Source organism: Theobroma cacao, chromosome 10, assembly GCF_000208745.1.
Source record: "Theobroma cacao cultivar B97-61/B2 chromosome 10, Criollo_cocoa_genome_V2, whole genome shotgun sequence".
In the NCBI taxonomy this organism is placed as follows: Eukaryota; Viridiplantae; Streptophyta; class Magnoliopsida; order Malvales; family Malvaceae; genus Theobroma; species Theobroma cacao.
Window position 1 is genome coordinate 18573204 of NC_030859.1, and position 72089 is coordinate 18645292.

Sequence of the window (72089 nt, forward strand, 5' to 3'; positions counted from 1 at the left end):
GCCTTAAAGACCATTCAGGCAGGCTTTCTTCATGGTTTGGCAAAGATTGTTGCACATGGTCTGGTGTTGGTTGCAACAAGCTGACAGGTCATGTCACAAAGCTCGACCTCAGAAATCCTTATGACCATTCTTACCAACAAAGCGCAAGTGTTGTCGTGGCTTTTGAATTGGCAAGGTTAAGTGGTAAGATAAATCCTTCACTCCTTGTTTTAAGGTACTTGAATTATTTGGATCTAAGCTTGAATAATTTCCAAAATACTCCAATACTAAAGTTCATTGGTTCACTGAGTAAATTAAGTTATCTTAATCTTTCTAGTGCATCCTTTGTTGGTTTGGTCCCTCATCAACTTGGAAATTCGTCAAACTTGAAATGTCTTGATCTTTATTCTGAGCCACTAAAAGATTCTCAAAACATTTGGGTTTCTGATTTGAGTTGGATAATTGGATTTTCTTCATTGAAGTACTTGAATTTAGGATATGTGGAGCTTAGTTTGGCATCAACAAGTTGGCTACTAGCTATTAATATGCTTCCTTATATTAAAGAGTTGCATTTGCCTGTCTGTGCTCTCACCAAGTGCCTTACTCTCTTCCATTTGTGAACTTCAGTTCCATTCTCGTCCTCGATCTTCAAGAGAACTTCTTCAATTCTTCACTGCCTCAATGGTTGTTTAATATCAATAGCAATCTTGTCGTCTTGAACCTAGGACATACATTCTGAGGGTACTCTTTACATGATGTTGATTGGGGAAATTTTTGCCACTTGCAGACTCTAGATCTATCATCTAATGAAGTGAGTGGAGAATTAGACAAATTTGTGAGCAGTTTATCTAAATGTGGCAACATTAGCTTGGAAATGTTACACTTATGGTCTAATAATTTGTCAAGCCAAATACCTACACCATTGGGACATTTTAAGAATTTGAAATCTCTTCGCCTTCTAGATAATCCAATCTCTAGTTCAATTCCAGCATTTATTGGAAATTTGTCATGCATAGAGGAATTATACATCAACAACGGCAAGTTGAATGGAGCCATCCCTGAAAGTATAGGACAGCTTAAATATTTGGTCGAAATATATCTTGAAGGTAATTGGAATGGTGTCATATCTGAGGCTCATTTCCTCCACCTAAAAAATCTTAAGACCTTATACTTATTATCTAGGAACAAGTCTCTAACATTTGATGTTAGAAGGGATTGGGTTCCTCCTTTCAATTTGGAGCTTATCTTTATCAATTATTGTGAAATTGGTCCCAACTTTCCTACATGGGTCAAGACACAAAGGAAACTGAGGTTTCTAAGTCTTGAGGAAGTGGAGATCTTAGATAGAATACCTGATTGGTTTTGGGAACAAACTCTACAGCTTCGAAACTTGCGGCTCTACAATAACAAAGTAAGAGGAAGGCTTCCCAAATCTCTAAAATTTGCACCAGGTGCCTTTACTGTAAACCTAAGTTCTAACCTCTTTGAGGGTCCACTTCCACTTTGCTCAAGCATCAGGATTCTTTCTTTAAGAAACAACTCTTTTTCAGGACCGATTCCAGAAAACATTGGTCAAAAGATGTGGATGGTGGAATACTTAGATCTTTCTAAAAACTTTCTTAGTGGTACTATTCCTTCTTCCATAGGCAAGTTTAAAAAGTTGCAAGTTATGTATCTTTCAAACAACCTCCTTTCAGAAAAAATCCCCTGGTGGAAACATTTGACAACCTTTAGAGTCTTAGATTTCTCTAAGAACAATCTTTCTGGCAATATTTCTAGCTCAATATGTTCACAACTCAGGCTTCACATATTGAAACTGAGTGGTAACAATCTTTCAGGGAAACTCACAACCTTACAAAACTGTAGTGGACTATCAGAACTCGATCTTGGAAATAACCAATTTTATGGAAGAATTCCAAAATGGATTGGAGCAAGGTTATCATCTTTATCGATATTGAGCTTGAGAGGAAATTTGTTTAATGGAAACATTCCTCAAAATTTATGTCATCTTTTCGATCTTCATATTTTGGAGCTTCGACATAACAATTTATCAAGACAAATCCCACCATGTCTAGGCAATCTAAGCAGGTTGAGTTACTTGGTCCCTTATTCTCCTCAAGCACCTGGTTATCATCCTGTTTACTGGAATGAAATGGAGTTCAATGTCAAAGGTAGAATACTTGAATTTTCCTTGATACTCGATCTCGTGAACATCATAGACCTATCAAAGAATAATCTACAAGGAGAAATCCCAAGGGAGATAACAAATTTCTCAACCTTAGATACCTTGAATTTGTCATGGAACCAACTTACTGGAAACATACCAGAGAAGATAGGAAATATGCAATGTTTGGAAACTCTTGACCTCTCAGGCAATTATCTTTTCGGCCCAATTTTTTCAAGCATGTTGGACATAACATCCTTGAACCATTTGAATTTGTCATACAATGACTTGTCTGGATCAATTCCATCAACCAACCAATTCCAAACCTTTAATGACCCTTCTATTTATGAAGGCAACCCAAAACTTTGTGGATACCCATTGCCAATAATTTGCTCAACACCCAAGAATGATCAGCCTAAGAGTCAAAAGGACGAAAGCAAAGCTAAATATATGGCTGAAGTGTTATGGTTCTACTTCTATTTAGGCATGGCACCCGGATTTTTTTTGGGGTTTTGGGCTGTTTTATTTTTCTTTCATCGTTAATAAGTCTTGGAGATATGCCTTGCTCCAGTTCGTAGATGACGAAAGATAGAACTTGGGTCATGCCTTGAGTGACTATGGCTCATTTCCTCGAAAAGTTGAAAGGAAAAATAAATAGAGATTTGTGAAGATATACAACATATTTTATTAGTGTTAAACTAATTAGTTTTACATCTTTTTATAATTTCATTTATGATTAATATATTATCGAATAGTCCGATAGATTTATGATTAAAATATTAACAACTCACCTTATAGATTTAATAAGTTATTCATATACGTTATACACGTAAAATTTTAAATTAATCTGATATCTCTATTATATCAAAAAAATTGTTCTACATCGATCTAAGTAGATCTTTCTTATATTTATGTATTTAAATGTATGTATGCAGACATGTATGTAGTACAAAATAAGTCAATATTAATCTATCCTTGAACGTCCATTCATGAAGTTCTCTTATCACTTCTTGGAAACAAATAATGCAGAACTCAAATGACAAAAAAAGAACTATAAATCAAATATTAAAAGGTATACCACTCAGTTGAGTTCTGCCTCTCAAAATTTCATTTTTGAAACATTCGTTACAATAGTAGAAAGCTTTCAAAATCTGGTGTACAAATGCAAAAGATGATCATGACGATGATTGTTCGGATTTTGTAAAAGATAAATGACCAAAATATAACTACAAATTTGACTTTGGAGAGAATGCATTATTCTATAATTATTTAACAACATGCAATACAACGACTAACACCTTAATACACATGTTGACCACAATCACTGAAGCTAAAACACTAGAAATTTTAAAAGTCGAAGATATCACTATATGGTTTAATGACTAAACCAAATATTACGGGGAACTAGATCTAAATGATTATTCTGGGATTGTGATTTTCTAACAGGACCTATCAATTAACAAATTAGAGTTAAAAAAAGACATTTTCACTCTCTTGGTTGGGCAAGCCAGAGGAAACTCAAAGCTCGTAATCTAGAGAAGAAATCATGTATTGCAAGTAATGCATGAGCCGATTGGTGGGTTATCAATATCCGATGCTTTTGTTGTAACATTTGTTGCCTTAGATTGTCAGCCTGGTAATTTGAACTTATAAGGAACATATTATTGAAACAACTGTAACATTATGGCACTTGGGAGAAAGAGGGGAAAAGAAAAATTAAAGCCACTACTATAGATAGATATTAGTTACATGAGTATGAGATTAATGAGTGATTTAAAAATTTTCCCACCACACTATTGGGGTTGATGTGTTACATAAAGCCCATAAAATATAAAATTAAGAAAGACAAGTTTTTTAATTACAGAATAATGGGTAAAAAAACATGCAAGAAAAAAAAATAAGAGCCTTACCTAATGAATAAATCCCTCAAGCATCTCTAGCATTCCCATTACCATGGCCATTTTACCTATGTAGTTTGTCGCATTCCCAAATGATCCTGATGAACCTAAAGATCCAGTGTACAATGTCTTAGCTAGATACTGCTACATTGCCTCCATCCTTTGAGATAATGCATCTTCAGCCTGCTGGGAGGATTGCTGTATGTAGCCAATTCCCACCAATTGTTGCTATGTCAATGGCTCCAATTGGAAGTAACAAGCACATCCATCAAATTCTACTATGATAAGTTATGAAGGAAACAAAAAATTAGAAGAAGGAAAAGGAGGTTCCAAGGAGAATATCGATTTATTGACCAATTATATACACAATAACTATGAATCAGATTTACGCATATAAGCTTGAAAAACAAGAATTTTCAAACAAAACTTAGATAAAGTTCCTTATATCCTCAACCTCAAGGTTCTCTAATGAAAATAAGTCATGCATAACCATAGACAACAGATGAATCCCTTGCCAACTTGATTTTGTTGAATTTATTTTATATTCATTGAGGAACCTGAGAAAAATATTTCAAGAATCCTACCAAAGTTGTACTACTTTTTTGCTTGTAAATTCAAACCATTTTTTGAAATGTATCAACAAGAACTCAAGTTTTCAAAGTAATCATTTGGTAATTGAGACAATGAGATATACTAGTATCATAACTCCTAGCATACTGAAGATAAATTGCAAAATGATTAATGTGTACAACATACCACACAAATTCCTATCATATATGCATATACAAGCATGCACGTAGGGATGGCAATGGGTACCCTATTAAAAGATATTCGCGGGTACCCGACCATGTTATATAGAATTAAAGTATTTTATAATCGAGTCTGAGATGGGTTCGGGTAGTAATTTCACTACCCATGTCAAGTTCGAGTACCACCCCTTGAATACCTGATACCTGAACCTAATTATTTCTTTTAAAATTTTATGTAATTGAAGACAAACACATAGTGTTAATTAAATTAATTCATAAAACTATGATTATTAATTAATTCGTAATGTCTTTTAATATATATAATTTATATACATTAGCTTTATTTATAAGAAATATAATTACTACTATATNATATATATATACTTTTAGTATATTTACTTTAAATATAAACATATTTACTATCTATTTTGAGTTAACATTACAAAAATTATAATTTATAAAATTATTAATTATAATACATGTATCTTTGTTTCTATAAACTCATAATTATATATATACCTAACGAAAAGTTGTGAGATTAGAATAGTTTTGGAACCTAGTTGTTTTCTTTTAATTTCATGTAATTAAGGAAAACCTATATAGTTAATTAAACTTACAATGTTGTTGCCTTGTTGTAAACCTGTAATGTTGTTTAAGTTGTTGTTTGGATTTTTTTTATTTATTTAAGTTGATATTTGATATATTTGTTTTTGACTATTTAAATTTAAATTTTATTGTTTGTGTGCTTTTATAAATTTAATTATTAGCGAATTCTATGAAATGGATGGGAAATATTATTGTATATGGATACGAGTACAAATTCGAGTTTTAGTAATTTGGTACCCATGAAGAGCATTTTAATAATTTTTTTATATAACCTAATTTTAAACAAATTCAGATAATTATCGGATAGTGGATATGTATTAAGATTCGAGTTAGTGTAGTAAATTTAAAAAATATTCAAGTAGTTGTGGGGTTTAAGAACCCCATTTACTAATTGGGTAAAAGTTCGGGTACCCTAAAATTAACGAATATCCTACCCATTGACATCCTTACATGCACAAGCATAGCAGTGATATAGGGCAATAAAAGTTCCTTTATTTTAGCCATACAAGGACAAGCTGTGGATGAGGAACATAATCTCAATAGCTGCCCATAAAGGCACGGTAGCACTCATAATCTCACTTTCATTCTCAGCCCACCTTACCTAAAAATTTTCAACTAGTTCTTGCCTTGCACCAATCTATCAATGTGCACAGCATGAACACCTCTTGTATCTTTTCTACTATTCTTTTTTGCAAGACAATTACATATTTGGGGAAATTGTGAGTAGATGGCCAAAAAATTGCTACTTCACTAGTATGAAGGTGAACTAACAAAAGAAAAACAAATCTTTTTACTAGTTAAAACTCTATCATATAAAATTGTGGGTGTTGATATGCATGAATTAATATCCCTGAAATAGATTTAACATTTAGGACACAACCGAAAGGATAAAAGAAAGAAAAACTCATTTTATTTTATTTCCCTTCTTATTACTTATATATCCTTGTTATTTATTTGTATAACTTTTTAAAAAAGATAAATGAAAGTTATAAAGGCAAACAAATAATCTATTTAGGTAAGTAGCGTCCAAAGGGAAAAGTAAAATACCAAACACTATCAACTAAAAAGAAAAAATATGTGGAGAAAAACCAACTCTTCAAACCAAAAGCAGGGTGCTATGTAGGGAAGCCAAAAACTCATAATTATATGCTCTAACAATGTAGCAATAAAGAACCAAAATTCATCATATCTTTTTTTCCATCAACATAATATCGCACAGTTTTTGTAAATTTTCTTCCCACGTTTCAAAAGTCTTACTAATTTCAAGATAACTATTAAATCATAAAGTAGAAGCTCCAATATAGATTATTTATATCAATTGTATAGTTAATTATATAATTTTCATTTTACCACTTGGTTAGTGGGTTAAAGTACTTTTATCACTTGCTTAGTTAGTTAGTTAGTTGGTTTGCTTAGTTGTTAGTTAGCTATTTTCCTATTGGTCAATCAAGTTTATATAAATACCATTGTAATAATTGATTTGGTTAATGAGAATTACAATTTCTCTTGCTTTCTCTAGTTTTCCTCTAATCTTTTCTCAGCTCCTCTAAATGTTCAAACATGGTATCAAAGCAACTCAAGGTTAGAGTTCTTGAATATTTTTATTAATCTTGAGATTTATTGTGTGTTTCTCTTGCTGGTTACTTGAATCTTGTTAGTAATGGAAAGATAGTTTATAATTGTGCAAAATCTGTTGAATCAATGGTGAAATTAACAGTTTTTAGGTCAATATTATCACTTGTTGAAGATCCTCAATCTCTTTATTTTCTTCATCACTCTAATCATTCAGGATCAATAGTGATTATTCCTAAGCTTAGTATAACCAATTATGTACTTTGGAGCAGATCTTTTTCTTTTTAGCTATTTCAATTAGAATTAAGATAGGGTTTCTAAATGGAACCATTACCAAACCAACTTCAATGGATCCTGTTTGCATCATGGACTAGATACAAAAATTCGATTGCTACGTGGTTGTTAAAATCAATTACTCTACCAGTGGCTTCAACCATTTTCTACATGGAATCTGCAGCAGATATATGGAACACTTTAAGGTAAAATTTTTCACAACTTAATGACACAAGAGTATAATTTGCAATATTCTCTTGGTAATGTCACTTAACTTAATAAGTTAGTAGATTCATACTTCATAGAGCTAAAGGGAATATGGGAAGAAATGAGGAATTATCGACATCTGTCACAGTGTGAATGTGGTAAATGCAATCTTGAATATTTTAAGAAATATAATGCTCAACACCAGAAGAATATGGCATTTCTATTTTTCAATGGTTTAAATAAATCATATTCTACAATAAGGGAAGAAGCTCAAAGGAACATGCTGGTGCAATCTCAACCTCTATTAGATTCATCTACTATGAACACAATAACTAGTGATAAGAGGAAGTTAAAAAAGAACATGATTTGTTCTCATTGTAATAAAAAAAGGCATCTTAAGGAGAGATGTTATAGGTTGATAGGCTTTCTTGAGAATTTCAAGTTCAACAAAGGAAAAAAATGCTTTTAAGAGAGGAAAATCAGTCAATAATGTTGCTATTATGGAAGACATACAACCTATGCAAGAAGAGGAGGTGACTAGATCTAACACCATGTCCCAGATGTCACTTATTAAGCAGTAAATCAGTAAATTGATGACTCTTCTTAATGAGAATGGCATTAACATTGATGACGATAAAGACATTCCTAATACCAGTCAACAAAACATTCTTTGGTGAATTCTGCTTTTTGCAGGTATTGTATTTGGTCATACTTCTTTTCATACTGCCAATAACCTTCCATACAAGTTTAGATATCTAAGAAATTTAATGATAGATCACAAATTTTAGATTGTAGATATGGGGGCTATCAATCATATTTCTTATACTCTTGAAAATTTCATCACTGTAAAACTTGTTTCCAATTGTTATGTGCAACTCCCAAATAAAGCTAGGGCTGTTGTTACTCATATAGGAACCTTAAACTTACCCCATTGCTTACATTGACAAATGTTCTATGTGTTCATAGCTTCAAATTTAATTTGTTTTTAGTAAGTCAGTTTACCAAGTCAAAAATTAAGTTTGTATTATCCAAGACCTACCTTCATGGAAAGTGATTGGGGTAGTTAAAGTTTCTTCTAGATCGTATCTTCTGCAAGGAGGACAAGATAAACAAAACCTGTCAAGGTATAGTTTTGATCAATTTGTTTTTAATAAACTTGTAAACTAGTATAATAGTCTTTATTCTATTTCTGCACCGCATAATTTTGACCTTTGGCATTTTAGGCTAGGTCATGCTCCTTTAGAAAGGATATATGTGATACATAATACTTGTTTAGATGTTCAATGTTCCAATAATTTGGTTTGTGAAGTGTGTCCCATGGCTAAACAAAAGAAGTTACCTTTTCTAGTTTATATACAATCTACTATTTCTCCTTTTGAAATTGTTCATATGGACATATATGAGGTTTCTACAATTTCTAATCATAGATATTTCTTAATTGTAGTGGATGATTTTAGTCGATTTACATGGCTTTTTCTTCTAAAGTGTAAATCTGATGTGTTCACAATTATCACAAATTTTCACAACTATGTTAAAAATCAATTTGGTACTACCATTAAGATCATCAAGTCTGACAATGCCAAAGAGTTCAATCTTAAGGATTTTTTTTTGAAGACAAGAATTGTTCATCACTACTCTTGTGTTGAATCACCACAACATAATGGTGTTGTTGAAAGGAAGCATCAACATATTCTTGTTATGGCCAGAGCTTTACTGCATCAATCTAAAGTTCCACTTCAGTTTTGGGGTCATGCAACGTTAGTTGCAGTTCACATAATTAACAGAATGCCTAGTAAGATTCTTGCTAACAAGACTCCTTTTCGACTGTTATATAATAAAATGCCTTCATATGAATATTTTCAAGTCTTTGGTAGTCTGTGTTTTGTTCCACATTATGTCAAAACAGCAAGAAATTTGATTTTAGAGCACATAAATGCATTTTCTTAGGTTATCCTAATGGTGTCAAAGGGTATAAGGTTTTTTATTTTGAAGCTAATAGAGTTCATATATCTAGAAATGTGATCTTTCATGAAAATATCTTTCCTTTCCAATCATCATAGTAGAATTCACAAACACATAACTTTTGTCAAACACCTTATATGAATGATTATTTTCTTTATTTTCCTGTTGTTATACCTACTAATACACATTCTTTTGATTTTGATATATCTAACACTTCATTAAATTCCTCACAACCATGTTCAATTACTCTCATTTCTTTAAATTTAGATCCTTCATCTTCATCTTTTTCACAAAATTCAGCTGAATCCTCTGTTCATGTACCTTCTACATACCTTGCAATCATTGCTACTATTGATCCTCATGTTCCAATTAGAAAAAGTAACAGACCTAGACATTTACCTAAATATTTTGATGCTTACCAAGTTGATTTACCAACTCATTCTAATTTTGTCACTTCTTATCCTATTACTATATATTTGTCCTTTCATCAACTATCCCCTACACATAAAGCCTTCATAGCTTCTTTGTCAAATGTCTATGAACCTTTAACCTATCATCAAGCTATCAAACATGATCATTGGAAAGAGGTAATGGCTACTGAATTAAGTGCTTTAAAGGATAATGGAACATGGAGTATAGTTTTTTTACCTTCCAATTCTCATGCAATTGGTTGTAAATAGGTGTACAAAGTTAAAATGAAGGTTGATGGCAGGGTTGAAAAATGCTAAGCTTGTTTGGTTGCTAAAGGATATAATCAAGTTGAAGGGTTTAATTATCAAGAAAGGTTTAGCCTTGTAGCTAAACAAATAACAGTGAGAGTCTTGTTGGCATTGGGAGCAGCAAAAGGTTGGTGTTTATCACAATTAGACATCAACAATGTATTTCTCAAAGGTGATTTAGATGAGGAAGTTTACATAAGTATGCCTCCTAGTTATGAGGTTAAAGGGGAGCATTCATCTGATGTGAGGCTTGTTTGTAAGTTGCACTGATCTTTATATGGTTTGAAACAAGCTTCTCAACAATGGAATGTTAAGTTTATTACTGTTTTGGTTTTACACAATCTTTTTCAGACTATTCTTTTTTTGCATTGAACAAAGGAAATGCAGGTTTTATTTCTTTACTTGTCTATGTAGATGACATTATCATTACTGCTACCTCCTATCATTTAGCTGCTACAGTTAGGGACTATTTGAGTTCTCATTTTAAGTTGAAAAACCTTGAGGTTGTTAAATACTTTTTAAGTCTTGGAGTTGCTTGATCTTCTAAAGGTATTTCTATCTGTCAACGAAAGTATACTTTGGATTTACTTCAAGAGCATGGTTTGCTTGGTGCAAAACCAGTCACAACACCTATTGATTATAATCATAAGTTTAGCAAGGTGCCTGATGAAGAACTAATTCCTGATGCCATAGTTTATAGACAACTTATTAGCAAACTTTTATATTTGACTTTTACCAAACTTGATATATCCTATGCTATTCAAACACTTGCTCAATGTATAGATAAACCAAGGCATATTCATCTTTTGGCAGCATATCGTGTTTTGAAATATTTGAAAAATGCTCCAGGCTAGGATATTTTATTATAGTCAAAATCAAATTTAAAGCTTTATGCATTCTCTGACAATGAGTGGGCCGGTTGCCCCAACACTTGTAGGTCAGTCTCAAGGTTTTGCATTTTTCTTGTTAATTCTTTGATCAGTTGGAAGTCCAAGAAACAACTAGTAGTTGCTTTGAGTTCTGCTGAAGCAGAGTATCGAGCAATGACTTCTACTTTTTGTGAAGTTTTATGGTTACGATCCTTGTTATCTAATTTTGGACTTTCTCATCCTACTTCTGTGAAGCTTTTTAGTGATAGTCAATCAGCTATCTATATTTATTAGAATCCTATACTTCATAAGCGTACCAAACATATTGAGATTAATTGTCATTTCATCAAGGAAAAGGTCAACTCAGGTTTGATGGATCCCATTCATGTTTCTTCTACAACTCAACTTGCAAATCTGTTTACTAAGGCCTTGCAAGCTCATATGTTTCTTAGTCTTCTTAGTAAGATGAATGTGCATGATATCCATAATTCATCTTGAGGGGTAGTATTAAATCATAAAGTAGAAGCTCTTTTATAGGTTATTTATATTAATTGTATAATTAACTATATAGTTTTCATTTTGCTGTTTCCATTTACTATGGTTAGTTGGTTAAGGTACTTTTACCACTTGCTTAGTTAGTTAGTTAGTTGGTTAGCTAAGCTGTTAGTTAGTTACTTTTCTATTGGTCAATCAAGTGTATATAAATACCACTGTAATAACTGATCTGGTTAATGAGAATTACAATTTCTCTTCCTTCCTCTAGTTTTCCTCTTGTCTTTTCTCAACTCCTCTACATGTTCAAACAATACGTGTAAGTTATATGCATAATAATCATTTGTCAACCTAACATAAGATAAGACTCTTTAAATATTCCTCGACCATCCCCTAATAAAGACTTGATTGCTTAGTTGCAACAGCATGAGAACTAATCAACAACTAGTAAACTAAAAGGAAAAAGGAAAGACAAAAAATTTAGAGTTCATTACCACCACATTCTTAATAAGGTTAGCATTTTAATTCAATTGTGCAAATTAAGATGACCTCACCTTTAAAAGCTCAGATGAACAAAAGCCACCTAGCCACAAGAAACATTTTCAGCAGGTGTTTCTAAGTGCTTGATGAGAAATGGAAAAAATCCTGCTTAATTACATTGCTATTCAACCTAAAAATTTCATCATGATGAGCCATTACACCATCAACAATAATATGAAGTTTTGCATCGTTTGCATGAGAATTTATTGCCATTCTCAACTCATTAATATTCCAATTTTGCTCTTCTAACAACCGTTCATATTTTACATCAAATGTTATGGCACCTGTAAAGAAAAGGTTGAACAAAAAGAATAGAGAAGTTGATAAACACATGATTATACTAGAAATTTTAGTCTTGCATGCTAATTAGTAGACAAATAAAAAATTTTAGAAGAATACCCTCTATGATCACACTCCATGCATTTGAAATGCACATTTTCCTAATACACAAGATGGTGCCGATTGTTTATGATGTAACCAAAAGGAGGAAAAAAAAAGAAAAATGGCACTGATGCAGCTTTCCTACAAAGCAAGGCAAGGCTGGATACATCTATTTATCCCCACACAAAGCTTTGTGCACTAGGTTGTCTTTTTTTACCAACACAACTTTCTATGCCATGCATAAATGAATCCATTTCTTGTATATGACATTTGAAATAAATAGCTTAAAGTTTATGTAATCCACAAAGAACTTATTTGAACTGTGAACCAAAGTGTTGGGGAAGGTGGGAAGGTGGAGGAAGCACCTACTGAATACAACACGAGGGAAATACATTTAAAAATTATTTTTACATGTGAGACAAAGGCCTAAAAATGCTCCTATTAATGGGAAATGACAAAGAATGCTCATGTCAAAATGGGAAGCACAAGACTAGAAGATACATGGGAGGAAACTATTATAAAAAGACTTTGCTCTCAACGATCTTACTAAGGATACAAGCCTATTTATAGCAAAATGAAGAAGCTTTATCCACGTAGCCAATCCCATTTACTAGGAGAAGTCTTTCATCTTATATCTTTAATCATTCATTGGACATGTCGATAGCCAATACTCATACTACAACACATCTCTTATTTCAGTGATTTAACTGTCTGGCAGATAACATATTATTAACAATACTAAAAGATGGAATTACGCAAATCAAAAGGTATATTCATGGGTTTATGTTTTTTTTTTTTGGATAAGTAGTATTCTCCTTTTGACAATTACATTAAATAATTTGGTAGTCATATGTTATTTTATCTTACAGCATATCAGAAGCAGTTGAAAAAATAGAGTCCTACAAAATGAACATTGTCCTATGACTCCTATCCTTTAGTTTTTGCATCAAATGGCCACTTTTAGTAATTGGACTCTTGCTCTTGTGCACAAAACATTTTTGTTCATACAAGATAGCTAGGACTATTTTGTTGCTTTAATAAACCATTCTAACAAATAAGACTTATACTACAATCATGGAAGGGCATCTGGTAGTCTTCTCTGTTAATTTCAGTTTGGTGCTCTTTATGAACTTGGATGAAGTAAATAAAAAAAAATCTGGAACTTGTTGCTGCTTTTTAAATTAAGATCCGTCAATGTTGTTTGTTGGTTTATCCTTGTAAGAATTTGTTGTTGGGCAATAATATTGTTCTACATGTTTGTGATCTACAATAAAATATTGTTAGTTTGCTGAGATTTTACTTTTTTTATTCTGGCTGGGTTTTTCATATAATTTTCTTTAGAGAACAAATTTTGGTTTCACCATTTCATGTAAGTTTAACTTATTTGATTGTTTGGTTTTATTTCCATGTCTCTTTTATGTTTTGGCTAAGAATGTTGATGAAAAGATAATTTTCTTCTGTATTTAGAAACTTGCATAATTTGGTTTTGATCTTCTTTTATATAAACGATTTTAAATGAAAATCTTTTTGGATTTCGGTTAAAATCGATCATCATTGGATGTTTGCATCAGGAAACGTAAAGTAGATGCCATTCATTGATAAGAAAAGTCAACTTATAGTTACTCATGTCATCAAAAGCCTTATCACTCACTTTAAATATTTTTTTCATCTTATAAATGATTTTAAATAGAAATCTCTTTAGTGTTTGGTTAAAATCAATCATCATTGGATGTTTGCATCAAGAAACGTAAAGCGGATGTCATCCATTGACAAAAATAGTCTATTTATAGTCATTCATGCCATTAAAACCTTTGTTACTCACTTTAGAAGTTTTATAATCTTATAAATGATTTTGAATCAAAATATTTTTTGTTTTTAGTTAAAATTGATCATAATTGGATGTTTTCATTGAGAAAAGTGAAGTAGATATCATTTATTGGTAAAAAAAAAGTCTATTTATAGTTACTCATGCCATCAAACATTTGTTGCTCGCTTTAAATGGATTCATCATCTTATAAATGATTTTAAATCAAAATCTTTGTCATTTTTGGTTTAAACCGATCATAATTGGATGTTAGCGGGGTCAAGTCAATAAGCTTTTATACTTTTATTTTAAGCTAAATAATCTTTTATGAATAATGATTGACTCAGTCAAAATGCTACTTGTCATTCTATACCACATGACTTATTGATATACATAATTGACGATGACGTGAAATTATGATATGTCTTACGTTAGTGCTGTATAGGCATAAAATGACAAGTGATATTTTGACTAATGACAATTAATCAATTATTATTCATGAAGGCTTATTTGATTCAAAATAAAAGTATAAGAGCTAGATTGAACACAATAAAAGAATAAAAACTTATTTGAATTTTCTTAAATAGTTTAAAGGCTTTCTTGAGTATTATGCCTACAATTGTTTGATTCTTATTTGTATATCAAACCAACAAAACACTACAATTATTCAAATTTAAAAACTTTCAATTTACAAAATTCATGATTAAAACCCAATGCTTGTTTAATTTATTGCTCTATACTTAGTAAACTATTATGAAAGAGATTCTTGATAAATTTGCTAATAAGCAATTCTTTTAGAACCAACTCTCTTATTATACCTTGTGCTAATATGTTGAGATTATAAAGAAAAAGAAGATAGAGAATGGATGGAGGAAGGGAAATTAATGAGTATATATATATATATATATATATATGCATGCTTTGATTGATTAAGGCATCAAAATGGAAAGATTATTTTTCATATATTCTACATTAAATCTGTTACAGAAAAAAAAGGAAACACTATGAGAATGTAATTTGTTTTTTATGCATTACGACTCAAATTTAAGATCTCTAGCAAGTTGCCATCTCATCTTTACTATTTGAATTAATATCTTTATTATTTTAATAATAAAAATAGGTAAGCTATGCAATACTTAAGGTTGGATGGCATTTATCTTTATTACACTAATAATAATGCTTATTTTAAAATAGATTTAATATAATGAAGGCATAATACTTGAAAAGCTCATAAGCTATTTAAAAAAAATTAAATAAGTATTTATTATTTTATTACGTTCAATTAAATCTATATACTTTTATTTTGGATCAATTAAACTCTTATAATTGATAGATGACTAATTGTCATTAAACAAAATGTTCCTGATCATTTTGTATCCACGTGACGTTAATATGAAGAGTGAAAAATGCGATATGATTATACCAACATGTTACGTTAGTGCTATGTAGTACAAAATGATGAAAGACATTTTGATTAAATAAACTATTAGTCATAAGGATTTACTTGACTCAAAATATAAGTATAAAAACTTATTTGGTTCAAAAAAAAAATACGATGACTTAATTGAATACAATAAAAGTATAAAAGCTTATTTGAATTTTTTTAAATAGTTTAGGGACTTTTTTAGATATTCTGCCTGATAGTATAATGAAGGTATAATACTTGAAAATGCTCATAAACTACATAAAAAAATTAAATAAACTCTTATTATTTTATTACGTTCAATCATGTCCTTTTACTTTTATTTTAGAACAAATAAGTTCTTATTACTAACAATTGACTAACTATCATTTTATGCCACATGGTACTGACGTGGTATGTTGATATATTATAGTGAAAGGGGACAATGCATGCTCACATAGTCAGTGACATTTTCACTTTACACGTCAATGTCATATGAGTATAAAAATTATAAGTAGCATTTTAACGAATGATCGTTAGTTAATTGTTTGTTGTAAAGACCTATTTAATCCAAAATAAAAATACAAAGATTAGATTAAATACAATAGAAGAATAAAGAATTTTTTTGAATTTTCTTAATTAGTTCATGAATTTTTTAAAACATTATGTTTATAATTAAATACATTATATAAAAAAATGACATTAAATAAATATAAACACGAGAATTTTCAAGCCTAAATTTGTTAAGTTTGGGTTTGAACTTAATCAATTAAATTAAACAAGAATTAGTTTGAGTTTTGGTTGCTTGAGCATGAGGTTTGAACTTGAGCAATCACCAACTCCACTCATTTAGACTTCACAAATATTCTTCTTTCAATGAGTTGGGCTTTTTATAAGGGAATTCTTCAACAAGCAAGTATTTTTTGTCAAAAGCATTAATATAAAAAAATAATGGTAAGATCCATCGACTTTATTGGAAGTCAAGCACAATGGGTTTTTGCTTGTAAATTTTCAACCCAACAATTATTTTCTAATATTTCAACATCGGTAGATAAAATTTAAGATTCGCTTTTTTATACTCTTTGACTTTCTTCCATACGTAAAAAAGGCATTACAAGAGACTTGGAAAGGAGAAGTTCTTTGACAAAGAAAAAGCCTTTTTTATTTTTTATTGTGTACTTTTTTTGGTTCTTATGAATTACAAAAATCCATCCATTGATGGGTACTTCTCAATTTATTTTCCATGTATCACTTTTAATAATTATTTTTCATTGTACTATTTTCACATAATATCTAAAATAGTCATTAAACTATTTAAAAATATGCAAATAAATTTTTATTATTTTACTGTGATCATTTTTTTTTTAGTCAAATAAGATGGAGCTCATCGAACTTCATGCCATCATTCCACTGCAAGAAGTGTCCTTTGTGAGCACTTTGGTAATTGGAAATGGGATTTCTCGATCAAACTCGAAAACTATTTTGCATATCAAGCAGAATCATGGGGAATTTATTGGGGATTGTTGATGGCATAAAATGAAGAATGTTGTAAAGTAATTTTTACTATGGACAACAAAATCGTTGCACAAATAATTCAAATGGAAACATATGAACTAAATGTTAATTTAGATTTGACTTTAACTATTAAAAATATCTTCAAAAAAGAAAAATAAATCAATATCATTAATGTGTATCGCAAAGAAAAAGCCTTTTTTATTTTTTATTGTGTATTTTTTTGTGTTCTTATGAAGTACAAAAATCCATCCATTGATGTGTACTTCTCAATTTATTTTGCATGAATCCCTTTTAATAATATTTTTTTATTATATTACTTTTTTTATATAATATGTAAAAAAATCTTAAACTATTTAGAAAAATTCAATAAATCCTTATTCTTTTATTACNCCCAATTCCGTTTAATTAAAAAGGTACCCAAACTTTATTAAAATCCAAGTAAAATTACAAAACACTATCCTAAACTAAATCCTAATGATATCGCATAATCCGCTAAATGCCTAAATCCGTTAAATATTCAATTAAATAACTCAAACAACAACTTAAATAACTAAAAATGATACAAAACATTGATTTTATATTTATTAGTTTAAAAAAAATTAGTTAAGATGGCAAAAGTTGTGTTGAAGATGAGGAGAATAAATGTTCAAATCTCACCAATTATAAATTTTTGAAACATTATATATAATTTTAATATATATATATATATAAATATATAATCGGGTTCGAATAAGTTTCAAGTATCATCATAGGATATCTTAAACCCAAACCTGAATCAAGTATTAAAAGCCTCACCCCGAATCCATCTCATAATCAATATAGAGTACCTGAACCCCATGTTATCGAGTTGGGTATCCGCGTATATCCACTAATAATAGTCTGTTAACATATTTAGTCAAAATATCACTTATCATTTTATGTCACGTAATGTTAACATGACATGTTGAAATATTGTAATGATAATGACGTGACATAATAATATGCTTATATGATATTTTTCACCTTTTATGATAATATTACGTAATTAAATTGAATATTATAGATTAAAATTTTTTTTAATAACAGGAAGACAATCTCAACTACTTTTTTTCTTTTATGTGCTGTTTACTTTCAACTTGGTACCATATTTATTATCACTAAAATGAAAAATTTGTAGGTAAAATACCTCAATCCTTTTAAATTTTAGTCAAAATTTTAAATGAATTTATTAATTTTCAAAATATACACTCCGTCTCAAAAAAATAAACACCGTTAACAGAGATTAAGAAAAAATTAAAATATTTATTTTTATTAATTTAAAAAATTATTATATTTTTTAAAAATTAAAAAAAAAGATCAATACTCCCTAAGAAAGGGGAGCATTGGGGAGGGGAGCACTAGATTAGTGCTCCAAACGGAGGGGGAGCCCCAGGCTCCCAATGCTCCCTATTATGGGAGGTTTTTTTCTAATTAATAAAAAATAATAAAATAATAAAATTATATAATAATAATTTTAAAAATTAATTAAAAATAAAAATTATTTTTTTTACTTTTATCACATCAATAAATTAACAAAAATACTAACAACGACTGAGTAATAACTGAATTTATGTATTTTAAAAAATTAAAATAAAATATTCATTTTAAAAATTAATAAATTTATATATAATTTTAATTAAAATTTAAAAAATAAAAATATTTTACCCAAATTTTATCCACAAATTTTGGTCTCAAAGTCTCAAACCAAACCCAAAAGAAACCTTTATTGAATGTGTACTGACTTGGCAAGCCCCTTTTTTCTTGACTGTACGGTGGAGAACCGGATAGAATAAAAAATAGAGAGTCCCGCAATTAACGCTTTCTCTGTCGAAGGGCAACAACGTTTCAGTCATGAAAGAGACCCTTAAAGACGTCGTTGAGTATGTCAGCATGATGTTTTCTGACGACTTTTCTTATGATCCGGCGGTAGCCGTTATACCACGTAGTTGGGGCGTAAATTGTAAAATAGGGGAACAATTAATTTCTTTTTGACTTTTGAGGACAGAACGGAAATTAATTCGTCAAAAAGGTAAGTAAATTGCAATCAAGCCTGGACCCAGCCAGCTTCCAGATGGTACTAGACAATGGAGACCACGTTATTGGTTTTTTTCTTTAACTAATATATTTTATTTAAAAAATTAAATTTCAATTCTTTTTATTTAAATAAAAAATATCTCATTTCTCTTTCTGATTAAGTTTCAAAGAAATTCAGATAGGAATTATGTTATATGCACTCATACTTTCTTATTTATGGTTTATGCTTCTAATCATCACATATTATCACCAGTGATCCGATGGAGTTAAAGTGGTGGTAAGAAGATGGTTGTCATTTTTTAATTTTTAATTTTTATTATTTATATATAATTTAAAATATATAGTATAATTATCTTAATAGTTATGATTTAGTTACCTATCATATAAAATCTTGAATCTGTCACTGGACATTATATTGAAATTTACGTAAAAATTTTAATTTGTGTACATGCAGAAAAAAATTTAGAAAAAATAAAGGGATATGAATTAATTTATGTTTAAGTTGTTATCATATGATTCATTTTGATAATAGAAAACTAAATAAAATGAAAATTGTATGTACATGAAACTTAGGAAAACTTTTTTTTTCTTTCTAAATTAAAGGCAATAAGTTTTTTTATTATTGTGATTTCATATTTTTAATGATCTTTTGTTAAAAATTTGACATGTAATTACTTAACTAACTGCATTTTTTATTGAGGTTAAACTTTGAATTATCCATTAGTGCAGTTTAATTTAAGATTTAATGGGCATCCTTTGTCAATCGCATTTTTTTCATTTTAAAATTTAAACTTGAGATTACAAATTAATAATTTTAAAATTTAATAATTAACAATACCTTGCATATTAGAATTTAAAATCCCGACTTGAAAACCTTATCTTCAAATCCTAAGACAGACAATGAAATTTTTAAGACGAAGAACTTATTTTTTTATCTTCTTTTTTATTATGTAATCTAAAGTCAAATGATGGGTGAGTCTTGATATATACTGAACAAATAAAAAAAATACAAATCTTCATTCAAAGATTTCAAGATCAATTTTTTGAATAGAAATACATGCATGCATCACATATATGATTGAATCAAATATTTAATGTTTTAAGTACAAAAATCTAGAAGCATGTGCACTTAATTTCCTTAACTAACTAAGTTTCCTATATTTTCCTTTTTAAAAATTTTTCCACCTTTAGTTTATCTTTAGCAAGTATCAAGGACAGAAAGTCATGGTCATCATAATTAAGATTAGATTACATGAGGCTTGATTCTTAAGAAATAGTAATACTTTAGTACAAGTATGGCTTTGTGAAATTAGACTAAAAAAAAAAATCTTTGTCATTGAATTTTGTTTTAGTTAGAAATTCAGGCAGATTTTTAGTCTACCTTTTCCTTAAATAAGAAAAAAAAACAACATAGGTAAATGCTAAAGGGTCTAGAAGTTCAACATAAGAAAATTCTTTTAAATTCCTTTTTTTTATACTAAAAGGGAAACGGTAATTCAAATCTTATGAGATTTTATCTAGGAATGTCAATGAGTTGGCTTTGTACAGGTACATATGAGTATTTGACCTAATAATATAGAATTTTAGTATCTTATATTCGGATTTTGAATGAGATCGAATAGAATTTTTAATATCGATCTCTAGTTTGGGTATCACTTTTAATATACCCGTTATCTGAATCTGATTATATTAATTTTTAAAAATTATTAAGAATATGATACCTTAAACCTGATTATACATAAAAAAATACTTTAAAATTCTTTATTTTTTGTAATAATGGGATAAAATATATTAAAATCTTAAAATGTTTTATTTTAGCTTCTTAATTAATTTTCTTTAACAGACGGAACATTTTCCTCAACAGAAGTTTCTCAATATGAACATGATGCCAGTTGATTGCGGTCCCCTTAACATCTATGTCATGAAGAGAATAATAATGATGATGATTGTGTATTAAGTCCTCTATTCTTTAACCCACGATTGGAATTTAAAATTTCCATTTAAATTGAATTGTCATTATCATTTGAATTAAATTCAAAACACGTATCTATCCTATCTCTCATACTGATAATATTTTCCTATTAAATTAAACAAATTAAAAAAATTACAAATATGTTATCACAATCTATATTTCGATGATTATTAAACAAAAACCATTCTCAAACCTTTAATTTCACTTGTTAATAAGGCAACAACACGTAATATGTTAAATATTATATAAAATTAATTTATATACCGATAATGTAATAAACATAAATCATAAACCATATTACTCTGTACCTCTCTTACACACATGTCTCCAATGCATATGATTGTTTATTTATAAATACTATATTAAATATAGTAATTAACAGTTTATATTACTAATTATATGATAACTAACTAATTAAACAAATTTCTTTAGATAAACATTGGTTCATATACTATACTTGATAACTACAATTGATCACACAATTCTAGACACATGTGCAAGCTTTCAATCAAAAGGAAAGACAAACTTGGAAAAAAACAGAAGAGAAAGAAAAACAAACACAAAGTAAAGATAAACAATGTCGACAGAGTAGCAGCCACAATAAAAACCGAGAAAAATATAGTAGGAAATACACTTTCCCTAACCAATCAAATTCTGCCACATCAAGATATTTTTGGCCCCCTGCCCGCTATTTCCATACCAATCCAAGGTCCAAGTTTTCCATGGTCACAAGAGTCTGCGCACGTGTTCTATATCCATTTCTTGCTAGTTACAATGAACAATGAACCCTAATGTCTCTTTCGGAAGCTTTACCCTATTGCCTTTTAGCCTATGAATACACAAAGCTTACGGGTCATTTAAGTATCTCTCAAGAATCCTCTTTAATATTTTTCTATACCCTTGTTTCTTGTAACCTTCCTTTTTCCTTTATGCCATGTTCCTTCCACGAAATCACCTTTCTTTACTATAATAATTCCCCATTGTCGTACCATTATATAAACCCCTAAACGTAGTTAAATTATTTCCCATATCCATCATCAACCATATCTTATTATACATAAGTACATGCTACTTTCCTTTTTCTTCCATGGATGTACAAGGAGTTCGCCGCATGAAACCCCACAAGAAGCATTCAAAGAGAAGCAACTCTAAGAAAGATATCAAAGTGGTTTACATTTCAAGTCCCATGAAGGTCAAGACATGTGCCTCGCAGTTCCGGGCTTTGGTGCAAGAACTCACCGGGAAAGACTCCGATGTCTCCGTCCAGTTCATGGACAACTACGGCAGCTCTGAAAATTCTCCGACCCATTCAGACGTGACGACGACGACGACAGAGAGGGTTGTTGATGATGATCGTGTGGTTAGGGGGTTGCCTTTGGGGAATTCCAACCATGAATTCTCTGTGTTTGAGCCATTTGACGATGGACTTATCATGGAAGGGAGTTTCTTGGGGATGTTTACATCAAGTTTGCTTCATGATCCTTCTCAGCTTGAGGCTGTTAGAAGCTTTGATTCAATTTAATTAATTTAAAAATATGTAATTATATAGTCATAGTCTCTATCTAGTTAATTATTATATATATAATTATATGTACGTATTTATCAGAAATAATTCATATTAATTTCATTGAGAGTTCGATTAAAACATGAAATCGAAAAAAAAATTGCTTTATTATTTTATCAGTGATATGATCATATCACTAATTTACTATCTCTTTTTCATAATTAAATTATTGTTTTATTTTGTCCAAGACATTATTTTAATGTTGGCCAATTTCTTACTTCCAAAATGTTTATCTAACTCAAGCCAAAATGTTTATGCATATGCCAAAATTTTGGAAACTATAGTAAAATGGGGGGAAAAAGTACAAAAAGTAACTAAATATTGATTATTTGGGTAGTTTAATGGGGAATAAAATGATTTCTTTGGACTTTTTTTTGAGTGGGTTATTAAAGTAAAGTGGATGATAACAAATTAAGTCAAAATTGCTACCCATTAAAGGTGAGTTAATTATGACACTAAATAAATTAATACACCTCTCTTACACTAAATTATTATTATTATTATTATTATTATGTTAGCAGTATTTTTGCAAAAAAATTAGCATATTTGCTTTCGAGAACTTTATACTATATCGATATGACTTAACTCAAGTGATAAGGTTGAGATGAGATAAAGTTCAAATATAAAATTTAAGTTCAGTTGTATCTGTTCATCTTGTATTAAAAAAAAAATTCTTTCAACTAAAGTGGTAAGAGTAAGATGGGATGAAGTTCGGATAAAAATATTAAGTCCCCGTTGTACTCTTCCATGTTGTTTAAAAAAAAAAGAGAAAAGAGAACCCTTTCATATCTTTTGTTAAAATTTTGAAAGAAGAGATATAAAGAAAAAATGCAAATAGCGAATTTATCAACCGAATGGAACCTAAATATTATTTTAGATATGCACTGGGCTTAATAAATAAAAAAGACAATTTCATGTAATTAATAATTTATCATATTTGATCATAAATTGAAACCCAATCCCAAGTCAAGAAGATTTTTCTTTTTGTGTTGTTAAATTAAGTTCAAACTCACATTAACATTGTCTCTTAACCAAAATTGAGGGGAAAAGTTAGGCCCAAGAGCCCAAGACAACAACATGCAAGGAGCCAATAAACTTAATTGGGCTTGGGTAATGAACGCCCATTAGAAGATGAAATACAAATTGCACTTTTTTTTAACAAACATTTTACCTTTGTCTATCAAGGATTTGTAAATTGTAATGCCAAGAATAAGAGTTATACAAATTTGATCAAGTAGAATATCCCTTTTGTGAAATTGCTCATGTAGTTTTTTCCTATTTAGTATTTACAAGTGACTTATTTTTGTTTTCTTGCTAGCATAATTCATGGTATCTTTTTGATTAACGAAAAATTATATTGGTATCCTTATCATCAAAGTACACTTATAATTCAATCCACTGTTTTTTTTGAAAATGATAGCCACGTTCTTGTGTTGAATTTCCATTTAATGATCATAAAAGTAAAAATTTATAATTACAAGTATATATTACAATGACAATTAAGTATTACTATTTAAATAAAAATTAAAAAAATAAATCAAACAAATTAACATATAACTAGACATTTGACATAAAATTGGATTAGATCCACACATAATAATAAGAATAAGCAGTGATCGGTTGTAACCGCACAATCGACCGCAACGAACAATTTTAACCCTAAACGAATTAGTTTTTCGATGTTAATTGTAGCACTGGTTATGGTTATTGGTTTCTTCTATTAGTTAATGGTGGGAACTTTTCCCCCTTGAATTGATTGAAAAATCAATGCATTTTTTTTGAAAAAAAATTATTTTTGATATATTGGGGAGGGGGGTGGGATTCCTATTGTAAGCTTCATTAAACTCTATCTTTTGCCCTCGATCACTACTTTTTCAATTTCAAACCCTAAACACTAAATAGAGCCATCTTCACACTTCACTTGTTGCTATCTGCAACACTATCAGCAACCGCCGTTGCTTACTCGTAGCTGTGTTGCATCTACCTTTGCCAATCACCACTAATCGCCTCAACCTTCCTTGTCGCCCGCCTCAACCTTCTTCCTTACCCATTTATTTACAACATTCTAGTTAGGAGTGAGCAATGGTCAGTTGGAACCACACAACCGACTGCAACTGACAATTCCAACTACATCGGTTTTTCATGATGACTGGTCGACTTTGGTTGGTCATCTTTGAGCATCGGTTTGATTGGTTTTGGTTTCTCTTGAGACTGAAATTAATTGAGACTCACTCTTACATAATAAAACTTGAACCTAAAATTTATAATTTTCAATGATTATACACATGTGATTGTATGTTGTAAGAGTTTTTTTTTTTTTTAATTTATATGACAGTAACAAAAGATTGAAGAAATCAAATTTTAAATCTTAATGCTCCATTAGAAGGTTAATTAAAGGTGAGCAAAACTTAAATAAAATTCTTTAAGTACCTTTCTTCAAGTTCTCCCAGGCAAATACACCATATGTTAAATTGTTGATTTGCCCTACCCTCTACACCAATTTTATTTTGACAAATTAATAATGTTAAACACTTATTATATCAAAGAACCCAAGAAAATAGATTTAAGAAAAATCTTATATTAACATGTTATTTTGGTAAGTAAATTTTTATTAGGATGATTATAGGTTACATGGTTGTAAAGGTATTTTTGTCATTTAAATGTCAAATGGAATTTAATTTTCATTTAATTTTTATATGAATAAAAAGACATTTCCTCAATACTATGGTTCCATGCAATTTAAAGGATCATTTTGGTATGCCATTCAAATGTCGAATACTATTTTGACTCTTACTTAACAATAAGTCAATTTTCCACAAAAGAAAAAGTCAATTTAGAATTAAATTCTGATTTTTCCAACAAAATATTTCAGCAGAATTAGGGTACTATCAGGTGTAATTAGGAAGTCTATTTCAAGAAAATTGAATGCGGTACCATATAAATAGGGGATAATTCCATTATCAGCCATGTAAGTTATCATGATTTTACAATTGAGTCCTATATTAGTATTACATCCTAACACTAATTAATCCAGATATTCTAATTTTTCTTTCTTTTTATTTATTTAAAAAAGGACAATAAATTCTTCCATTTTTTTCCCTATTCCTTCATACCAAATACACCATGTAAAAAAAAAACCCTTTATTTTTATTTTTTTAATGCTGGAAATAAGAATCTTACAAACCCATTGTCCAAATGGAAGGCCATGATTGGATAGATCATAAATAATTCCACCATCCTTTGCCAAAGTTAGTTAGTGCTCCCTTTTCTCCATATTTCTCCAGCCTAGCTCCCATTGTTCCCTTAGTACAAACCCCCCAAAAAAATAAAAAAAATAATAATTTGAATTAATTTTTTTACATGTAAAATTAAGTTATATAATAAAAAGAAAATTTTCTATCTTCTCTTTCATCTTAAAATTCAAACTTCACACTTTTAAAATCGAAGTGCTAAATTTTAATCATGGAAATATTTTTTCTAATCAATTTTTCTTTTGGTATGAGAAAAAATAAAAACAAAAAAAAACTCAATAAATTATGCAATCAGTTATTATATTTTATCAAAATGATGAATTTGATTTTTACATAATAATTTATATAAATTAAATTTTTATACTTTTTGAAATTAATAATATTAATCCAATCATTAACAGTGTTAAAAAATTTTCATTATTTATATCAATTTATATTTTTACTACTTTTTTTTATATTAAAAGAAAATATAATAAAAAAATCAATAGAAGGAAAAAGTAAACAAGGCTGAGGAATCAGGTTGGTGAGAGGGGGAGAGAGAGACATAACACATAAACTCAATAAAGTCACCAAAGTGAAAACAGCTTCAGACTTCAGCAGCCAAACCCAAACTCAAAACTCCCAAAGAAAATAAAATAAAATAAAAAAAATGAAAAAAGGAACAAATCCTTTTACTTCCTTTTAAAAAACCCTCATTTTCTCTCTCTAGAAAAACCTTTCTTTCTCTCATCTGAATTCTTCTCTTTGTATTTATTAATCATAAGTTTTATGATCTGTTTTTAGACCTTCATATTCCCTTTTAATGGATCTGCCATTTCCCCTTCTCTCGTGACTTCTTCCTCTTAAAAAGTGGGTTTTTTAATTGATATTACTAATTTCCTGTTTGGGTTTTGAGGATTTTTTTTTATTTTCTGGGTAAAAGGAGAAATGAAGGTAGCCTGTTGTTCGGTTTGCCAAACTCGGTACAACGAGGAAGAGAGAGTTCCTTTGTTGCTTCAATGTGGTCATGGGTTTTGCAAGGAGTGTCTTTCCAAAATGTTTTCGGCTTCCCTTGATACTTCTCTGCCGTGTCCCCGATGCCGCCACGTGTCCCTTGTCGGTAACTCGGTCCAGGCTTTGAAGAAGAATTATGGGATTTTAGCTCTTCTTGACTCGAACTCCAACTCAGGGTCGAATTTGAGGAACGATTTCGATTGCGATTACACGGATGATGAAGAAGATGATGATGAAGAGAGAGAGGGTGATGATGAAAATGGGGATTTTTTCGATGACTTGGCAGGTGGCCGGATTAACCGTGGATCACATGCTTCGAGTTCCGGTGGTGCTGCCGGATGCGGGCCGGTGATCGAACTGTCAGCTCATCCGGGACTAAGGTTGGTTAGGAAGATAGAAGGGAAAGGGGAAGGAAAAGGAGGGAGAGCGGGAGTGGAAACGTGGGCAGCGGTGATTAGTGGGACCCAAGGCGGGGCAGGAAGAAGCCTGTGTAAGCATAAGGTGGCGGTGAAGAAAGTTGGGGCAATGGAAGGGATGGATGGGGAATGGGTACAAGGTCAACTTGACAGTTTGAGGCGTGCATCAATGTGGTGTAGGAATGTTTGTACTTTCCATGGAGTTGTTAGGTTGGAAGATGGTAGTTTGGGGATTGTTATGGATAGGTGTCACGGGTCGATTCAATCTGCAATGTTGAACAATGAAGGGAGACTTACTTTGGAGCAAGTTCTAAGGTTTTGTTTTTAAATTTTGGCAATTTTTTTTTGGTTTAATGACATTTTGTTTGGTGTTCATTTTGTGAAATGGTTTTGATTATGTTGACTTTGGTAGATGGTATTTTACAACTTATTCTCTTGTTGCTAAAAAAATATATATATAAAGTTGATAGGTTGCTCTTAGGCCAGGGCAAAATGTGCCTTTTGCCGAGACTCTTTATTGTCAGGCTGAATGAACCTTAACCTTTGAGCTGTTCCCCTTTGGTATTGGTCTTCTAATTTTAATGTTGGTTTTGTAGACTAGGGCAGATGAGAGCAAATCTTGATGTTTTATGCAGATTTTCTTTTTGTTGTTGATGCGTGGGAAGTTGTTGCAATATGTTGGGTTGTGTTATTCGGTTGAAAAGGGTGACTTGCTAGATGTAGTGAATTCTTGTTGCCTTGTATGGAGTAGATTATAGTATTGTGATTCCAAGGGAAGTGGTTGAAAAAAAATAGTTTTCTTGCATTGTAGATATTTGTACATTGAATAGAACTTTACACTTTAGTGTCATTGGAAATGATTGTAGGGTGATCAATGTGTTTCCATGGAGGCTAAGATAGTTTGTATGGTAGTCTTTGATATCTCAAATATTTAACTTTTCTCGTTTACTTCACTTTTAATGTATATATGCAGATTCTATGCAGATGCCAAAGGATTTAAACATTTTAACTTTGACCACTTAATGAAAATTCCTAGTCCATGTGCTTGTTGATTGACATATTTGGTATGAATATTCTACTCCTTATCTGCAAAAGCCTCGTCGTCGAGTGATAGGTGCATCCTGACCAAGGATATTCTATATGTATTGAGTATGTATTATTTCAAGTTACTTCTGATAATTAGTCGGTAATGTCTATGAGCCATTCATCATGATTACCATGTGAGTGTGGATGGATTTATGTCACTTTGTGTTTGTTGCAATCTGATTAAGATTGCCAGATGGGGCAAATGGGCAGTCTCTAATCACCAAGTCTTGGTTCATTCCCCCCCCCCCCCCCTAAAAGATGGTTACCTATTGCAAGGATGCAGGAGAGGCTGTGTTCAAGCAATGTTATATATTTAAGGGAAAAAAATTGGGGGTTATTCGGTTTTGATTGGTGATATTTGCCTGGGGTATTGTGGAAGAAGATGATTTAATGCTTACGTTTTTACAATTGGGATCATGCCACAATTAGACGGGTGGAGGAAAATATTTTGCAGGCCTTGAAGTAATGTTAGTGTTTTAAATGTGACAAATTCTGCATGATCCATAAAATGAAACTGGTACATACGTTCATTTATGCTATAGTACTACTAAATTTTCCTTTCACTGCTGAAATTAATGTAGGAGCTATTAGTGCAGGTATGTCTTTTTATTTGCATTAAATAAGGAGAAGAAAATTGTAGTTATATGTAACCTTGATTACCGAACTGCTAAGCAAGAAAGGAGCTACAAAACAAGAAGGCCTATTTTTATTTGAGATTGCAAAATATCACTGGGGATTTATCAATAGTGCTAGGCCTCAGAAATAGCTTTAGCTATAATTGGCATTTGGCACTTTTATGTTAAGATTGCTTTGTTACCAATATTAGAATAGATGTACGATTTTAGCATTATTGCTATTGATTAGGCTCAACCTTTACGTGCTAGTTTCTGATGGATGTATTTAAGAAAGTAAACAAATAGAATTATAGGGATTTCTTAGACTTTAACGTCTTGCCGGATGATACTTGCCAGTTTTAGTCTAATCAAAGACTTTATCAGAGTATTGACAGGTTATTTCTCTTGTTTCTTGAAAATTTATTGACAACTTTATGAACAGTTCTTAAGTAAATAATATTACACTTTTCTATATTTTATATGAAAGGGACCACTTGACTTTTCAAATTTTCCTTCAACTGGAGGTTCTTACGTTGTGAACGCCATTTCCATTAGAGTTAAGGCTGAACCAAATTTGTCCTTTTGTAATTATTTTGAGAATGTTAACTTGGTGTGCATTGTTGTTACTGGTTAGAATGGTGAATCTATGAACACAAAACATGCAAATAATGCAAGGAATTTTCATTTTGATTGAAGTTCCTTAAGACACCCAAGACATTTTTCTAGGGGAATAGCTTTTCTTGTGATAAATGGTAGAATTTAACATCGTTACTTTGAGAGTAGAAAGAAGTAGCTAAAATTAATTTGAATTTTACTAAGAAATGCAAGTGCAAAAAAGTTCAAGAAGATAGTGAGAGGTATCAGTAATATGATATGTTGAAGTCTGTAGATTGATAAGATGAATGAATTGTTATGTATACATTTTTACTGACCATAGAAAATGTGAATGCAGCATTATTATGCATGGGAAAGATATATGTGGCACTTTATCTTTTTCCTTTTCCCCCTTTCTTAATGTTTTTATGCATAAGATTTCTTACAGTTTGTTATTAGAGCTAACTGTTGTAGCTATCATGTGTCATGCATTTTTCTGTTTCTGCATAATTATGATTTTTCCCTTTTTTTGATTTTAATTTTTTTTTTTCACTGGGTTGAGGCTGTATTAAATCACATCAAGTTTTTTCCTGTTTTACCAAGTCTATGCCTGTCTTTAGCATATTTAACATCTTAGATAATTAGCTATGATGATTATGTGGCTGTAATATTTTACATGACTTTGTGAGTGTTTGCCAAATGTAGATATGGAGCAGACATTACACGAGGGGTGGCAGAACTTCATGCGGCAGGTGTTGTTTGTATGAATATAAAACCATCTAATCTTCTTTTGGATGCAAGTGGTCATGCTGTTGTTTCTGATTATGGACTTGCTGCAATTCTGAAGAAACCTGCTTGCCGAAAAGCTCGAACTGAATATGATTCCTCAAAGATTCATTCGTGCATGGATTGCACAATGCTCAGCCCACATTACACTGCCCCAGAGGCATGGGAGCCAGTAAAGAAGTCACTTAATCTGTTCTGGGATGATGCAATAGGCATATCTGCAGAATCAGATGCCTGGAGTTTTGGTTGTACATTGGTGGAAATGTGCACTGGTTTCATCCCGTATGTGGAGCAATCTGTTTTTTCTTGTGTTACTCTTCTGTTTCTTTTTCTGTGTATGGATTTCCATGTTTTCATTAATGGTATGGTTTCATTGTAACACATCTGAATTTTTTTATGCAGTTGGGCAGGTCTGAGTGCAGATGAAATCTATCGAACTGTTGTTAAGGCTCGGAAATTGCCGCCACAGTATGCAAGTGTAGTAGGTGTAGGATTACCTAGGGAATTGTGGAAGATGATTGGTGACTGCCTGCAGTTCAAGCCATCAAAAAGACCAACATTTAATGCGATGTTGGCAATATTCCTCCGTCATTTGCAAGAGATACCACGCAGCCCACCTGCAAGCCCTGATAAGTAAGAACAGAATTTGGGTTGTTACCCATGCCTTTTTCCTCTATTGTTCTTTGTGATGCCTAGATAAAAGCTAATTGCTGGCCTTAGACACAGCTGATGCTTTTAATGTTGGTTATGCTTTTGTGTGGTTGTTTATTTATGAGAGACAGATTTTCAGTAAAATTAGTTGATAGTGTTTGATGAATTTTATTGGTGAATGCAGTGGCTTTGCCAAATTTCCTGGGTCAAATGCAGTGGAGCCGCCACCCATGTCTGATTTGGAGGTTTTACCTGAAAATCCTAACCATCTGCATCGGCTTGTTTCTGAAGGAGATGTGGGTGGCTTGAGGTTAGTGCACTTCATTTCAGACATGCTTTTAGCTCTCTTTTTTGAAAAACCTTAAGCTTCTTATCTTATTTTTGATATTCCCTTTTACTTTGTTTGTGCAGAGATTTTCTTGCAAAGGCTTCATATGAACATAGTGGCAGCTCAATTTCTTCACTTTTAGAAGCACAGAATGCTGATGGGCAAACTGCTCTTCACTTGGCCTGTAGACGAGGTAGTGCTGAACTTGTTGAGGCAATATTGGAGTACACAGAGGCAAATGTGGATGTTTTGGATAAGGATGGGGATCCCCCTCTTGTTTTTGCTTTAGCAGCTGGATCCCCAGAATGTGTGCTTGCTCTCATTAGGAGAGGTGCTGATGTTCAATCCAGGTTGAGGGATGGCTTTGGTCCATCTGTTGCCCATGTTTGTGCCTACCATGGTCAACCTGACTGCATGCGTGTAGGTCTTATGTCAATCAGATGTATATGGTTTTCTTGCTTCTTCCCCACTATTTTGAGTTATCTGGTTTATGTTGCTAAATGTCTAACAGGATTTGCTATTGGCGGGAGCTGACCCTAATGCAGTGGATGATGAAGGTGAATCTGTGCTTCATAGAGCTGTGGCCAAGAAGTATACAGAATGCGCACTTGTCATATTGGAAAATGGAGGCTGTAGATCAATGGCTTTTTTGAATTCAAAAAATCTGACGTAAGTACTCTGCTGCTCCACACCTGAGCGCTTAGTTGTTTTTAGTAGTAGAACACTAAATACATATTTGTTTCTCGTTTTCCCTTTCTGAGAGATGAAAGTCGTCAATAATGCACTTGTAGCCTTTCTGTTTAATTAGTCTAGAACTCTGTAAACTGAGTAAGTGATTTAACTTCACGATAGAATGACCTGCTTGATTAACTTTGGGTTAAAAATTACCAGCTTCCATTTTGTCTCTAACTTTTGAATGTATTTTTCTTATTGGTTTTTTTCATAGCTCTTGTTTTCATTTTTATAAACAGATCGCAATAATAATATGTTACCCTGCTAGATATTCGTCGATTTTGGGTGTTGAATTTGTGAACACCTTTAGACGAGATACCCTTGAACTTATCAGTCATCACTGATATTTTAATAGTCTACTCATGCAGGACAGATAACTGGTGAACAATCTCTCTTCTCAATTATGTTGGAGACAGATGCATGCATTGCCATTAGGGTTGTGTTCTATTATTTTGCCTTTGGTGTCTGCATATGAATCCAGTCATCTATTGGTTGATGCTTTGATTTCTAAACTTACTCATAATTGAAATATTACTTTATTGATATGCTTAGCTAGTGGCTTGTGGGGTATGGTTTAGGATACTGGCTTGAGAAGACAGGGATTACTACACGACTAATATGTAAATATCCATTCAAAGTGATCCCTTGAGAAAGTTAAAAAGAGCTTTAGGAAAATTTTGATCCTTTCATATACTGAATTGGTGGTTAAATCTTAATTTATTACTACTTTGACTTTCATTCTCTCTCGGGCAGTAAACATAGATTTGTCAAAGTAAAACTGGAATAATTGAAATAGGCTATCACATTTCAACTATTCTAGTCTGTTTCCTGTCTGCGCATATTACCACATTTTCTTTAGAATGTGACTGCATTAAGTTCTTAGCATTTAATTTTTCATTCTGTTTCCTGCTGCTGCTTCATATCTTGATTCATCATCATCAGACCATTGCATTTGTGTGTGGCAACATGGAATGTGGCTGTTGTCAAAAGGTGGGTGGAAGTTGCATCTCCAGAAGAAATTGCTGATACAATTGATATTCCCAGTCCTGTTGGCACTGCTTTGTGCATGGCAGCTGCTCTAAAGAAAGATCACGAAATAGGTAATGCAGCACTCTTGGATTGTCTTCTTTACGTAAATGGTCAGAAATTTCACTTTTAGAAGTAGTATCTAGTCAAATTTTCATCTTCAGCTATTCTTCACAGTTCCTCCAGTTAAAGTTAGGTAACGTTATTTAAGCCATGCTGTAACATCTTTGAATTGGGACACAGTTTTTGGTATAATGTATATTTCCTTAAAAGTCATAATGTGGTGTTTCATATGGTCATTGAAAACTCCAATTTAGGATTTTATTCGTTGTTATGAATTATGGGATTCTGTTGTTCAGGATTGGGATTGTAATTTCTGCATCGACTTACCATGTTGGTATAGATTACTCTAGAATTTTCTGTGTGGTGTTCTTTTTTGGCCAAGATTTCTAGGAGTTCATGTTATTGTGCTTTGACTGGTTGTTGCTTTTTACTTTTTTACTAGCTGGTTTCTTGGTTGGAAATTTATTCCTAGTGGATTCTTTATAGTTCTCTATTTGATCTTATTTTCTTGAGGATTTTGATTAATAAAATTATGATTATTTTGTTTAATTTAAGCATGGATGCAAGGAATATGTTAAGAGAGATTCTTCCTCTTCTCCTTCCTTGAATTATTCTTCTCACTGTTGCTACAGCCTTTTTGGCATACCAGTTACAACACTGTTAGGACATCCTTAGTGTCTTTTCTGGTATTTGTTAGATTGTTTTCTTGTATGTCTTTCACATCCTTAAACCTTGATCTTTTTTTCAGGCAAACCATAACCTACTAAACTCTTCAACCACCTCTGTTACCACCCTTCAAGGCCTACTACCATACCTTGGTTTACTTCATTTTTTCTTGGCAATGTTGTGTCCATCTTTTTAACCACATGAATTTGTATTATTCAGTAGTGATGATATGATTCATTCATAAAACTGCTTGTAGAGGGTAGGGAACTGGTGCGAATATTGCTTGCAGCTGGGGCAGATTGCACTGCCCAAGATTCTCAACATGGGAGAACAGCGTTGCATACAGCTGCTATGGCTAATGATGTTGATTTGGTAAAAGTAAGCTACATAACTTCCTTTCTGTGAGGAGCACTTAATTGGCCTTTTTCTTTGATAATTTGATTCCTTTTCATGCATCAACGCAAATTTCTTCACATTTATTTATACAAGTTCTAATTTCAAACTGGTAAACAGATAATTCTTGATGCTGGAGTGGATGTGAACATCAGAAATGTGCACAATACAACACCCCTACACGTAGCTTTGGCCAGAGGGGCAACGTCATGTGTTGGGTTGCTTTTATCTGCTGGGGCAGATTGTAATTTGCAGGTTTCTACCCTCACTACCAAAAAATCTTTTCCATGGAATGCTTTGGCATATGTTTCCCCAAATCACGTAATTGGATTATGGACCTTTTTGTTAAGGAAGTAAATTAGTGTTTAATGCACAGATATTCACTATATACATGATCTAGGTCAATTGTATTTGGAGTCTTTGCTTTATTATTTTGGTAGTTGTTTGGGGTTCACATATTAGAGTTATTTTTTCTGATTATGTTGGTCTGAGGATGGTTTGATCTAAATTATAATGAATAACTCATTTTCTTGAAGAGCAAGACCAAGCCTCCATATAATAAAGAATTGGGTGCTTAGCAATTTAAGTAAACATAGTTCTTTGATGTAGAGCCCTACAGACACAGAAAATGATATATAAATAAATTGAAATATTAGACATGGAATGTGGCTAAATTAATTGCGTAATCATCCTATTAGGCATGCTAATTTAAAATGCAATGTGCTGGAGAGTACATGGCAGATGATGCTGAGAACTTGAGTAAGAATGAAGTGTGCTTATTTTTAGCAATTGTGTTGCGAGGGCATAATTTGTTGCACAAGGTCTATCTGCTGATTCTAGACAATGTCTTCCAGGAGAATGAAGGAGTGTTAACATATTAGATATTTTGAAAAGTATGCCTTCTCAGAGTTTCTAGTTGGTCAGGGTTGGGAAAGTTAGAGGTCTTAGGTTTTATGGTTGTAGAGGGTGGTTTAGGGTTAATAGTTGAATAAGGTTTGAAACGATTCTATCTGAGGCTGAAGTTGTGATAAACACGAAAACTAGGGTGTTAAGTCATAAGTTATAATTGGCAGTAATTGGTTGGAAAAGTTGTGCAATGTGTAGGGTGTGGGTTATAATAAAGGAGGATTAAATTTGGCTTTCTAAAAGAGAAGTTTAAGATGTTTTTGCTGTGCTCTTAACATTTACCTTTTTTGACATTGCTCGAGTATAAAAGCTAATGAAGTTGGGTAATTTGGGATAGTTAAAATTGTTGTAGGAATGGATGGGTCCCAATCTTTCTTTAAATTTGATAAATTGACACTTCCTTTTGGTCAATTACAGCGATGTGAAGAAGATTTGTTATTTGAGACCAGAGGGATCATAACTAGAACGGAACTTTTTGCTCAGAACAAAAGAATTTCTTGTTTATTGAAGAACCCTTGATTCAGGCATTGGCTTGCAAAAAGATAACATTGATCTACCCACGTAATAGATATGGCAAAAAGGAAAAAATGTGTTATCTTACAAGTTTTAAATAGTTTGGCACTTTATCATTCTTAAGTTCATGAAAAATTTTAATCCACAGCAAGCAAGAAATTTGGTGGTCTTTGTTTGACCAGGTTCAAAAGTTTTTAAGTCAAACTGTTCTATTAGTTGATACCTGACACAAGAAGTCAGCACAGATGTATCTGTACTTTATAGTGTTGCTCAGTGATTGTCTGACATGGTTACATGCTTGACATAGATACATCGCTTTTTTTTTGTTTTCCCTTATATTTGGAAGGTCATAACCCCATACTGGTTTGTTTTCAAGTGTTTGATATGACTCCAACACGGTTACATTAGGAAAAATTAACAGTTGGAGCAATGTAGTTTTAAAGTAAGGAGCAATTTGGCATCTAATATTTAAGTATTTAATGCAGTAATTAAAAAAAAGAATAAGATGATGCATGTGGTTGACTTAATAAATCTACCAAGTGCTCCATCAATCCTGATTGCTTTTTCAATCTGATGGTTATTTTAAAATAAAATAAATAAAAGGAATTGCAATTACAGTTGTTTAAGAGTGAGATAAAGGATAAATGGGACAGTGAGCTTGAGTTTTCAACATATGTCCAACAAGGGTGCTTAGGAAAAATTAAGAATCAGAGCAGCATGGGATGAGCTATTCTTTTCTTCTTGCAGTCCACTTATTCATTCTGTCTTTGCTGATCACCAGGGTGATGAAGGTGATAATGCTTTCCATATAGCAGCAGATACTGGAAAAATGATACGTGAAAATCTTGAATGGCTCATAGTTATGCTGAGAAATCCTGATGCTGCTGTTGAAGTCAGAAATCACAGGTCAGTTCTTGTTTATTGCTGTCATTTTTATTCATGTCTTTTCTTTGGTTCAATTTTTTTTGGCAGCACATTTTACACTGTAGAATCTTTATGTTGGATCCTTATATTACTAACATGGTGTCAATACATATGATGACAGTGGTAAGACATTACGTGACTTTTTAGAGACACTTCCCCGTGAATGGATTTCTGAAGATCTGATGGAGGCACTAACAAATAGGGGAGTTCATCTGTCCCCTACAATGTAAGGAGAAGGTTTACATCATTGTGCATGCATTCACATGATTTATTTATTTGTTTGTACTTTTTATGATGAGTCCTTTGTTCTTGATCTTATTCAGATTTGAAGTGGGTGATTGGGTGAAGTTCCGACGGAGAATCACTACACCTACATATGGGTGGCAAGGCGCCAGACATAAAAGTGTTGGCTTTGTGCAAAATGTGGTGGATAGAGACAATCTTATTGTCTCATTTTGTTCTGGAGAGGCTCGTGTGTTGGTAAATGAAGTTGTGAAAGTGATTCCTTTGGACAGAGGGCAGCATGTTAAGCTTAGAGAAGATGTCAAGGAGCCAAGGTTTGGATCATTTTAGTTTCTTATTTATTGTAGGCAGTTTCTTTGGTCTTTTAAGTATCCTAGGGCTGGGATATGGAGGGGCCTAAACCCTATGCTTTTCCATTTATTACCTGGAATGGGAACTTTGCTAAACTCTCGACAAATATGGTATTATCTTTGAAGGTCCATGCTGTTGCCTTAGTGTTCCAAAACCGTAACCAAAACCATTTGGAAATGGCATGTGTAATCTTAGGATATTTTGAGTATTTTTGTTAAAGTAGGATGACAGTATTATTTGTGATCTTTTTAATTATCATATAACATAAAATTAGTATAAACATATTATATATAAGTGGAGAGTGGTGATGAGATTCCCCTGGGTAAATGGTAATGGATGTCAGCATAATGTCTCGGCCATTTACTTTCTTTATCTGATGTGATAGGCATGTTGTTTATGTGTCTCTTAGTCGCTGTGTGTATATTCTGTTCTTAAGGGGCAACAATGAACAGTAGTATAATCCTTCTGCATTTGGATGCTTAGCTTGTACTTAGGTTGGTACCCCCTTGGCAGGTTTTTACTATTTTCTTCTTAGCTGTCAAAAAGAAAAGAGACAAGGATTCATGCTTCCACAGTCTTTTCAATGTTTCTGAGAGACAGAAAGCCATTATGGATTTTCCTGATTTTTATCCTCTTGATCTTACAATTGATCTGAATCTATACATTAGAAGCCAGTGGATTATATGTTTAATCTACTCTTGAAGTTGTACTTCTGCCCTTTGGATGCTGGCATCCGATTAACTTAATTGAATGGCTTGATCATCGATAATTAGTTTATATATTTTCAGGACAGTTTGATCTAATGAATAGATTCTTTCAATCTTCAGGTTTGGCTGGCGTGGTCAAGCACGTGACAGCATTGGAACTGTCTTATGTGTTGATGATGATGGGATTTTGCGTGTTGGCTTTCCTGGAGCTTCTAGAGGATGGAAAGCTGATCCTACAGAAATGGAAAGAGTTGAAGAATTCAAGGTTGGGGATTGGGTTCGTATTCGTCCAACTCTTACAACAGCAAAGCATGGCTTAGGATCTGTAACACCTGGGAGCATCGGTATAGTATATTGTGTTAGACCAGATAGTAGTCTATTGTTGGACTTGAGCTATCTTCCAAACCCTTGGCATTGTGAACCAGAGGAGGTTGAGCCCGTTACTCCATTCAGGGTATATAAGAGACTTCAAACTTTCTTTATCGATGGTGTTATAAAGCTTTTCTATTTACTTTATTTCTTTTTCTTCTTTAGTTGAAACTGGTTCTTCTTACTTAGAAAAAGTAATATGTTGTTTGATTTTATAGATTGGTGACCGGGTGTGTGTGAAGCGATCTGTCGCAGAACCGCGATATGCTTGGGGTGGTGAGACCCATCATAGTGTTGGAAGAATTAGTGAGATAGAGACTGATGGGCTTCTTATGATTGAAATACCTAATCGACCAATCCCATGGCAGGCTGATCCCTCTGACATGGAAAAGGTCGAGGATTTCAAGGTAATTACCTGCCCCTTTCTCAATGTAGTCAATGGACTATTTATTGAGGGTTTTTTTTTTTGGGCCACACATGTTATGATTTTAAAGAATCTTCTGTATATTTTCATTAAGAGCAGGTTGGCGATTGGGTTAGAGTAAAAGCTTCAGTATCCTCTCCAAAGTATGGATGGGAGGACATTAATCGCAACAGTATTGGCATAATTCATAGCTTAGAGGAGGATGGTGATATGGGTATTGCTTTCTGCTTCAGAAGCAAGCCTTTTATTTGCTCTGTCACTGATGTAGAGAAAGTGCCTCCTTTTGAAGTGGGACAAGAGGTTCATGTTGTGCCATCTGTCAGTCAGCCACGACTTGGATGGTCAAATGAAACTCCAGCAACTGTTGGAAAAATTGTGCGAATTGACATGGATGGAGCTTTAAATGTAAGCATGCTGCTCATCTTTGAGCGCAACCTTTTTTTTTTTCTTTCCATTACTTTTTATCTGGAAGCAAATAAGCTGGTCTCATGTTATTAGATGTCCTTCATTCTGGCAGCTTTTTTGTGTTTTTTTGTTTTTTTTTTCCTATTGTCTGCATTGGGTGATTCATTTTGGGAAGATGTTGGACCACTATTTCTTTTGTTACAACATTGTCATTGTATCATTGTTGAGGGGATTCGACAATTATACTATATGTTGACTATTCTATATTCATTTATTGAATTGCTGTAATGGAGTGGTTTTCTTCGTGCTCTGCAGGTGAAGGTTGCTGGCAGGCATAGTTTGTGGAAAGTTTCCCCTGGAGATGCAGAAAGGCTTTCAGGATTTGAAGTTGGTGATTGGGTGCGTTCAAAGCCAAGCCTTGGCACTAGACCAAGTTATGACTGGAGCACTATTGGGAAAGAGAGTTTAGCAGTAGTGCATAGTGTTCAGGATACTGGATATCTAGAATTGGCTTGCTGCTTCCGGAAAGGTAGGTGGAGTACCCATTTCTCAGATGTAGAAAAGGTTCCAAGCTATAAAGTCGGGCAACATGTTCGGTTTCGAGCTGGATTAGTTGAGCCAAGGTGGGGCTGGAGAGGGACTCAGTCTGATTCACGGGGCATTATTACTAGTGTTCATGCTGATGGGGAAGTGAGAGTTGCTTTCTTTGGTTTGTCAGGGATGTGGAGAGCAGATCCTGCAGATCTTGAAATAGAACAGATGTTTGAAGTGGGAGAGTGGGTGCAATTCAGAGAAAATGCCAGTACTTGGAAATCTATTGGACCTGGTAGTGTTGGTGTTGTGCAAGGAATAGGGTATGAAGGAGATGAATGGGATGGAAGCACCATTGTTGCATTTTGTGGGGAGCAGGAAAAATGGGTGGGGCCTACTTCCCATCTTGAAAGAGTGGACAAACTCATCATAGGGCAGAAGGTTAGAGTAAAGCTCTCAGTGAAGCAGCCAAGATTTGGGTGGTCAGGTCATAGCCATACAAGTGTTGGAACAATAGCAGCAATTGATGCTGATGGAAAGCTGAGAATATACACTCCTGTTGGCTCCAAAACTTGGATGCTAGATCCATCGGAAGTGGAGCTGGTTGAGGAACAGGAACTTTGCATTGGAGACTGGGTTAGGGTTAGATCATCAGTTACAATCCCAACTCACCACTGGGGAGAGGTAACTCATTCAAGCGTTGGGGTAGTGCATCGAATGGAAAATGGAGACTTATGGGTGGCATTCTGCTTTATGGAAAGGCTATGGCTTTGTAAGGCTTTGGAGATGGAACGGGTTAGGCCATTTGAAGTAGGGGACAAGGTGAGGATAAGAGAGGGGCTTGTGACTCCTAGATGGGGTTGGGGAATGGAGACTCATGCCAGTAAAGGGCAGGTAGTTGGGGTTGATGCAAATGGAAAATTAAGGATTAAGTTTCAGTGGAGGGAAGGAAGACCATGGATTGGAGATCCTGCTGATATCATTCTTGATGACAGCACTTATGGCATGCTCAGCACCTCATGATTCATACCTTGCATTGTGTTTTTTGAGTTCATTCCTGAAGCTCGGAGACTTCTGGGTTTTAGCCTCTCTGCTTGATTGGAGCAGCAGGGGAGCTTCATTGCCACTGCATTGTGTGGACATACTGGCTCGAAACTCTATCCTGACCGCGGTGGGTGATTCAATTACAGGATTATTTATTGTTAATAAGTACAGAGATGCATATAGAGCATGAGAAGAAACTGGCTTGCCTCACTGTTAATTATAGGAAATACAAAGAGCAGCCAAGGGAAAAAAAAGGTAGCTATAGGCCTTGTATCTCATAGATGATGTTGGCTAGTTGATAAGCTGCTGAGGTATATATATAGATGAATATGGTCAATTTCATGTTATTTTGTACAAATTGAACCTTATAATCTTTCAGAGTTATTACTAGTTTTGAGTCCTTTTTAGCGCTCAAAATCTGTTTTGCCAGATTCTCAGCACTCCCACAAATAGCCAATGAACAAAGCTGGTTGATGTCTCTTCTCATTTGATTCTTGCTAGAAGTTGGGATACCTGATGTTTTCTTACACGAATTATGGGACCAATGTGGCAAGTTTAAATGCCTACGTTTGAAGCATTGAATTTTAATATTACAGACATTTGATTTAATGATAAGTACATCTCTTTTTTAAAAAATTGGGTTTCAATCGTATTCTCTGTAAATATATATAAAAAAATATTGAAATTTTTTCTTGAAATCAATAGAGCAAGGTTCAAGAACTTGACAATTGCTGCATGGTGTTATGGATCTCTTAGGGATAAGTAAGTGTTTCTTTCACTTAAGAGGCATGTTTTGAGTTGAAAATATAAATTCGTGACAAGTCATATTAGAATTTGTTCAATTTTTTAACTGATAGTGAGATTTTTTACGAGAGATATTAAGGTCAAGATAGGTTAGAGCAAAAGTACTTCTCTACGGATAAAAAAAATTAATACACTAAAGACTTACAATTATACGAGATAGTTGTACAATTATATGAGATAGAGTGTTACATATCTCGTCAATAATAGATAAGTAAATAAAGACTTTCCTTACAATGTGAACAGTGACATAATAGATGAATCAAAATGTTTGTTCTGACTTCCAAATTTTAGTCAAATTGAATATATTTTTTCAATAACAATATTTTGGTCGAGAATGTCAAATGTCAAACATTTCTTTCGATATTGGTAGAAATGATTTGTCTTTTAACCACTTGCAGATAAAGTCCCTAGTTTGATCCATGATGACTTTGCCATGGTAATCAAACTAGAGAAGCTCAGATGGTAAAGTGGAAAGTTCTGCAAATCTTTAACCATTAAAAACATGAGAGGAAAAGGAACTCATGTACAATCATTAGAGAAGTAGGCATTCCATAGGGAGACAACCATCAGGAGGAAACAGACTTGTATAAATAAACAAAAACAAGACATGGATCTTTTCTGCTTTCTTTTCTTTCTTTTTGCTTTCCCTTTTTTTTTTCTCTGTTGTTTTTTCTTTTCTTCTTTATTTCCAGCTATAGGAGATGGTTGAACTGGAGTAACATCCAAGAGGGGTTAGCAAAACAGATTGCATAATGACAATTTGGACTACCCTCTGAATTAAAATGCATCAGAGGTCAGCAACATAACACCCATAAACAAACCCAATGAAATAAGAAACAGTAACTATGTAATCACAAGCACCAATGTCTACTACTTTAAAAAAAAAAAAAAGGAAAAAAGGCAAAAGGGCCAGACACAAAGCAGGCACATGATTTGCTAGTGAGTCTGCATTGCTAACTTTTGCTTCATGCACACTCATTAAGTTAATTTTGATTGGGGAACCCTGCACTCAATCTCTTTGTGCAAGCCACACACAGAAGCCATCCTCTAAGGCCTCTTTCATCCATGCATGCCTGCAACTCTGAACTGCTTCCGGTATGGTTAGCCAACTTCTTGTGCGGGTGCTCTGCTCTGGCCACGAATCTAACTCCTCCTTGACAAACAAAGCAAACATTGCAGCTCTACATAAACCTTCTGGGCTGAATTCATCTTGATGGGTTTTGCTCTTAAAATGATAATATCCAATGAAATCCTGAACCCATTAACAAAGAAAAAAGTTATTCCCCCTGAGCTGTCTGAATATCAATGGCTAAAGGCAACGGATGACTAATCCCAACCTTAGATTACAGCATGCAATAAAAAAACAATAGTAAATAATTATTCAGAGACTATTATATTGCAGAGCTAGAAAATAGCACATGTTACTGGAAACTTAGTGCTAATAAATACCAATCATTATGCACAGTGTGCACACGCCAAAGCAGGTATAGAAGAACATTCAGTTCAATGTGTCGGGTTTTTTGACTATTGGACTTGTAGGATCAAAGAAGCAACTAATTTCTTATAGCATCAGAGGAGAATGCTGAAAAGATAAGGAGCACTCCATCAAAAAATGAACATGAGAACTGTAGAATTAGATTCAACTGGACAAAACAACAAAAGGTTCAATAATGAGAAAAAAAAAAGGAAGTGCAGCATCTTCATCCAGCCTTCATGATGACTAGTTGCTTGATACTATTAAAAAATATAACTGTTTCTCTGGCAGTATAAACTTACTGATCCACGGTCATTAGCTCATCACTTTTAAAGACTACCTGGTGCCTGGAATGCTAATTTCATCTGCATTTGCTATTTCCTGGAGTCTTAAGATTTGAGCATAAGCAAATTTTATATACAACTCTGAAAAAGTGAAAAAACTGTACATCAAGAAACTAAGAGTACAAGATTTAACAAATATAATGTGTTAGCTGTCATTAAATAACACTTTTATTGCTTTGTCTAACCTTTTCTTGCTCTTCTCTCCCCAACCCCCACTCTATCTCCCCATTTCCTCCTCGACCACCCAAACCCAGGTTAGCCAATGAATTTCATTTAGGAAAATCAATGAATCACTAAAGGACTATTTTGAGGTTAAATGTTCCCACCAATGTGCTTGATGTAGTTAATCTTCCTAAACTGCACATTTTACTAGGCCAGCACAGTTCCAAGCTGGGAATTGGGATTTGGGAGTAATGTAAGACATGCTTATAGAAAAGGTGATCCTTTCTACCAGCAGCATAATTACAATGTACTTGCTCTTGCAGTTGCAAGATGCTGCTGTCAGAATGCTGCCAATCTTACTCCAAAAGATTGATGATGACAGTATCGACAATGGTAATAAAAGCTAACTTTATGAATGCTATGCAGAGATCTATGCTAATAACTTCAAAAATATCAAGAAATGGACTAATATTAGAAAATCTGCAACAGGTTTCAGAAGCTCAAAGGAAATGCATAAATTAAAGAGAGGAAGAATATTTTCACCATTAAATCCCCCTTGACTCCAGCTTCTTCAATAGCTTCCCTCACTGCAGCCTCCTCAACTGTTTCATCATTCTCCCAGCCTCCCTAAAATCAGAGGGCAAAAAAACCAAAAGAACTAGTTAGACTCTAGAACTCCTCTTTTCTTCTCAGTAAAATCACATCAGAATCAGAGCAAAGGATGTTTCTCAACAATTTCTATGAGCAATTTACCCCTCAGTGAGTAAATTCTTTTGCTAAACTTGAATACAGCATTCCAGTTCAACAAAAATTGGAATATGTCCTAAGTACCCCACCCAATAAAAGACTACTAATCTGTTGCTATCAAAGTGCATCCTAGGGTTCTACTAAATATCCAAGAGACAAGTGCAAAAGAGCATCCTGCTAACCAAAATAGTAGAAGGAGCATACTTATCATCCTTCCAGCTATATCAAAAACTGTTACAAGTATTATCCCTAAAGCCTGCCTGAAAGTGATCAACTGATGAGATCAATACTTTCCAAAGTTTCATAAATTGACCCAACAGTGAATTCCTCTATCCCTTACATCAGAGCTCTCTTCGATCAGGTTTGTAGCTCTAGTAGGCAAAGAAGCTACCGAACATGACAAAGTGTTAAGTGAGAAGTCATCTCACAAGTACTCTGCCTAATTTGTAGTTAATGTCAATCACAATATTTGAATGTTGGACACTAGATAAATTAGTTAAAAACTGCAAGAAACAAGAACTGGGAGTTAAAGGCTAACATGAGTATTCCAGAATGCAATTCAAAATTAATGGCCATTGCAACATAACTATATACCTGCACTTTTATGTAACTTTTAGATGTTTATTCCTCTCAATAGTAATCTATTTAAGGGGACCAATAAATGCAACTGTATTCTACAGCAGAATGGACAGCAACAGCTTAGCAATAGTAGGTAAGTAAAGACAACAGAAAGTACATGTTGAAACCAAAAACAACTTCGTACCTTTGGAAACAAAAGACCTGGTCCACTAGTTGAGTTAATCATCAGTACCTCAACTACCTTTTCAGAATTTACATCTGTCTCATCTGAGCTTCTATATCTAAATGGAATACACCTGTCAAGAGTGAACAGTGGCTTTAGCACATGGAGATCAGTTCTAAACAGAATTTTCACAAAACTTCGAAGTGACAGCAAGTGTTCCCATAAGTCAAAGCCTATTAGATAACATTCAGAATGAAACAGTTTAATCTCAAATCAAAAGAGCTGGAAAGGAGAAAAAGAAAAGAATGATAATCTAACATGATCCAGGCATGGAATAAACAACAGTCCAATCACAACATTACCACCAAACTTGAGTAAAAAGGCCACAAGCAGAGAGGAATCTCATAAAGTAGCATCTAGAATAGCATTTATCATCAATAGTGAAGGGTGTCCTACCCCCAGTATCATCAATACTTCCAACATAAACGCTGCATAACTTTCACTGTTAACCATAGTAATATGGATTAAGCGTGATAAACAAATACCAAAGAATATGCTAGGAAATTTTCTCTCTGAGAACATTCTTCATTATCTTCCATAGTTCCCTTCTTTCTTCTCTCTTTTGTATTTTATAAAAAGAAGAAAAGAAAAGAAAAACAAAAACAAAACCAATGAAAGAGTCTTTACAACGTAATATAACTGCTTGCGCATCTGAGAACAGAATCAATATCAATTATCAGACCAATAGCCAATCTTATACAACATAATAAATTAAGAAATTTCATTTGCATACTAAATCTAGTAAAGAGTCTCGTGATCTCTGTTCGCCATAGCTTACATCAGCCAAAACTCAAACCCAATGCTAAATTGATATGCTATGGATTCATGAATTTTCAATGTCTCTAGACTAGCTCCAAGAGAAAATATCATTTCTTAAACCAGTGTCACATGTTCCAAACTCTCCAACTACCAAATATACTGAAATCCACAAGGAATTCTCTTTAAATCTTTGTTCCAAAAACTCAAGGCAATGTAGAGAAGAAATTCTATCCATATCTTTCAGATTGTAGCTAAGAAGAAAGAGTGTCACCTACTTCCAATCCAATAAACATTATCATCCACTTAGTGGGACAATGTTGACATTTCTCTTAGAATTAAAAAACAGACACAAAACCCACCAACCAATCCCCAAGTTTCAAATAAGGAAAATCCAAACAGAACATACCTACTTTCAACCTTCATCACCAAAATTAAAAAAAAAACGATTTCAAACTTAGAAAGTGCCACTTGTATACAAATGCAAAACAGAACATAAAAAATTCATATACACAAAAAGAATAACATACCCATTTGCCATCTTCATGCCAAGAATATAATAAACCATTCAAACATGAAATACACCATTCTTTATAAACAAAAGCAAAAAATACCCATTTTCCATCTTCATCTCAAAAATCTAATAAATCTTTCAAACCTTAAATGCACCATTTGATCTCAGAATGTTGTAAACCATTCAAACCTTAAAATTCACATTCACATGTAAACAGAAAACCATAGATTCAAGTAAAAAAACATAAGAACCACCATTCCAACCTTAAAGTGTCACCATTCATAATTTTATATACCAACACAACCAATACATAGACAGGATACACACCAAAAACAAAACATACCATTCAGAACTTAAAATGTACCATTCATAAACACCAAAATAAAACACACCCATTTCATCTTCAATCCAGGAATGCATGACTCACAAATGCCAGAAAACAAAAATACTCATTTTCTCTCTTCATCCTAATAATGCAACAAAGCAACCCCACCATTGACACAGATATAAAAACACCACAAAAAACCACACAAATTCAACCAAAAACTGATCAACCAAAATTCTCACAAACCAACATGCACACACATTTTCCACACCTACATTACACACATTACATATACAAACAATCAGAACAAAAACATACCCAGCGACAAGGCGACAACCGGCCTCGTACCTTTGCTGAAGCCGACCTGTACGGGCCACCAAATCCGACATAATGTTATTCAAAATTCTCAAAAAAAAAATTTTTCTTTTTATTTTTACTTTTCAAAGCTCAAATTCTCCAAATTTAACAAAAGCGATCATCTTTCTCATTCAGAGGCCTCCTTGGTAGTTTTTTTGGGTCTACAACAATGCTCTTGCTTGTACCGGATTATGGTTCATCCATCGCTGCTGGTACAGGCTTTGACGGTGATGATCAATGCCACGAAACATCATCCAATGGCTGTGATTTTCTCGTCTTTTTTTTTAATTTTAATTTTGACCTTTTTGTTAGGGTTGAGTGTTTTTATTTTGGGTTGCAATGAATAAAGAGAAAAATGTTCAGTTTGGGAAAGAAGAAAGAAAGAAGGAAACAAAGAGAGAGAAAAGGGGCCCTAAAGTGATGCGCTAAGAGCGGATCGGACGATGGGGGTGGTCAAACTCACGTGAGCTCGTCAATGTGTGGGCCCGATTATTTTAGTTTCATTTTTTATGCTATTATTTTTTATTTTACTAGAATAAAAAAACTCTTATACTTATTTTTTATTTAATTAAATCTATGATTAAATTATCTATGTTAATTATTAATTAAAATGTTAATTGTTGAATTTAGCGTTATAAATTAAGTTATATAAAATGTCAAAAAAAGTTATAATTATAGATATAAATTTAAAAATATATATGTCTTTTTATTATTTTATAAAATTCTTTTATGAGAAGAAAAACCATTGTTTGTCTGTACATAATTTATTTTCTTTCAAAATACAATTTTTTTATATATACTTTTCTATTAATGCCCGTATGATAAAATTTGTTTTGGTATCTTTTACATCACATGGTAAAATTTAATACATGTCATCCACTTGACATGGCAATCTTATCTCAATTATTAAAAAAGATTAACAATGTTAATCTATATGGTATTTTCCATCAAATCAAAGTATTGTTGATTCTTAATAAATGTTATAAGAATTAATTGATTAGGATGAGAGAATATGGACTTAAATAAGAAAATTAATTAAGTGTAAGGATTTATTTTATATTTTAACCATTTTTTTGAAGTATGAGTGTAAAAAAGTATATTTGATTAAATATGAAAACAATAAAATGTAATGTTAAGTAAACTACACTTTTTCTTTTCCACCAAAGTAATTTTTTTATAGGAAATGATTATTTTTAAACCAAATTAAAAAATTAATCATTCAATAAAAAAAGAGTTTTTGTTTAGGTAAATTCATGTAAATTATTGGATTTTAACATGTTACAATTCAAACATTTAAATTTCAAAACTAATGGTTTAATTTAAAATTTTCATGCACTTTGATTGAGAAAGGATATAGCAAAGAAAAAAAATTTAAAGCCTAATTTTGTCTTTTTACTTTAATAGTTGAAATAGAAGTAAAGAGAAAAAATGTAAAGAAAGAGAAAAGAAGAAAGGTTAAGAGGAAATGAATAAAAAGAATGAATACGAACTTTTAGAACTTGAATTAATAGATCAGTTTACTGATAAACTGATTCATTGTTTGTTTCTTGATAGGATTAAATTTAAGGATCAAAATCCATTAATTTTAAAAATCAACTATGTGTATTGCAAATCAACTTAAAGTTATTTCAGTGACATATAAGATAAAAGGCACTTGTATATATCATGCCATTTGTGTACATTAAAATCAAATATAGATATTACGACCATTTGTATATATATTATGATCATTTAATCAAATCATGACCATTTGTATATATCTTGACCATTTATTCTAAGAAATTGCATTATAAAGAAATATTGTTTTGGTTATAAATTTTCATTCTTTTTAAATTGTAAGGCTTGATTTGATTGATAGAAGTTAAAAGAGAAAGCAGAGGATTTATGTCACGATCCGGTACTCTCTTCGAGCTTGTGACAACCGTCGTGATGTCCCGATATACATATTTTACCCGAAGTGTCAACCGAAACCTCGCAAGGCTCTAGCATCAGTTCTCCGCCTCCCCTGTGAGCAACAGTTACTAAATATCATATTTTAAAGAAATATATATTATTTTCAAATCAAAGATAATCAAAAAGTAATTTCTACTGCACAGGGGTATTTTGGTCATTCTACCCAAAAATTTCAAAACCTGCTAAAAATATAATATATAAATGAAAAATATACATTTCATATGTAAAAATAAATTTAGGTATCTAAATCATCCATTTAAAGTAGAATTATAGCTAATCAACTACATAAAAAATATTAAATAAAATATTCCATTTTCATATAAAACAATATTTATAAAATTCTACGTAAACAGTTAATGAAAAGTAATAACAAAATAAATTCGTATATGTAACAGCACATTGCATTAAGGTATACAAAAATATTCTACAATGACATGTGAGCTCCAAAATAACAAAAATAAACAAGACTGTAGACCTATGATTTCTGAGGGTGCAAATCCAAAAGCAAACCCTCGACAAAATTAACTGTCTACAGACTGCGCTGAACCTGAAATGGGTGAAAAAAAGGGGGGTGAGTTTTTATAAATCCAGTGAGTAAGCAAAGTTCATTTATAACATATAAAACCGAGTAAATAGAGATAATTAAAACTTCTCATCATAATATGATTCATAACCTTAAAACTCATTTCAACCCATATAAAACAGTTACATTTCATAAAAAATTTCAACAAGGCTTACGACTCTCTTAAAAATTTGGCTCGTGCCAAAACTTGTACTCAGTGACACCTTGCGCGGAGCATCCAACTGAGTCCGTTAAGGCTGTTAAAATAACATATTCACATAAAACATGTTTTTGCATTTAAAAACACAGTCGTTCCTTGACATTGGCTGAGTTTCACCCTCACGTGGTGGTTCGGCATAAAGTGAACTCTAAACTATCTTAAGAGATACCCTCCGACCTCTCATACTAAGGTAAAATATAACGGGGTTTACCGTACCCCTTTAATAGGCAAGTCCACGGAAACCCGCCCACTGCAATAAGCTAATCACTTACCCCACCAAATCAATAAAAAATTTTGACAGCATGATATGGCTAATATGATATTACCCAGCCTATCAAGGTAAAACAAAACAGTTCATATATTCTACACAAACACAAATCCAGCCATTCATACCATCACATTGTCATAAGCTATCAATTCAAACCATATATCAAACATGAGTATATAGTCTCCACTTACTCAATTTCCAAAACCAGTATTCAATTTCAAAACAAGTTATAAATCTCATTTCGTTTAACCAACACTTCAATTTTAAAACATAATAATTTATCATTTAAACTCATTATTCTTTAAAACATAAAAACGAATAGAAACAACTTTAGATAGTTAAGATGATCGTATGTTTACTCACAATAATGGGAGTACTCCTACTCCTGGTCCTCGGGTACGATATCCTTAACCTTACTAAAGGGCTCACCACCTATACATAATGCATAACAAGTAATTCAATATATTTGTGTCAAACTGTTATAAAACTATTTCAGGCTCTTTATGAATGTATGAAATTGAATGAGAAATGCTCGCATAATCACTTAAAGATGGTGTTCTACGTAGGTTCAATTGTTGTTGGATTGAAATAGTATTCGACTTAACTCGCACTATACACTGTTTAATTAACCAAAACATCCAATTCAACTCCAAATAAATTCATTGCACTTTTGGTACTCCAAATACACCCAAAGTACCTTAATGAACTTGATTGTGACTTAAATGATCACATCCAAAACTCATTCCGATTTCGAACTAACGTGCTAATCAGTGTCAACACAGTGCAATAAATCCGTATATATCATTAGAAATCAAATTCAAGTCCATTTACCATGATTTTCTCGTTGTCGTTCAAGTCGTTTACTAAAGGCACTATACTTTTCGATAACCATTGTCGATATCCGACATCGTAAATCATTAAATACGAGCTAAATAATATGAAATATGACAAAATTCATCTTCAAAATATTTCCTATACAATTCGGCCAATTAGGGTTTGATGAAGAACATGTTTTCTTGCTTGTTTTCATACCGAATATCACAAAACACTAAAAACACTTAGATAGCCTGAAATCTATCAAAAACCATCATCAAAACCTTCCCCCCTTGATTCGACCACCATGCTTCTATCATGAAAACTTGAGTTTCAACCATAGAAAATGAAAAAGAAAGCATGGGTAAGGTAGATCTTAAGCTAAATCATGAAATCTTACCTCAGATCGCTTCATTTTTCGAAAATCGATGAATTTCTCTTGAATTTTCTTCCTCAAGGTTTGTTTCTATTCTTTTTCCCTTTTTCTTTGGCTTACACGGCATGAAAGAGTGAATTGGGAAAGGTTTATGCTGGTTCACAAAGAAAATTATAAAAGAATTCAAGCTTGACACGTGTCGACGTGTGATTGGTTCATGGTTAAAACTTAACTATTAAGCATTTTCTTACCACCGCATATAATACATTAATTATCCAAGGTATAAAAATGATAATAGGTGAAATTCATGGGCTTGACAAGTGTCATGATGATGTAAAATTTTAAAAATTCCAATTACGTCCTCGTGGACACGTAAAATGATCGTTTTGCCCTTATGTTTGAAAAATGTCAGAATTGAAATTTTTCACTTCTCAAATTCAAATTATGTTCCAACTAGTCAAACTTGATAAAAAAATCTCGTCCAACATTTCAATTTTTACCCTCGTGTGACAAAATGACCATTTTGCCCCTACGTCATGAAAATTCCCGATTGGATTCCAAATTAATCCTCGAACTCCAAATCACCATTTTAAGACATTCTAAGGTTCAATAACTCTCAAATACATCTCAAAATCTCTATTTGGACTAGTTCAAGGCTTTAATCGACTTAATTGTACCACTAAGTACAATACCGGCTTTTAACAATTTTTTGAGGCATCCAAGTATGCAGACATGCTATCAAGTACATAAATGACATGGCAAGTATATTATAGAGCTGGGCTTGACAATTTAATGCTAAATTATGGCGACTAAGAGCTAGGTTTACGAACCTTTTGTGCTATCACAATGAAAAAATGTCCCTTGTTATTGTATGTATGGCACAAAAAACTTGGTTTTATTATACATGATATAGGACATGAATTAATGCATATTGAATTCTTATAACAATAGTAACAAGAACATGTTATATATGAATTGAGAGAACAATAATAAGTAAGATCAAACTATTACATGGCCTCAGGTGTTGCATATGTAACAAGTTAACCCATCATAGCTTGAGTTGAATCAACCAATCGACCAAGAAACTTTGCATTTTCAACATATCATTACTGTTTGTCAGAACTTGGACCATCTCTTAGAATATCTTTGAATTTGTGATATTGTTGGTGTGATACTGTTGCTGCAGGATGCGTAATACAGAAGAGAAGTTGTGATCCTGATTTAGTCAAATGGGAGTTTACAAAGAGGTTACCTAGATGGGGGTTTACAAAGAGGTTGGAGAGGAAGGATTTGTGGTTGAGTTTAGAATGAGGTTGGAGAGGAAGGATTTTTGTTATTGGTTGTGAACGTAGCCGTTGAAATACAACGGTTGAATGTTAGGGTAAAGTGGGAGGCATGACACTGCCTCTTCTTCTATTTGTAATATTTATTGATTTCATTCTTTATTAAAAAAATGAAACTCATCAAAATTCTTTATGTTTATACTTAATATCTATTCTTAGTTTCTTGACAGAGTTAAATTTAAGGATAAAAAAATATGTATATTGCAAGTCAACTAAAATTTCTTTTAATAATAGGATCAAGTAACTCGAATATAGTTGTTCCAATCACTTATATATATAATGGCCATATGTATATATCTTGATCATCTATTGAGACTACATATAAGAAATGTTAACATTTTGTTCTTTTTAAATTGGTTTTATTTGATTGAGGGAAAGGGAAAAGAAGAGGAACATAATTTAATTATAATAATTAAAAGTGTTGAAATTATATTAACTCTCTTGCACCTAAGCATTTAGCTTATTGATTGGTGCATGATCCCTTTATTTAAAAAGTTCGAATCCCTTATCTTCAATTATAAAAAATATATATTAACTCTGTTTTTTAAAAATTAGAGTTTAACTTTCAAATTTAATATCCTGTTCTAACTTTTTCTAACCATTCTAAGTGATTTTTCTTTCTTTTTTTTTTGTTTGTAAGACTTTTTAAACCAATTTTCTATTGTTTGTTTTATGTCCATATACTAAACTCATAACTAAGAGATAATTAGGACATCATTTCCTATTTCTATTTTATTTTATTACAACAAATGTTGATCAAATTAGAAATGATCATATGTCACCATATCGTTAATTAATGCAGTTATATGCGGTAAATTTTCTCATATGTTTAAAATCAAATTTTGTTTTTAATCTTTGAAATTTCTTATTAATNATATTATTGTTAGTCAAATTATTAATGATATGTCATTAATATATTTAAATAATAAAACTATTAAATTATTTGTTATGTTTAAATAAATATCATATTACAAGGAATATAATTGCTATTATATATATATATATATATATATATATATATATATATTCTGATTTAGTTGATAACGCATGTTGGGAAAAAATTGTTGTTGCATTTGAGGGTGGCTACAATTTGTAGATCACTATAGCACACTGCGTTTATGCTTTGTGTATCGACCTTAGTATCTTGTTGAGTAATGCAATTATTGAAGGTGATCTCTCTTTAACCTCATTGAAGTTGATATTGAGATAATACAAAAGGTAATTAAGATATTGAATTTTCTGATGATCCATTATGATTTTTAATTTGTAAAATTGAAATAAATCCTTGTAATTCATTATTTTTTTTCTTTTTATTTTGAGCATATGTTATATAATCATCCTAACCTTCAAAATATATGTTTAATCTCTATTTAATGTTTAATTGCAAGATTACATCAAAAATCAAGTTAAGACGATAAATTTGATTATTATTTCTTAAATTTATAATTCAGTAGATTGACTTTACAATAAAATAATAATTTGCATCCAAATTGGATTAAAAAAACTGACTAACTCTTGAATGTTCCTTTAAAAGATAACCCATTAATATTTAAATTAAGACATTAGCAAATTCCAAATTCCATAAAGACTGATAAAAGGTTGTCGGTTGTTGGTCTTTGCTTTTTGTTATTTGCATTGAACCTATTAAAAGGTTGCAAAGAGCTACAGCAAATGATGGAAAAGTAAAGTCATGATTGATATTAAAATTGAATAAATGATTATAATGCAATGCTGATTTTATCATAATTGTGCTATTAGCATGGTATTCATTACTCCTGGTTTATCTTTCATATTCAAGTAAATATCAAGTAGTTACTTGTTCATCTATTTCATTCATTGCATCACTTACAGAAAGGTATGTCTCTTTACCATAAAAACTGAGGTATTTCATTCATTTCATATTCAAGTAACTACTTTATATTCCATCTACATACAGCTGAGGTATGTTCTATAAAAAATGCTTTGAAATTGTTTTATAAATCATGGGTAGAGACACTTGATTGTATGGTTTGATTCCAAGACTGCAATCTCTTAGGTGTAGATTCCACTGAAGAGACGATAGAAATGCTAGAAAATATTTCAGTATATTGACTTGTTATGTGAAGCAATAAGGGGAGTGACTTTCCATCATGTCTTCAGGGAAGGAAACTAGTGTGCGGATCAACTAGCAATGTAGACATTATTTCTGAAGTACATTGATTACCTTGTCTTTCATTTTTATTTGGTCTAATTAGATCTTATATATTATTTTATTTCCTATTTTTTTTATTGTTTGGACTTTTCCAGTTTTCTGGACCATTGCCTAGGATAGTATTTGCAACTTTTATATCAAGAAAAATAATTTCCAAAAGCAGGGGGAGCCAATTTTCAAAGAAAAACCCTCAGAGCTGGATTTCAAAGAAACCTTAAGAGAAAAAGGAAAAACCCTTGACCTAACAGCCGTTAGCCACAGAAAAAATATAGCAAAAAAAATACCAAAAAATAAAAGAGGACGGAAGCTTGAAAAAGATAATAAATCGTTTGGTTCTTGGGATTTTGAGGGAGAAGCCTCTGGATCTAGGATAGTTTCGCAAGTTTAGGTGGTTTAGGCTCATGCTAGGGGCTCATCTTTCGGTTTCTAGCTGAGGTATAATGGAGAAGAGATCCAAATCAACTGACAAGGATCTTCGTGGTAGTGATGGTTTCGTTTGGTGGTAGAGGTTGCGGTTTGGAGAGAAGAAGGGAGGCTAAAAAAGAGAGAGAGAGGAGAAAGGACAAGGTCAAACGGGAGTTGAAGAAGAAAGGAGGAAAGGCGGCTAGGAGAGTAAAAAATTCTGAAAACAGAATATAGGGTTTCAATTGAGGAATAGATATAAACAAAGAAACGACGTCTTTATACAGGAATAGATATTAGTTATGTTACTTAATAAAGCAAATGAATAATGAGTTAATGCAAAAAAAAAAAGTGATGATAATATATGTGTGTGTGTGTTATACAGGAATAGAATATTAGCTCGGGATGCAAGAAGTCACAGACCCGAGTTAATCTTCTTAAGCGAGAGATTAAATTAAAACTCCACCAGTACGACGAAAGGGTTTTAGTTTTAAATCTTAATATTCTAATCCAAATAATACCTTAAATTGGTAAATATATATATATATATATATATATATATAGGAAATCGTTAACTAATAATAGAAACATAAGATATTGTATCCAAAAATAAAATAAAGAAGAAGCGAAATAAAGCATAAAATATTTATTACTCTAAGAAATTATAAAGTATACGATACTTGAAATAAATTATTTAGATTATACCAATGATGGGATGTTCATTTGAAATGCGAGAAATCACAATTTTAAATGAATTTTTTTAAGTTAAGCATTATGATTAAGACCCCACCAGTATGATGGGAAAATCTTAATTTTGATTTCTGATGTTTTTGATTCTAAATAAATAAAAATTATATATATTCAATTGGTCAAGATATAAAAAAATATAATAATAAATTTAAGAGAACAAATGACTAATATTTACTTAAGGTGCTAAAAGATAAATATAGAATTGTGGAAAGTAATAATACTCACGATAACAAATAAAGAAAGAGTAATAAAATATTCAATAATGGTAAATTCATAATAATAAATACATTTAAAATATAAAAGGTAAATATTTAGTTACAAAAAAATAGATTTATAAGGGTCATTAAAAAAAGAATAGGATAGATAATAAAAAAAAGGAAGAAGATGAATTAAAAAATATATACGTAAACAATAATAACTATGAAATAAGATATCTTACTTAAAGGATATAGAATTTGGGTAAAAGAGACTCTATACAGTAAAGTAGATAGATACCCAAATAAAATAAAAAAATATAATTCATAATATACATGCCTACAAAGAAAAAAAATAAAAAGAAATCTTAAAGAAATAACAAAGAAGATATAGGTAGGCACATCCCATATCACTATTGCATTGTTAAATGTCATAGCATATAGATGTATTTTATACACGAGTATAAGTCCCGATGATAGGACTTTCTGAAGAATCTTGCGAAGGTGAGTTTTCTTCAAAAAATTTCCTAGGTGAAAAGATACTCCTGGGTCCCACTAGTACGATGGGAGGGTTCGGAGAATATCTTTAATAAAAAGACTTCTGTTCGTATTAGGTTCTGTATTCACGAAAAATATTATTTTCAAACGCAAACGACTACCTCGATGATAGGATTTATTCGTTAAACTTGCGAATGTAAGTTTCCCATATAAATCCTTAAGTGAGAGAATATCTTCGAATCCCACCAGTATGATAGGCGGATTCAGGAAATATTCTCAATAAAAGGTTTTCGTTCAACATCAATTGGATTTTTTTGCCATGCATTTCACAATTGCATCATGTGTATGTCACACCTGTAAAACCAAATAAAATATCTTAATTTGTTAATAAAATAAAAGATAAAATAAATTATAATTAAGGAAACATAATAGAATAAATTAAAGAATTAAGGCTCCAATAGGATAACCTATAATTAAGTGGTACCGTTCGTGGAACGGGCGTCACGTGAGTGCTAATCCTTTCCCGTGCATAACCGCATTCTTGAACCCAACTCTAAAAAATCGTAGACTAGTTTATCATTCTTTTGACGGACCTAAAATTAATTTAAGACTTTATCAATTAGAACTGAGTCAATAAGTGGCCAATCGCACTTAGTAAAAAAAAAAGATTGATGGCAACTCCTAAACCTAGTTTTTTCCTTGTCTAGTGATCGGGTTCTAGAACCTGCACATTACAACAAGCAAAATAAGGTGTATAGAAGCAATATGTTTATTGCTTGGCTGTAGGACAATACTGGTGATTGTATAGTCTTGACATGGTTTATATTGCTTGGGTGTATGACAATTTGAATTTTGAAACTAAGATTTGATCCTTTGGCTGACCTTTCCACAATTCAACCTCACTTGGGCTGTTTAGAAACCAAGAGACCATCAAAAGAATTAGCATTTTCCTCATCTTCACTGTCCTCAAGAGCTTTTACAATTGGTGTAACAAGTCACGGTTTCCTTGAAGTGTCTTTATTTGGGCTTTCACACAATCTTTACACAAGTTTTCCACTTCTTGCATGAGTTATTCCCATTAGTTTTGCATTTTGAACATTCCTTAGGCTTTATTAGTCTAGAAACAACCCTTACGGGTCAAGTAAATTGAAATTCTATAAGAGTTTTGTATCAGGGTTAGGCCAACAAGCTGGTAAACATCATTTAAGATATTGCTCTAATATTGCAATTTTTTTTAAGGAATTAATTTTCTTCTAAGATATTACATCAAAACGATTATCATGTTTGTTGACAATAAAATAATAAAAATGAAATTACCTAACGGGTCAAGCAAGTTGAAATTTCACAAAAACTTTATATTAAGGTTGGAAAAAAGTTAGCCAACATCGTTGAACATATTACTTTAATATTGCAACTTCTTTTAAGGGATTAAATTTTCTTCTAAGATATTACATCAAAATGGACTATCATGTTTGTTAACTATAAATTAATGAAAATGAAGTAACCTAAAAGGTCAAGTAAGTTGGAAATTTCATGAGAACTTTGTATCAAGTTGGGAAAAAAGCTTGCCAACATCATTAAAGATATTTCTCTAACATTGCAATTTTTTTAAGAGATCAAAATTTCTTTTAAGATATTACATCAAAATGACTGTCATGTTTGTTGACTATAAATTAATGAAAACGAAGTAACCTAACAGGTCAAACAAGTTGGAAATTTCATAAGAACTTCATATTAAGATTGGAAAAAGGCTTGCCAATATTTTTAAAGATATTACTCTAATATTGCAACTTTTTTTAAGTGATAAAAATTTCTTCTAAGATATTACATCAAAATAACTATCATGTTTGTTAATAATAAAGTAATGAACATGAAATTACCTAACGGGTCAAGCAAGTTGAAATTTCACAAAAACTTCATATCAAGATTGCAAAAAAGTTGACCAATATCATTAAAGATATTACTCTAACATTCCAATTTCTTTTAAGGAATCAAAATTTCTTCTAAGATATTACATGAAAAAGACTCTCATTTTTGTTGATTATACAATAATGAAAATGATGTAACCTAACGCGTCAGGCAAGTTAAAATTTCACAAGAACTTCATATCAAGGTTGGGAAAAAGTTGACTAACATCATTAAAGATATTACTCTAACATTCCAACTTCTTTTAAGGGTTCAAAATTTCTTCTAAGATATTATATAAAAAAGACTATCATGTTTGTTAACTATAAAGTACTGAAAATGAAGTAACTTAATGGGTCAAACAAGTTGAAATTTCAAACGAATTTCATATCAAAATTGCAAAAAAGCTGGCCAACATCATTAAAGATTTTGTTCTAACAATATAACTTTTTTTCAGGGATCAAAATTTTTTATAAGATATTACATAAAAATGACTATTATGTTTGTTGACTATAAAGTAATGAAACTAAAATAACCTTACGAGTCAAGCAAGTTGAAATTTCACAAAAACTTTGTATCAAGATTAGGCCAAAGCTTGGTGGCAATTGAGCTGTGATTTTTTGTAATGCTATTTGTGGTGCTCCCAATTGGTTAAGTCAAATTGGTTAGGTCAATGGTGCTGCCTTGACCATTTCTTGTTGATTTTTTGTTGTTATTGAGAGTTGTAAGCTGTTGTTTTAGTTTCTTTTTCACTTTGAAGAAACTTACTGCAGCATCATTTTTCTTTTGAGAAATAAATTCATTCTGGTGCTTTTCAAAAAAAAAAGTTGAATTTAAGACGGCCAACATTATTTAAGATATTATTTTAACATTGCAATTTCTTTTAAAAAATCAAAATTTCTTCTAAGATATTACATCAAAATGACCACTATGCTTGTTGACTATAATGTAATGAAAATGAAGAATCCTTACGAGTCAAACAAGTTTAAATTTTACAAGAATTTTGGATTAAGACTGGGCCAAAGTTGGCCAACATCATTTAAAATATTACTCTAACATTGCAATTTCTTTTAAAAGATCGAAATTTCTTCTAAGATATTACATCAAAATGGTTATCATATTTGTTGACTATAAAATAATGAAAATGAAGTACTTGGATCAAACAAGTTCACATATAATAAGAATTTTGTGTCAAGGTTGGGCCAAAACTTGCCAACGTCATTAATATATTACTGTAATGTTGCAATTTCTTTTAAAGAATCAAAATTTCTTGTAAGATGTTATATCAAATTGATTATCATGTTTGTTGACAACAAAGTAATAAAAATGAAATTATCCAATTGGTCAAGCAAGTTGAAATTTTACAAAAACTTTGAATTAAGGTTGGAAAACAGCTAACCAAGATCTATAAAGATATTACTCTAATATTACAATTTCTTTTAAGATATTACATCGACAACATTAATAAAACCTTTGCAGGAGCACATTTGGTTGGTGCAATTGTGGTGCTAACAATGGAATTTTGACTATAATGGGATGGAAAGCACATTTTGAACCGAAACTCCACACTTTCATGACAATTCACTCATTTGAGTGAAGTATGAATTATTGAATGATAAAATCAAAGTTTTTTTCACAAAAGATGTATGAAATTATTTTTATGACTAATAATTAACCAGCTTTCCTACTATAACCATTGAAGAATGGTTTTGAAAACGAGTGATATGAATTCAAGATCGATCATTAGTACACAAAGAGTTAATGAAGATAATTGAATAGGGTAAAATATAAGATCTTAGTAAAATGATTCTTTGTCGAATTGATGTTGAGTTAGGTCACAAATAATTATGCCTTTTTTTAAGTGCATAAATAATTACATGTGTGACTTACACACACTTAAAATATATATATATATAATCATTACACTTGCAATCAAATATGAAGAGTGGAATTATTTAACGAAACAGTTCTTTAAGTTTTATTTAAAAAAGAAGAAGAGAAGAGTAATTAATAAAACATTATATAAATGAACACATTTACTTAAAACTTAAAATTAACTATGCAAAATTTATGTGTTCCATTTTTTGGTTAAACTCTTTCCTAGTGAAAGCTACAAGTCAAAGCAACTTGCTAATACGGATGCCTCCTTCGTCTATATATTAAAGCTTCAAGGCTTGTTATATCATTAGAATTGTAGCAAATTAGCGATTTGAAAATACACAGATGATGATGGAGCCAAAATGGTTGTGGATGCTCTTGATTGTGTTGTTGTTAGAAGGATGGTTGTGTTCTGATGCGTGCTGGGAGCATGAGAGAATTGCTCTCTTGCAACTCAAACCTTTCTTCAATCGTTATGATCATCTGAACAGCTGGCTGGAGGCCAAGGGTTCAGATTGTTGTCAATGGGAAATGGTTGAGTGCAACAGCAGCACCAGACGAGTGATAGGACTCTCTCTTAATTATACGAGATCATCCTGGAAAGAGGATCATTGGTATCTTAATGCCTCTTTGTTTCTCCCCTTCAAGGAATTGAAGAGTCTTTATTTGCCAGGAAATCACATAGCTGGTTGCATTGAAAATGAAGGTCGATCCTTTGCCTTTCATCTTTAATTACTCATCAACTGCAAGTTTTTAACACAAATTCCTATTTGCATTATGAAAATTCATTTCATCACTTTTTAATTTTAATAATTTTATATTTCTTTACTTTTATTGATGAAGAGCCACTAACTCTTATAAATTAAAAGAAGTCTTTTGCAGGTTTTGCAAAGCTATCATCTAGATTGGGTAATTTGGAGATCCTTGACCTAAGTCAGAATTACCTCAATGATAGCATTTTATTATCTTTGAGTGAGCTTTCGTCTCTCAAGTATTTAAATCTAGCATACAACGTGTTCACAGGAACAAGTCATGTAAACGGTAAGCAACTATTTCACAAAATATTGACCGTGTTGCTCAACTTTTGAGTATTCTCAGCCACTCCTCCCTTTTGTTCTGTGAGTCGCTTCTTGAGTTGTTCTCAACCACTCCTCTCTTTTGGAGATCCTTTGCTGTTATGTCTCTGTTTCTTGTGTTTGGCATACTGCTCCTCTGTTTGGGAGTTGTTTTCTACTTTTGTGATGAATTGTGCACTTTTGCTCTTTCGAGGAGTCTGCTCTGACTCTTCTTTCATAAATATGCCATTTAAAAAAATATTGAATATTTATGATATATAATGATTAAAATATTAAAGTTTTCTCATTACTAGGGTCAGGTTTTGAATCGTTTTCAAGACTCAGTAATTTGGAGACTCTTGATTTAAGTTCGAACTCTTTGAAGAATAGCATCCTGTTACATATGGGTAATATTTCATCTTTAAAGGCTTTATATTTGGGAGGAAATAACTTAGGAGGAACGGTTCGTATTCACGGTAGGTTTGCTTTAACTTTTTTTGTCCATTAATTTCCATTGTTGTTTTAGGAAAGTTGTTGATCATTTGCTTTTATACTAATTGGGCTTGAAACAGATCTGAGTAGTAATCTCTTCCGGAACAACACATTTGCATTTCTTCGTGGGCTTTCAAGTCTAAAATCCTTGGATATGAGTCGCAACCAATTGCAAGGCTCAATAGATACTGAAGGTAAAGTTATCGTTTTCTATTTCTTTTAAAATTATCCAAATATGTAAATTCCTTTTAGTTTTATTTCATCAAAGTCAAATAGAAACTGTTTTTCTTTTAATTTTTTATTTTAATTTTGTTATTTATTTATTTTAATCCGATCATTGTTACCATAGTCTTAATTTTTTTTCCTTGCTGTTTTTTTCAAGTTTATTTTATTTTATTTCTATGTGCATTTTTTTTGTTTATGGGTTGATATCAAACCCAAATTTCAATTTTATTGCATTATAAAACTGAAAAAGGGCACGGAATTTCAAAAAAGAGAGGAACCCTAGCCTCCAATAAAAAATAAACCTAGCAACCAAATTCCTAAAAACCAAAACCCTAGAAATCCCTATTTCGAAAAAACCTAGAACAAAAAAATTCCTAGCTTTCTACCAACATCATACCATACCACAATCAAAAATCAAAACCCAAAAGCCTTACAAAGCCAAAAACCAAAATGATGAAAAAAGGGGTTTCTTTTCGGTTCTAGGGGAGATTTAGAGATTTGGGAGTTGTGGGGATTTTCTTTCACTCGATTGAAGCAAAGAACAGAGAGGCTTCGGGAAGAAGAAATAGGAGAGTTTTTATCCTTTTCTAGGCCGGCGGTAAAGATCTGGCTAAAGGGAGAGAAGACGAAGGGAGGTGAGGTCTTCGGCTAGAGAGAAGGGAGAGGGTGCCGTCGGGTACAGAGAGAAAAGGGGAGAATAAAAGGTAGAGTGGACAAGAAATAAGCCTTCTATATAAGTTTTAGGAGGTTTGTCAAAACTGCATAGATTTGTCTGGGTATCTTTGTGGAAGGAAGGGTGCTAAAACGGCGCCGTTTTAGCAGGAGCTAGTTCTCTTCCTTGGGCACCTAACGGTGCGTTTAGCAGGAGGGCATTGGCCTCTTAAGCAGGCTTGGGGCTCTCTACTGGTCCGGTTTTCTTTGGGCTAATTGGTCTTAGACTTTGGGTAAGCTTCAGACCTTCGGTTGATTGGGTTGTGTTTTGGATATTTGTGTTGATTGATTTTCTTTTAGATAATTTTTTAATATAATTTTATGAAAATAATGTACATATAAAAATATATATAATAATAAAATATATTTGTATTGTAGCATGAATATTAGAGGTATGCGAGAGGAGATTATTGAAATGGAAAAATTTATGTAAAATATAAAATATAATAATATATAAATAGATATAATAATAAAAATAAAATCTGAAGTGGTTGCAAATAACTTTTAATAAGTTGAAAGGATCAATAGATATGAAAGGTAGAATTACTTTTTTGTCAAATTTTGACCCGTTACAAATACTTCAAAAATATATATGATTCCTTTTCTAAATGATTTAATGGAGATTTTAGAACTTTTAAAATGATCCAAATATGTAAATCCCTTTTAGTTTTGTTTCATTAAAGTCGAATATTCAGTAAACAAATTTTCATATTGCATATGGTAATTACAGATTACTAACTTGACTAACATAAAGATTATTTGAATTGAACTTGGCTAGAATTGAATAATTTGATAAACTTGAAGAAGTTGGATTTACACTGGAATAAAATCGAAAGTCTTCGTTCCTTCCAAGGTATGCATTTATATTTGCTCAATTAATTAAATTTTTACATATAACTAAATATTACGTAAAGCTTCTTTTATTGATAAAATTATATATCTTAAAATCTTATGAAGGTAGTGGGAGACAGTTGGAGTTGACTCATTTGGAAGAGCTTGATTTGAGTGATAATCTTTTTAATAACAGCATATTTGCATCCCTTAGAGGGCTTTCAAATTTGAAGTCGTTATATATAAGTTCTAATCAGTTGAAGGGATCAATAGATATGGAAGGTAGAATTACTTTTCTATCAAATTTTGACTCGTTACAAATACTTCAAAAATATATATAATTTCATTTCTAAATGATTTAATGGAGCTTATTTGTTACTTTTCTTTTCTTAGATTTAAGTGCTTTTACCAACTTAGAGGAGCTAGATATGAGCTATAACGAGCTGAACAAATTTGTGGCCCACAAAGGCATCATTATTTGTGAGGTTAAATTTTTATTCTCAACTAGATGTTACAATGAAGTAAATATTTTAATGATCAACAAATTTAAACATGGTTGGTTTTATATCATTTTATACTAAAATTAATGTTCAATTTTTTTTTAAGAGAAAACTTATAGTTTGATGAGTGAGAAAGTGCTAAATTTGGGTTTGGTGCTGACTTTGTTTAACAAGTGTGCAACTACATGTATACTTTAACTAATGCTTGTTTGTGTTAATTTTTATTTGCATGTGAGTTGTACGCAAATGTCTTCATAATTAAAATAATAAAAATAATAAATTTTTAGGTTATGATTTGATAATATCCTCAATTAGTGAATATATAACGTACAAGGACATGATATTTATGCAAGTAAAAAGAGAGAGTAAATTGCGTCATACATTTATGACTTTTTCGTAAAATGTTATTTTTATTTGTCAATTTTAAAATTTAATTTTTTGAATTTGTCACATTAAAATGGTTCTAAATTCATATATTCTATCAACCACCAATAAGATATGATGAAGTTTACCACTTCAGTATTATGTGGACGTCCATACCCATGCACCATAAATCACAACCATGTGGATGTCCACATGGCAAAAATATATAGATATGATGTTCTTGTGACTTATTTGACTTTTTTGGATTGAGATTTATGCCAAATTGATAGCATAGTTCATTCACATTGTGTTAAAGTAGCGTAGTTTGTTGATTTTTTTTTTGAATAAAGTTAGTTGATTTTTAATAAACGTTGATAAAATGAATGAATTTGAAACATTTTCAAGAAATAATGAACCGTCATTGACAAAATCAAAGAATTTGAAATATTTTAAAAAAATGAATTTAAACATTGAAAACAAAAATAATATATTGCAAAAAAATCATTGATGATTAGTGCAATGAAAATTAAATAAATTTTATGTCTAAAATTAAATTTCCTTTATAGAAAACAATATACTAATAAGTTTGAAACCTAATTTTCTAACCATTATATTTAAGAAATATTAACCGTTAATCTTAGAAAAATTTTTATTTATATTCATTAAATTACAACTTAACTCCATAAGTTATATATGAAATAATTATCATTGATTAGTAAGAAAAATTAAAAGCATGTAGTAAACTTTTTATCGTTTATCAGTAGTTCACTATTTATTCTTTTAGTGAAATGTTGATTGCCCATCACCTTATTGTGTTTTAATTTTAAAATTTATTATTACCTTTTAAAAAGTAATTAATTATTAATTAATAGACATAATGTATCAATTACGTAATTCTTATTTATTATATGACTATTTAAATAGTATGTTTATTTATTTTGTTAAATTATTTTAAAATGTACACCAAAATCAATTTATTGAGTTATTTAAGATTTAATGGTTATTTTTATATTTTATGAGAACTAAAACAAATATAAATTATAATCATAAGAGATAAAGATAAATCATATCATTTACCAAATAACTACCGTAATATAATCATTCAATTTTTGGAGAGCATGTAATATGAAATTTTTAGTTACGTTAATAACTTTTTAATGTACCAATATATTAACTTGACAATTGAAAGTTTATATTTGTTTCTTTTTCACTCATCACAGGAAATAGAAGTTTGAGAAAGTTAAAAATTCTTCATCTGAATTACGTTTTCATCACCAACGAAAGCATGACAACACTGCCAGGATTGTTAGAGGCATTCTCATCAGTTAAGACCTACTCTTTACAAGGGAATCATTTCAACAAGAGCATGGCATTGTTATCAGGTAAGTCATTATTTTATTCCAAAAAGACATCTCATACGTCCTATCATTAATTACTTCTTCTTTTACGTAGAGTTGCACATGTCAAGCAATGTGGAGGAAATATTTCTGGATTATTCTTATCTCAATAGCAACATTTTGCAAAGCATTGGAGTATTGGCTTCTCTTAAAACTTTGTCTTTGTCTGACTGTGGACTGATTGGTACTTTACCTGATCGAGGTAAATTCTGATTCAAATTAATACTGCACAATTTATTATTATTGATATAACTTCTGGAACACATCTCTTCAACAATCTTTTATTAGCTTTTTTTAATCTAATAACTCTTATTATTTTTTAAAAATCAAAATATAATTAGATATCTTCCATGAATTTATAAAATTTTCAGATTGGTGTGATCTAAAGAACCTTGAAGAGTTGTCTATAGGAAGAAATGCCCTCCAGGGGATACTTCCTTCATGTTTGGGTAACTTGACATCTCTTTGTGTGTTAGATATTTCTGACAATCAATTCACCGGAAATTTATCTCCTTTAGCACATCTCACATCACTTAGATTCCTCTCCCTTTCAAGAAATCACTTTCAAGTGCCACTGTCATTCACATCACTTGCGAACCTCACTGACCTCAAGATCTTGTTAAGTGATGGAAACAAGTTGGTGATGGAGCCCGTCTTTCAAACATCAGTGCCAAAGTTCCAACTGAGCATCATGAGTTTGTCGAAGTGTGCAACAAATCAGCAACTCATTAAAGAACTGCCTAAGTTCCTTTATTACCAATATGACTTGAGATATGTTGATCTTTCATATAACAAGTTCGGCGGAGTGCTTCCACTTTGGTTGTTAGAGAACAATACCAAATTAGAGGATCTCATCTTGACGGAAAATTCTTTTACAGGTCCTCTCTTGTTTTCACCACTTTTTCATCCTGATCTATCTTTAATTGACATATCTAATAACAAAATACAAGCTCAAATTTCGGCAGATATATGTTCAACATTTCCGCTTTTGGAAGAGTTGATTTTATCTACCAATGCCTTCGAAGGTAATATCCCTCCTTGTTTAGGTGGGATGAGCTATTTATTTTCTTTAGACCTGTCAAATAATCAGTTGTCTGGAGGAATACCGGAAGAGTTAAGCATGAGTAGCTCACTGGAGGTTGTTAGGCTATCAAATAACAACCTAAGTGGAAATGTTATTCCTACAATCCTTAACTCAAAGTTCTTGTCAGAATTATATTTGGATGGGAATAACTTTGCTGGACAGAGACTTGATATTGATATCATGACTGTTGACTTTCCTTATTCCTTACGTGGCATTGATTTAAGTAATAATAGTTTGTTCGGTGAGCTTCCAAGATGGATATCGAATTTTTCAAATTTGGAAAAGTTGGATTTGTCCAACAATCATTTTGAGGGTTCTATTCCAATGGAATTGTGCAACTTGGATAATCTTGAATTTTTGGACCTCTCTCAAAACAATTTATCTGGCCCTATACCATCTTGTTTTAATCCACCATCAATAGAACATGTCCACCTAAGCAAAAACAGATTGAGTGGTCCACTAACACGTGCTTTATATAACAACTCTTGGTTAGTGACTTTAGATCTCAGAGAAAACAATCTGACTGGCAACATTCCAGAATAGATTGACACTCTTTCAGCTTTGGGGGTCATTCTTTTGAAAGGTAATCAACTAGATGGCAGAATCCCGGTTCAGTTATGTAAGTTGTATTACTTGAGCATCCTAGATCTTTCTCAAAATATGTTTTCTGGTCCTGTACCTTCTTGTTTAGGAAATTTAACTCTTGGATCAATGCATAGCAAGTCTTTTATAAACATCGATTACCTTGAACCTTTAGAGGAGGAAGTATCAACGTACATCACGATGGAATTGGAAATGGAATTGGACTTCTTTTCTGTATCACATTTGTATCCTGAGAGCTACATGGAAGAATGGATAGAGTTTACTACAAAGAGTGGGTCCCACAAATACGTGGGTTATATTCTTGATCATACGTTTGGGATTGATTTATCTTGCAACAAGTTAACTGGTCCAATCCCATTCGAATGGGGCAACTTGAGTGAAGTCCGTTCGTTAAACTTTTCACATAATAATTTGACCGGAGTTATACCCCCATCATTTTCAAATCTTAAGCAGATTGAGAGTTTGGACCTTTCTTATAATAGCTTGAGTGGTGGAATCCCAGTCCAACTGGTTGAGTTGAACACTCTGGAGGTTTTTAGCGTGGCACACAACAATTTGTCAGGTAGTACTCCTGAAAGAAAAGCTCAGTTTGGGACCTTTGATGAAAGCAGTTATGAGGGAAACCGTTTTCTTTGTGGACCTCCATTGCATAATAATTGCTCAAAAACTAATTCGTCGCCAACGGTATCAACTGCAACAGATGATGAAGGAGAAGACAATTTGCTGGACACATGTTTTTTGTGTAAGCTTTGTGGTTTCATATGTAGTTGTGCTATTCGGAATATTTGTTGTTCTTTATATAAATCCATGTCGGAGAAAAGTGTGGTTTCTTTTCATCGAGGATTGCATCAGTTACTGTCGCTTCTCAACTGTGGGCAATTTTCTTGAGTTATACATCTTCAAAACAAGCGCTTAGCTGTCACGGGAGATCTTAAAACTTTCCTTCCGCATGAGTGGGAGACCTTTTCAATGAAGTTGATTTCATCTTTTGAGTGAAGGGAATTTCTTTTACGTGACTCTTTTAACCTTGTGTTTTGATGGTTTTGTGTTTGTTTACAATTCTATGTCTTTCTCAATTGAATGTTTACAATTCTATGCCTTTCTCAATTGAAATTTGGTTGATCTTTTCCAAGTTGTTATTCAAATCAGTTAATCTTTTCCAAAATGATCAACAAAGACACACATTAAAGAATAATGATGGTTTTGTAACTTAAGGGGTGGTTCATAGTGCAAACTCTTTAGGAATTTATGATGGTCCATGGTCTTTAGGATTGGATCACAAGATCAAGTTTTGTATCGATTCTAAAATATATATAAAATAAAATAAAATAAATATTTGTAAATTATATGACTTCAACCACTTAAAATGTTTATATCCAATACATAAAATAAATGAATTATACAATAAATGAATAAACGTTAAGACTTTAAATATATTAAACATAATAATAATAAACAAATGAATTATAATGAGAATTGTAACAGAGATGTATGAATTTTCTTATTGTATTCATGAATTTGATACATTATTCCACTATAATTTACATTCATGAATTTATTTTTCCATTATAAATAGTATTGCTTTAATTATTATTTTCTAAAATTAATATTCGTAAGTTACTTATTTTCAAAAAAATAAAATGCATAAGTTACTTCCAATTAAGACTAGACAAGCAAATCTCACCAATATGTTGGACCCTTCCAAGTTCTACAACTTTAGTCAAATAAAAGTCCCTGTTCCAATCCTTGATGCAAAACACATGGGAAGTTGGACCCAAAATGACCAAAGCAATAAAACCTTTGAACTTCTAAACCAAATCAAAGTGTTAAATCAAACCAACTTAAACAATTTGAGTAAAGATATTAGAAAATTAGGCACCTATAATTAAGGTATACCCTGAACTTAAATATTCATTCAATCTTGATATTAATTGATTTTCTATTCAATTTTTTTAAAGGTATAATTATGGATTCAAATTATCGCTTCTCTTTATTTGCGTTAATTATAAATACATACTTTTGCTAGATCTTTAGTTTTTATTTTCTCAAATATACTTACCTAGATGACGTTATTTTATTTTCTTTTTCTTTTTCTGTTTTTTCATTTTTTCCTTTTTTCTGTATTATTTTTTTCTATTTTTTCTTTTATTTTATATTTTTCAACTTTTTATATTTTTTTTCTTTTTCTTAGTAGACATCTTGGACAAAATAGGATGTCTACAATGTCTATGTCAAACAAGCCACGGTGAATGTTGTTGAAGGCCATGACAACAAAATATCAAACTAAAGAAAGTATTGTACTAGCTTCAATAAGTACCAAGAACTTGGAATAGTCGCCTTGACAAGTACTTTCGAAAAAAGGGTTTTTCTAGATGCAAGCATGAGTTTAGCTTTTATGTAAAACAATTGATTTTGTGTTCTTTTTGGGAAATAATTAAATTTCGTGATGTTTAAAGAAGCAACCCATCGTCACACATTCTGCTTGCGGATAAAACTAATCTTGCAAGGTCGAGTATGTTCCACTCACCTCTTGGAACGTTCTACTAGCTACGAGGTAACTTGTGGCGGTGACATAGTCCCTAGAGAGGCGATAGAAAAGTTAATCCTAAAGCAAACACCCCATCTTTGTAAGATTCGAAATGATGTTTGATGCAGTTTTGACAGGGGTGATGTCTACAAACATAAAAATGGAATCTAAGAAACCTAATTAAATTGCTATCATTGTAGATGCTTGGTAGGCATTGTTTGCGTTTTCCCTGGCAAAATAACTTTCCCTGAATGAGGATAAAGAATGTGTGTCGCCAATCATGTATGCAATCAATAAAATTTCTGTTTTAAGTACGTATTGATTTCAAAAGCCAAGCCACATGAGATGTTAGACGAGTGTATTGGTTCAACGGTTTTCTTTAAATATCAAATCTAGCTTACAATTGAAGATGAGTGGAAACCTATTGGACAGTGGTGGGCACTCACACAAATTCACACGAAGAGAAAAGGAAAGTGGAAGTCATTTAAGTATGTGATGGAACTTGAATTTAGACATTTTCTTATTAATCTCTCTCTCCCCTCCCTTGGCACAAGTCAAGGTCTTCTTATTAATGCATTTTGTGGGTAAGAAATTGAATTAAGCGGTTGTTCAAATTATACTCTCCCAACAATATTTAAGAAAATTCTACAATGAGTATATAATTAAGTGCCTTTCTTGCAAAACCAAGCATTTGATTTTCCACAAGCTAAATGACTATCACCTTTGTTGGCTATAAAATAATGAAAATGCAGTAACTTTATGAGTCAAGCAAATTGAAATTTAACAACAATTTCATATCAAGGCTATAGGCCAAAGCTAACAAACATCACTCTATACAATGGAGCAATAGTCTAGCGCTCCTCGTAGCTGGATCTGGCTGTGGAGGCACCAATCAGCCATCACTGCCAAAGGATTAGTTAGAGGACAATGTCAGTGGAGGAAATTTGGAGAAAGAATGAAAGAGGCAAATAAGGTAGAGAGAGAAAGAAAGCCAGGAAAATGAAAGGGTTTTATATGTTAAGGTTAGGTTTTATTATATATAAGGGAATAATTTCACAACATGGTTGATGGTCCTTTAATCCAAAATTATTTTAGCCCATTTTGTGATCCGTGGAATAACTGTTATTGAGGAGTCGGTAATAGCTATTTCAACTTCTCCCATAATAGTCATTTCTTGAATCAAACAAGAAAATAAAGGAGGAATAAAGAATAAATGGGAATGGAATAACCATTCCCCTAAACCAAACATGTAGCAAAAGAATTTTGGGATTTTAGTGTGCAGTTTAATTGTCTCCAATGTAGATTTGCCTGTCGACAAGTCAAGGTCTTCTCTCACTCTCTTCCATGAACCAAGTCAAGGTCTTCTTATTAATGCATTTTGTAGATAGGAAGTTAAATTAAGTAGTCACCCAAATCATACTCTCCCAACAATATTAAGGAAACAAGTCAAGGTCTTCTTATTAATGCATTTCGTAGGTAGGATATTGAATTAAGTAGTCACCCAAATCATACTCTCCCAAATTAATATTTAGGAAACAAGTCAATGTCTTCTTATTAATGCATTTTGTAGGTAGGATATTGAATTAAGTAGCCCCCCAAATTACTATTGTCGCTTCAAAACAAGCCCTTAGTTGTCATGGGAGACCTTAAATTTTCCTTTCGCATGAGTGAGGTGAAATTGCACTCGAGTATTTGGTTCATTAGTTGGTACATAATCCTCCTGCTTAAAAAGCAAGGTTTGAATCTCCCCTCTCTCAATTATAAAAAAAGAAAAAAAATGAATGGGGTGGAATTTTGGAGGAGGTTGATCTTTTCAATGATGTTGGTTTCATCTTTTGAGTGAACGGAATTTCTTTTGGCTGACTCTTTTGCTAGAATGGTTGTTGGATGAGTTGTGGATTTCCTCACTCTTTTAGCCTTGTGTATT

The 72089-nt window shown here is 32.0% G+C and overlaps 5 protein-coding genes, 1 long non-coding RNA gene and 1 pseudogene across 6 annotated transcripts in view; 4 read left to right on the forward strand and 3 right to left on the reverse strand.

The window, feature by feature from the left end:
- LOC18587160 (probable leucine-rich repeat receptor-like protein kinase At2g33170) overlaps window positions 1-2686 on the forward strand; it is a 2843-nt gene extending 157 nt beyond the window's left edge. The window contains exons 1-3 of the mRNA XM_018128882.1: window positions 1-214; window positions 317-557; window positions 767-2686. The exon at window positions 1-214 is cut by the window's left edge and continues 157 nt beyond it. Coding sequence (XP_017984371.1) covers window positions 1-214; window positions 317-557; window positions 767-2686 — 2375 coding nt within the window. The remainder of the gene's footprint in view (window positions 215-316; window positions 558-766) is intronic.
- Window positions 3630-12466, reverse strand: LOC108663648 (transcription factor TGA2). The gene is given in 6 exon segments (XM_018128883.1): window positions 3630-3776; window positions 4054-4293; window positions 4405-4413; window positions 12045-12108; window positions 12110-12314; window positions 12430-12466. Coding segments are annotated over 6 exon segments (702 nt in total).
- On the forward strand, window positions 22044-22796 carry LOC18587161 (sigma factor binding protein 1, chloroplastic). The gene has a single exon (XM_007010855.2). It carries the CDS (start codon window positions 22244-22246, stop codon window positions 22676-22678), a length of 435 nt encoding a protein of 144 aa, XP_007010917.1. The 5' UTR covers window positions 22044-22243; the 3' UTR covers window positions 22679-22796.
- LOC18587162 (E3 ubiquitin-protein ligase KEG) lies at window positions 26899-41302 on the forward strand. Its single transcript, XM_018129309.1, has 16 exons — window positions 26899-27695; window positions 30380-30742; window positions 30863-31093; window positions 31296-31421; window positions 31523-31859; window positions 31951-32108; window positions 33114-33271; window positions 34183-34304; window positions 34440-34574; window positions 36520-36644; window positions 36784-36888; window positions 36986-37219; window positions 38084-38417; window positions 38551-38739; window positions 38856-39161; window positions 39477-41302. The coding sequence occupies exons 1-16, from the start codon at window positions 26899-26901 to the stop codon at window positions 40713-40715; spliced, it is 4959 nt and encodes a 1652-aa protein (XP_017984798.1). The 3' UTR covers window positions 40716-41302.
- Window positions 42273-47403, reverse strand: LOC18587163 (nudix hydrolase 16, mitochondrial). The gene is made up of 4 exons (XM_018128623.1): window positions 46983-47403; window positions 45031-45142; window positions 44064-44147; window positions 42273-42792 (listed from the first exon to the last, which is right to left on the reverse strand). The coding sequence occupies exons 1-4, from the start codon at window positions 47051-47053 to the stop codon at window positions 42550-42552; spliced, it is 510 nt and encodes a 169-aa protein (XP_017984112.1). The 5' UTR covers window positions 47054-47403; the 3' UTR covers window positions 42273-42549.
- Window positions 49385-51332, reverse strand: LOC108663763. The gene is made up of 3 exons (XR_001929776.1): window positions 51238-51332; window positions 50388-50456; window positions 49385-49521 (listed from the first exon to the last, which is right to left on the reverse strand). It is a non-coding gene; the product is annotated as an uncharacterized LOC108663763 (long non-coding RNA).
- On the forward strand, window positions 60583-68551 carry LOC18587168 (annotated as a pseudogene).

Coding starts and splice junctions, on each gene's coding strand:
- LOC18587163 (XM_018128623.1), bottom strand. CDS start 47,053: ATGTCGGATTTGGTGGCCCGTACAGGTCGGCTTCAGCAAAGGTACGAG. Junction 45,143..46,982: donor GGTTGTCGCCTTGTCGCTGG/GTATGTTTTTGT, acceptor CACTCTTGACAG/GTGTATTCCATTTAGATATA. Junction 42,793..44,063: donor GAGTCAAGGGGGATTTAATG/GTGAAAATATTC, acceptor TAATGGGTTCAG/GATTTCATTGGATATTATCA.
- LOC18587162 (XM_018129309.1), top strand. CDS start 26,899: ATGAAGGTAGCCTGTTGTTCGGTTTGCCAAACTCGGTACAACGAGGAA. Junction 31,860..31,950: donor GTCAACCTGACTGCATGCGT/GTAGGTCTTATG, acceptor AATGTCTAACAG/GATTTGCTATTGGCGGGAGC. Junction 33,272..34,182: donor AAAGAAAGATCACGAAATAG/GTAATGCAGCAC, acceptor AACTGCTTGTAG/AGGGTAGGGAACTGGTGCGA.
- LOC18587161 (XM_007010855.2), top strand. CDS start 22,244: ATGGATGTACAAGGAGTTCGCCGCATGAAACCCCACAAGAAGCATTCA.